At 44.4% G+C, this 70,678-nt stretch overlaps 2 protein-coding genes across 5 annotated transcripts; one reads left to right on the forward strand and one right to left on the reverse strand.

Moving 5' to 3' along the window:
- Window positions 1–2,080: 2,080 nt before the first annotated feature.
- LOC125328052 lies at window positions 2,081–4,105 on the reverse strand. Of its 2 annotated transcripts, XR_007204518.1 has the most exons (3): window positions 3,932–4,105; window positions 2,676–3,398; window positions 2,081–2,412 (listed from the first exon to the last, which is right to left on the reverse strand). XR_007204518.1 is itself a non-coding variant. In XM_048308238.1 (2 exons), the coding sequence occupies exons 1-2, from the start codon at window positions 3,063–3,065 to the stop codon at window positions 2,139–2,141; spliced, it is 657 nt and encodes a 218-aa protein (XP_048164195.1). In that variant the 5' UTR covers window positions 3,066–3,304; the 3' UTR covers window positions 2,081–2,138. The 2 variants fall into 2 exon arrangements, 1 of the variants encoding a protein (XP_048164195.1); XM_048308238.1 differs by lacking the exon at window positions 3,932–4,105 and having other exon boundaries at window positions 2,081–2,405; window positions 2,676–3,304.
- Window positions 3,343–38,283, forward strand: WT1 (WT1 transcription factor). 3 transcript variants are annotated; one of them, XM_048308235.1, is made up of 9 exons: window positions 3,343–3,418; window positions 9,256–9,378; window positions 9,580–9,682; window positions 15,762–15,839; window positions 24,710–24,812; window positions 26,175–26,325; window positions 32,594–32,683; window positions 33,482–33,574; window positions 36,920–38,283. In XM_048308235.1, exons 1-9 carry the CDS (start codon window positions 3,343–3,345, stop codon window positions 37,039–37,041), a joined length of 939 nt encoding a protein of 312 aa, XP_048164192.1. In that variant the 3' UTR covers window positions 37,042–38,283. The 3 variants fall into 3 exon arrangements, with proteins under 3 accessions (XP_048164192.1, XP_048164193.1, XP_048164194.1); XM_048308236.1 differs by lacking the exon at window positions 3,343–3,418 and adding an exon at window positions 4,358–4,992; XM_048308237.1 differs by lacking the exon at window positions 3,343–3,418 and adding an exon at window positions 4,358–4,992 and having other exon boundaries at window positions 33,482–33,565.
- Window positions 38,284–70,678: the final 32,395 nt, after the last annotated feature.

The following is a 70,678-nucleotide window of genomic DNA, read 5'->3' on the forward strand; positions in this document are numbered from 1 at the left end:
CGTCCCGGCGCGGCACTAATGCGGAACAAATTGAGACATATCCTCTCCGTAATTAGTTCCAGCGTTTCCAAGATTTACGGTACAATAATGGCCCGAGCCCCGCCGGCCGGCCCCGGCCCGCGGCCGCTGCACGGCGGTCGCGGCGCTGGGGAGGCTGCCCCGGGCCGCGCTGCCCCGGCGGAGCGGGGGAAGAGCCGGGGCGAAGGGAGATGTACAGGACCCCGCGGGGCTTGGGGCTCCCCGCCGCGCAGCCCCGGTGCGGCTGCTCGCCATCGATGGCTGCTCGCCATCCCCGCGGGGTCCCCGCCTCGGAGGGACCGCAGCGTCCGACCCAGCAGTGCCCCGCTCCCGTCAGCGGAGAGACAGGGAAAGGTCACGCACCTTTGCTTCTCTGTGCATCGAAAAACCCCTCTTTTACCCTCAAAGGATAAACAAAATAGCCTCTACGCAGCTCGAAAGCGTTCCAGTGCCCCCGTCAGCCCGGACAGGGAAGACTGGTCCCGCCTTGCCGGCGGCTCCCGGCTCCCATGGTGCCCGCAGCGCTCGGCAGCGAGAAATGCGGGATTGGGCCCTCCCGTGATGAGTTCCTGCCCCTCTGCTCTCCGCGCTCCTGGAGATGCTTCGCAGCTTTGTTTCTGCTGCTCTTGGCACTTAAATAATCAAACTCTGATCAGTTACCTGAGTGAAAGGAGACAGATCCCCCTGCGTGCTGTGAGCGGCGTGAGCAGGAGGGGAAGGGCTGGGGATTTATCGCTGTTTCTGTCTGTCTCGACCACCTCCGAACCGCGGGGGGATCATTTAGGGGTTTAGTAAGAATTACCGGTCCCTTAATTACTTAGCAAGGCAGAGGGGAGCGGAACGGGAAAACGTCGGCTGGGGAGGTGCCGCTGCGGTGCTCAGGTTGAGGTAGGTTCCCGAGCTCGTTTTTCTCGGGATCGAGTGTGACTCTCAGTAGAATCATCCTCCTCCAGTTATTGTTTAATCTTGTAGAGTATGCCTTTGAGCACAATCGAAGATTGAGCATTATCAGGAATTACCACAGCCATGTAACAGCGGACAATGAAGCCTCTCAGAGATTTGGATCGGGCCGTGTTTGGAGGGGACAGGGCAAAGTGTTCCGACCGCCTCGGTCTGGACACTGACAAAGGAGATGCTGTCCCTGAACCGCCATCTCCCTGCCCATTGCTTTCAACTGGGCACCCAAGCCCGGACGCAGGCGCCCGGTGTTCGAGACCTGGAGCGATTTACGCCGGAGTATGACTGGAATCGGGATCGGGATGCCTGGGGAAGAAGCAGGCAAATGCTTCCTGCACGGAGGGAGCAGCTCCTCTCGGCATGCCGGGCGCCCCCGAGGGGAGCTGCTGCCAGCGCTCCCGGCTTGTGCTAGAGGAGTGCAGCGGGGCGGGAGATTCTTCTCTCTCCCTGGCGCTGGCTAGACGGGAATGGCTGCAGAAATCGGCCCTGGCCGTTTCCCAAAAGTCCTCAGCCCATCCCGAGATAGAACGGTCCGGGCTTTCCTCCCCCTCCTCAGGCTCCACCGCTGAGGATTTCTCCCGGGACGCCCCCGGAGTGCGTTCGCGGCGGGCGCGCTCCGTGTTCCGCACGGCTGAGGTGGCCCGGGAGGGCGCAGGTGCCGGCGCTCCGCGCAGCGCAGGGCTGAGCTGAGCTGAGCTGGCAGCCCCGGAGTCCCCCACCAGCCTCGCCGGGGTTTCTGGCAGCCGCGGGGAGGAAGGATGCGCTAATGGCCAAGGGGTCGTCTTGTTTCACTGCTGGAAAGTGCGAGAGGCGAAGATTTGGAAGGACTTCGGCAGTTCTTCCTCCCAGGTGGAATAATGCAGAGCTAAGTGATCAAGAAAACATTTTTCCCTTTCAAGATGATTTATCAAACTAGGTTATTTCAAGAAAAGAGAAAACTCCCATGCTAGCTCAAAAAACAGCCCACTATGGGAAACGCATTTTCTGTTTGCTCCTAGAGAGCTCTAGTTTTCATGGGAAATTAAATACCCCGCCAAAGACTTCCATTCTTGTATGTACGGTGTCCATCGCAGAGCCGGAGATCATAGAATCAATCATAAAATCGTTTAGGTTGTGAAAGACCTTTAAGGTACCGAGTTCAACCAACCTCATGTGTCGGTCCATCACCGAAACGCGCAAAGCCAGCAGCAGCCGCTCTCCCGATCCCGCACCTCCCCGCAGCCCCGCGGGGCCCCTGTGGGTCCCGGGCAGGGGGACACCGCGGTGTGCGGGAGCCCCGGTGCGGCCACAGCGGGAGGCAGAGCGGGAGCAAGCGCCGGAGCCCGCGGTGTCAGCAAGGTCAGCGCGATCCCTCCGCACGGGCACGGGCTGCCTTCACAAGTGCCATCCGAGGGTGCGTTAGTTTGCCGTGGACTCTGAAGTGGCACATCCTGTAAACTTAGAGGATGTTTAATGTCGGCAAAGATAATAAACAAATCATTCGCACTTACATTAGACGTAGATTTTTTGCAATAAATAGATGTATGCATCAAAAGAGATATTTTAAAAGGGAATTATCTGAAAATAGTTTGTGAAAAATTAAGTAATTCCACTAATAACAAAATCCGACTGTTATGACTAATTAGTTTTAGGAGAAAATTAAATTCTACTTGGTTACACCAATAAGAGCATATTTTAATTTCTTTTGTTAGAGCATTTACCCTTTGAATCTTAAAACATCTCTTGGCGGCTGGCGATGCTTGCGGTAACCTTTGATGCCTCGGGGAAAAGGAAATCCCGAAGTGTGCATTGTCACCGGGAAGCCAAGGGGCTCGGCGTGTCCTGCGGCAGGTGAACCTTCGCGGCGCCTCTGTCACTGTTGTCGCTGCAGAGGGGGCGAGTATGCGGGCTGAGCGCCGCGGGGGTGTCGCCGGGTGGTGGCCCCGGCGGCGCTTGCGGTGCCACGGTTCCAACAGCGCCCGGCGACAACGCGCAAGGGACAGGGCGGCCGGGCCGGCGCGACCCCGCGCACTCCGCGAGTACCCTGAGCCGGCGGCTGCCCCACGCCTGCTCGTAGAAGCAACACCCCCCACCCCCGGGTGATTATTCATTAGTAGTTCTGCAGGAAGGCGGCAGGATCCCCCTCCTTGCCTTTGGTGAGAGCGTGTCCTGCCCGCCGCAGGTACCGCCACGTCTCGCGGGTCTCTGCCGCCCGCCCCGGCGCTTCCTGCCTGGACAGCCGGTCTAAGTGGGCTCCCACACTGCCAGAATCACGGCACCCCTCGCTGCCAGGGCCGACCCGAACCCTGCCGTGTCTCCTGGGAGGAAGGACCGCTCGGGGATAACGTGAAAAGTGCCCTCGGGGGCCCTCCGGCCGCCGTGCCCGGGATGGACGCTGAGGAACCGCTGTCCAGGGGGCTGGAAAGGAAAGAGAGACTCCGGGGCTTCCCGGGAGCAGTGCCAGGTGAATCTCTCAAAAGCAGGTTACTCACAGCGCTGCTATCCTCCCCCGCCCGCCCAGCCGCTTCCTTCCCCCTCACACACAGGCAGGACGGAGGGACAGGTCTAAGGCCGGGACACACCGGCCCCGGGCCCCTTGCAAAGGGCGCCCACCCCTCCCCTCGCCGGCGGAGCCCTCGGTACCCCGGCCCGGCCAGCCCTGAGGGACGTGCCCCGGCCCTGCGCCTCCAGGGACAGGGAGCGCCCGGGCTGCGGGGCGGGGCCCCGGGCAGGCAGCCCGCGCCCCGCGGGAGCTCATGGAGACGCAGGTTCCTCCCGTAGCGGGAGAGGCACCTGGAAAGATAGTTTCCCCTCTCAGGAACGGGGTCCGCCCGCCCCGGGTAGTGTCACTTCCCCTGATTCCTGCAAGGGCGGAGGTTTCTCCGCGCGGTCCCCAGGGCCTGCGACCCCGCCGCCCTCGGGAATCTCCACGGACATGCACGGAGCTGGCGGGGGAAGTCGGCCAGCGCGTACTTACTGGCCACCTGGATCCCTCTCACAGTCCTGCAAGTCTCTCCTAAAGCGGAGGAAAGTTAGGGTGAGATTTAGTGGCGCTTGCACCAGAAGAAGGGTGGGAGTGATGTGTAGGGGAGATATATTCTCCCACAGTCACCTCTCCCCCTCCATCCCCGGCTCTCCTGTCTCTCCCCTCCCCCCGCGCGTCTGGTCCGGCTGGGTTCAGCAGAGCGGGCGGGGGGCAGCCCCTCGGCGGAGGTTGTGTGAATGGAGGATCGGCGTGGCTGACTCCTCCTCCCCGGCAAGCGCCTCTATTTGAGCTTTGCAAAGTTGAGGGTGAGCAGGCATCCGAGGTGAGGCGTGCGCGGCGGCTGTGCCCCCCTAGCTCGGGCATTCGTACAGACAGACGTCTACACACGCCCCCCGCACCCTGCCCTGCGCTGTGAGCGGGTGCAAGCCCGGAGGCGATCCTGGAGAACAACCTTTCCCTGTCGCTGTTGCCTGCTCCCGCAGGGCTGGACCCGGGGAGCTGCGTCGCGGAGCAAACTTCCCCCAAAGGGCTGAGCTCGCCAGCCTGGTGCCTGCAGCCGGAGCCGGCCTCCGGCTTGGCGGGCAGGGGCCAGGTGTCTTGGAACAAGTGCGGCCCGGGGGGAGACTGGCTGCCCGGCGGCAGGCAGAAGGTCTGCGAGCAGATGGGCTCCGACGTCCGAGACCTCAACGCGCTGCTGCCCTCCGTGCCCTCCCTGCCGGGCAACAGCAACTGCACCATGCCGGTGAGCACCGCGGCGCAGTGGGCGCCCGTCCTGGACTTTCCCCCGGGGGCCTCCTACGGCTCGCTGGGGCCGCACTCCTTCATCAAGCAAGAGCCGAGCTGGAACGGATCGGACCCGCACGAGGAGCAATACCTGAGCGCCTTCACCGTCCACTTCTCCGGCCAGTTCACGGGCACGGCCGGGGCTTGCCGCTACGGGCCCTTCGGAGCCCCCCCGCCCAGCCAGCCGCCCTCGGGCCAGGCTCGGATGTTCCCCAACGGGCCCTACCTGCCCAACTGCTTGGAGAGCCAGCAAGCGATCCGCAACCAGGGTAAGGGCCGCGCTGCCGGGCGCCCCGGGCTCGGGGGGCGGCCCCCGGAGGCGCCCGCTCAGCCCGGCAGGGCCGCGCCTGATGTAAACACCAAAGCCCAGTCTCTCTCCGCGGCAGCCGAGCCGGGTTAGGCGAGCCAGTCCTCCCTTCCCTCCCTGTGCGGCAGCCACGTCGCTCCCGGGAGTTTTAGGAACCACGAGTTGCTCGCCCCCCACCCCTCCTGTGGGGCAGCGGATGCAGCGGGCGGCTCTGCCAGGCGGGCTGGAGCCCCCGGCCCCCTCCCCGGGTTGGAGCAGCCTCTCGCCTTCGCAAAGGTTCGTTCGGGCCGGAGACGGCACAAGTCCTGGAATGGAGGTGGGGCCCGTGGCCCGAGACAATTCCCTCTGCATAGCTCGGGGGTGATGGGGTGGTGGCGGGGGTGAACCTCCGAAGTTCCTCCTGAATCCGAAAATCGTTGTCCGCACATTAGTGTTTTCAAGCCCCTTGTCAAATTAACCCCGGGAGGGCTGAATACCCCCGCGCCGGAGTGCACAAACAGGGGCGCCTTGTCGTTTCTTGACCGCATCTCCGTGGCCAGGACCGGCTGCGCTGCAACTCCCTGCGGTCCCCGGTGTTCTCATGGCGCTGAGAAGTTCCCGAGGGTTGAACGGCCGGGCAATAGGTCATCCGCGTGTGGCACGGGGATCAGTATCTAACCCTTTTCCTCCCAGCGCCTGCAGTATAAACATTTGAGGGTGCAAACGCGGGGAAGAAGGGAAAAGGGGCCAGCGTGCGGAGAACTTGTATGAGACCTCTCGGTCTTGTTCCCCCTCCTTCAGCTGGCCCCGGAGGGGCGGTGTGTCGTGGTTTGCCCCGCACTGCTCGGCCCCGGGGGAGTTTGACCGAGGGGAGTCGGGCAGCCAAGACCCCGCGACTCGGGGGACGGGGGATCGGCAGAGGGTGCGTGGCCCGGCCGGAGCGGGTTGGGTGGCCGGGGTCTCTGCTTTCAGCATGGCTTTCCCCGCGCCCAGCCCGCGGCTCGGCATTGCTGTGCCCCGCGGGGGCAACCGCGTACCCACAGAGGGGCTGGGACCGACCGTCCCGGGAGGGCCCGGGCGATTCGGGCTGCCGGGCGAGGGGCAGAGCAGAGGCCGAGGCCGGCGGACGCGCTCGGTGCTGGCCGCCGAGGGGTGGCCCGAGGCCCGGGCGATGTTTGCAGCGAGGGGCAGGGGTCGTTCAGCAGCGCGGCCGCACACGGACCTCCCCCGGGCAGTACCGGGTCGCGGTCCCGCTGCCACCCGTCCGCTGCCTTCGGCCCCCGGCCCCTGCCCCCGAGCTCCGCCCGGCGCCGGTCTCCGACGTCTGAAACCGCAGAGCGGGGAGCCAGGGACCGGCTGCCGATTCCGGCTGGGAAAGTGGGCAGCATCCCTGGAGCTGGGGAGAGGCTCGGCCGCGCCGAAGCCCCGGAGCCGCTGCGTGCCCCGCAGGGCCCCAGCTCCAGCTGCGGGACGGGAGAGGCCCAGAGCCCGCGGGGACAGGGACTCTGACGGGGACCTTTGAAAGACATTTGAAAGGATTTTAGACATCTGAGGGGATTTATAATCGCTGAGCGGAAATAGCGACGAGAAAGTGGAGAGAAGGGTGAGGGAAATAAATTCTGCCCTGAGTTAGCGAGGGACAAAATAGCTGCGACCCCGCGCCATCCTGACGCCCCTGTTTAACCACTCCGAAGAGGAACGGAGCCTTTAACGCCCCAACACACGGAGCCCAGGCTGGGCTTTCCTCGGGCCCGGCGCCCCGCGGGCCGTGCTCGGCCTGCGGCACCCCCAGGGCAGCACACACCCGCACAAACCCGCACCTGTGCGGGCCCGAGAGCCGGGGCCAGCGCACTGACCCCTGCGCACATGCCCGAGGATGAGGCCCTGCAGGAGCCTGGGGACGGCGCCGTGGCGGGCAGCAGGGACCGTGTCCCGGCTCCCTCCCGTGCTCCGCCAGGCCGGGCTGCCTCGCCGCGGAGCGGGGGGGTCCCTTCGGCTCGGGGCTGCCTCCCAGCACGTGTAGGACTGGGGCTTAGCCACAGCTATTTTCGGTGACAGGCAGAGAGAGGACTCCTTCGCCAAGGAGGAATTCGGCAAAGGGTGTTTGCTGCTTTTTTTTTTTTTTTTTTTTTTTTTTTGTGTGTGTGTGTGTATGGATAAAATGTTCTTGATTTGGCTCTTTTCAAGGTTGAATTCTTTTTTTTTTTTTTTAGACGGTTCCTCCGACCGTGGGAAAGACGCTACCTTGGCTCTGCGATGACATTTCTGCCAAGTCTGGGATGGGGTGGGGGGTAGGAAACTAAGGCTTTGAAACCTCTGCCCAATTTTCCTCTTCTCGTCTGCCTGCCTCTTTCATCCAGCTGGGCTCCTCCAACAACTGGATGCCTCCAGCGGGCCCAGTTTTCCAGCAGATGTACAACTTTCAATTATTTTCAGCACATTTTAATCAGGCCTAGTTCTGATAACGCCCTAATTAAAGAGACCTCACTATCGGCAGCTCGGTTCAGAACTCAACTTTCTTATCACATTCCTGAAGCTTTGGGTCAGGCAACACCGGAAAATGCGGCCAAAACCTCGTCCTGCTCCGTGCTGAGTTTTGAAGGTCACCGAAACTCTGTGGCGGGCCAAAAGTAACGTAGAAAGTGTCAGTGTTTTCTGAAAGTTAAAAAAGAGACAGAGGGAAACGGGAAAAAGGGAGTTGTAGGTTGAGCCTCTACCCTGAGGGCTGAGGGAGGAGATAAGGAGCGAGAAACAGCTGTGGGATGGGAGCCCGTAAGGTACCGGCCTGTCAACGCTGCTCGCGTCGCCGCGAAAGGAGCTCTGCTCGTAGGGTCAGGGGGATGTGAGGGACACTTGGCCAGGAACAAGCCAGTCCCACTCCTATCCAAGCCCCTCATTCTCAGGGCCGACTTAAAACCACTGCGAAGGTGAAGGTTTTAAAGTCTTCTAGAATATTTTCACTCCTCCCGTCGCTCCCTCCGTTTCTCCCGCTCAGCCGCGCAGGTTAATGAAGTCCTGTCATGTCGCTGGACCCAGCCTGTCTGCAGAGAGAATAAAACGGAGAAGCAACATTCAAATCCCTTTGCTGCCTCTCCGTTTTATTCTCTCTGAAACCCGCTGTGATTACGGATCGTTGGTGAAGCAGAGACCTGCCCAGCGCCGAGCACCCGGCACCGAACGGGAACTGAGACAGGGGCCTGCAAACAGCCCCGAGTACTCCCTCTCGACTGACAAAATCACTCTCCAGCCACACGCCCCATCCAGACGGGTCTTTGAGGGATGCCCGTGCTGGAATAAGCGGGTTAAGGGAGAGGAGTGTGAGGGAGGAAGCGCTCGTAGGGCCTTTGGTTTCTCTCCCCAGCCCGCGTCGGACTTTTTGTTTTGTTTTGTTGGGTTTTTGTTTTGGTTGAGGTTTTTTGTTTTGTTTGGTTTTGGTTTTTTTTAAGAGTGACTCTCGGAGGAGCTTGGTTCTCGGGGTAAATGCTGATGAGCCGAGAAGCCTCTGAGATAATATTACTTTGTAATTACTTTTTTAGCTGAAGTTGTTTAGCCAGCTCCAAGTCATTAATGAAAGTTGGTGTCCAAGCACCTGATTTACGATTCCGTGCTGGCCCGGGGTCAGCAGAGGTGGTCTCTTTCCATCTGAATCTGCTCGGTGTAGGAAACAAAATAGGCTGTTTATTATTTTGGAGAGCAATTTTCGCTGAAAGGAGGAGTTTTATTTTTGCACGTAACATTCCGCCTCTTTATTGCAGACTCTTCAGAAAGCTGCTCCTAACAAAATAAAAAAGGCGCAAGATTAAAGGGTAACTTCTAAACTGGAAGCGCCAGATGAGTACACTGAGCAGATGGGAATCTTCCTCTTTTAATATGAGCAACAATTAATGAAAACATTCTTTTTATTACCGAAGCCGATCTGTTCTCTTTAAACACGAACAAGACTTCCGACTTTCCGCCCCTCGGCCCGGGCTGGGTTCGGCTCTCCCCGCAGAGCGCTGCGCCCGCAGCCTTGCGATGTGCGAGTGCCAAGGGGGGCGGTGGCAGAGGGGACGGAGGGGCTCAGGGCGTCTGGCCCGGTCCTTTTCCTCAGCGTGGGCAGCCGCCCCGCGGGGGATCAGCGAGGTGCGGCAAACGCGAAGCGTTTCGAGCCCTGGGCGGTGCGTGGCCGTGGGTCCCCCTCGCTCGCTGTCCGCTCTGAGGGGCTTGGAGGAGGCTCCTGCTAATCCCGCTGCGCTCTCTCCGGCAGGTTACAGCACCGTGGCCTTTGACGGGACCCCCAGCTACGGCCACACGCCGTCCCACCCCGCCGCTCAGTTCACCAACCACTCCTTCAAACACGAGGACCCCATCAGCCAGCAGCCCTCCCTAGGTAATTCCTGCCTCCGCGGGGCCTGCATCGAAGGGCTCTTTCGGGCGGCTGGCAATCCGCAGGGACCGGCCCCAAGCCCCAGCAGGCCTGGCACAGAGCTGGAGCTGCCCGGACGGGGCCCTGGAGCCCCCGTTCAGCTCAGGGCAAGTGGAGGGGCGGCCGCTCGCCCCACGGGTTAACTCTGTGCTGCTCTCTCCGCAGGGGACCAGCAGTACTCGGTGCCTCCCCCGGTGTACGGCTGTCACACCCCGACCGACAGCTGCACGGGCAGTCAGGCTCTGCTCCTCCGGACGCCCTACAACAGGTACCTCCGCCGGCAGGGAGCTTTGCCTGCCCTCCTTGTGCGCGGGTTGTTGCTGGGACGCGGTCTCTCCCCCGCATGCCGTTCAAACCTCTTCTCCTCTTTGCAAAGAAACAGATTTATTCTTTCCCTTCTCAAAAAAAAAAAAAAAAAAAAAAAAAAGATTCACAAGTAAAAACCAAACCAAAGCAAGGCGAAACCCCCAACTCTTCCCAAACAAACAAACAAAACCCCAACAAAAACGAAGAAACCAACCAAAAAAAAAAAAACAAAGCAACATCCCCAAACCCCACAAAACGAAAAAAAGACGCCGCGCCTTCCGTCGCGGGTTCCGCTGTGTCTCGGAGGTTTCCCGGGCCGGTTCGCCCTCCCGAGCCGGGGTTGGCGGTGGCGGCGGCGCCGCTCGGCTCTGGCAGAGCATCCCGGCGAGATCGGGCACGGCGCGGCCGGCTCGGGGGAGCCGCGCTCCAGCAGCAGGTGCCGGCCGCCTCTGGGAAAAGGGAGCCGGGCTGCCCGCTCTCCTTGGGCCTGTCCCGTAGCTCACCGGTGCGCCGAATTTGGGGTTTGCTCTTAACCGCAGCGGGAGGAAGTGCTTGGGGCAGCCCAGCTGAGCCCCAGGCTGCAGGGCCCCGCGCCTCCACTCCGGTCCCGGCTCTGAGAGTCCCCGCAGCCCCGGAGCTCTTCCCCGAGGCCGGGAAGGTGTGGGAGCTCTGGCTGGTGAGCAGCAGCGATGGGCAGAGCGCGGTACAGGCAATTAAAACTCAGCTCCGTCCAAGGGCTTCGTCTTGCAGGCCAGGAGCCGTTCCGATGACTCCCAGGAGTGATAGGAACTGGCCTGCAGGGAGGTTATTTATTGAAATCGGGGCAATAAACCTATCGGATTTCCTTGCTGGGAGAAAGGTGCGTCTGGAGCTTTGCTGCAAGCAACGAAATCCTTTTGCCAACAGACGGGCCCGTGGCAAGCGCAGCTTCGCGGTTTGTTTTTTTTCAGTCTGGCATGGGGGCTGGGCGTTGGAGTTTTACAATGTGTTTAGTGAGTAAAAAAAGTTCCCCAAAATTTATTCTTCAACTTTTTGTGAACTTGGAGCCAGTCCCGTATCTCGGAGTTGCTAAGTAACTCTCGCACACAAAACAATATGCCTCTGCGAAGGAAGCCGCGAGCGGCTCCTCTTGTAGGCCGGTTATATCATCTCAGATTAATCGACACTGGACGTGAGACAACAAAATTCTGTCACTTCCAGAAGCCACTTCGCTAATGAACGTGAGTTGACGTCAAGGGAAGGAGGGAATGAGGTAATGAAGGAAGGAAAGAAGCCTATCCAGAGAGATTAGCTTGCAGAATAATTGGCGGGGCGAACTCCTGCTCTGAAGTGACAGAGATTGCTCGCCGCGCAGGGAAATCTATAAATATGGTTTGGAGGAGGCTTGGGGAGGGCAGCTCCGAGCGGCCGCGGGCAGCCGCCTCCTTCTCCAGTCGCCCCGGGGCTCGTCCTCGCCCCGCTCCTGGAAGCGGCAGCACCTGGAGGTGTGATTCCGATAGGAGAATGCTGATAGTGTCGAGAGCTCTATCTTCCATGTGCCTCCACGAGGCAGCGTCGGGCAGGGGGTGAGCACAGAGGTCACCGCCCTAACGCGGCCACCTCCCGCCCAGCGCTTCGGGACCCGCGAGTGGGCAGCGCTGCGTGCGCGACGGGGACCGATTTCCTCCCGACCTTCCTCCCGATCCTGCCCTGCTCCCTGGGAGGTTTACGGCTTACTCCAGTAAGATAAGGATTTAAGCCTTTAAACCTCACAGGAGCCAATGCTGATGTGTGGGGGTGTAAGTGAGGCAGAGCTTGCTCCCCGCCGAGGGCAGCCCCAGCTGCACAAAGCCTGCTCCCGCATCGAGGCCCGCACAGGTGGCTGAGCTCGGCGCGGCCTCTCCTTGTATCCTACCGAACACGTTCAAAACCGCCTCGCAAGTGTGGTCAAAAAAGTGGGTGAGTCGTTGCAGTACAGAAACGGGCGGGACTCATTTGCCACATCGCCAACGCCCTGAAAACGACCTCACTGTCCTTATCCATATTTATCTTGATTTGGCAAAATCGTGATTTTTTTCCCCCCAAGACCGTCTTTATTCCGCTGCTTCTTCTCGAAGATTTCTTTTGGTTTTCGCAGTTCAGGCCAGGTTCGACAGCTCTGCTTTGTCAAGTGATTGCTCGGTCGCCGCACCCGAGTGCTGGGGCTGGCGACCCTGCCCAAGCCTGCTGCGCGCCTCCCTGCGCACATGGCGCCCGCTGCGCGGAGTGCGCAGCAAGCGCTCAGGAGATGGTGCTCAGCCCCGGAATGGGGGGTTTGCCGTTCTTCCCACTGGCCGGGGACAGCGGGCGCTCCCGTTCGCCTTTAGCAGTGGAGGGGGGGATGTGGTGGAAGAGACGAGTTCGGGAACGGGCGGTGTTGTCGCCTCTGTCCCCGGCTGGATGCGGTGGCCGGTGTTTCCCTGCACCGTCTTTTCTCTGCGTGTCCCGGGACGCCCGAGCAGCGCTGGTTTGTGGTCCCTCGCCCACTCACCCCCGCCGAGGCTCCACCTTGCAGCGCCTTACAGGGGCGGCCATCCCTCCGTCACCCCCGTCCCGGATCCGCCGCGTCCAACAGGACCCGAGGGGTGATGCTTCGGCGGGCGGAGGTGGAGCGAGAGAGCAGAGGGAAAGGATGCAGAGGGAGTCACCTCCACCTGATGCTCCCACTTCCCCCTCCATCTCTCCAGCTGGGTGCGAGGGACCCTCCCGGCTCCCCCTCTCTCCGCGGAGCGCGGCCCCAGCATGGCCCGCGGGGAGCCGGGCCGGGTCGCGAGTGAGCGTGGGCAGGAGGGTCCCTCCGCCAGGACAGCTCCTGGCCCGGCTGCTTCCAGCCCGTCTACAGTGCGGAGGCACTCAGGGCTCAAGAGGCTCGCCTTCTCTCCCGTACCGAGGCAAAGTCGGGAAGAAAGAAATGGTTGAAAGATCGTAATTCTTAGGCCGAAAGCAAAACTATCTCTGAAATCTCTCGCCTCGGCCGCTACTTGCTCTCTGTTTAGAGCGTGGCCCGCTGCGCTGCCAAGGAGCCCCGCGCCTGTGGCTGGTAGCTGGACACGGATGACAAACCCGCGCAGACCGTAAGCGTGCGGTTGTGGGTCCATTAAAATGGTGATGCGAACTTTTCTACCTCGCACTGTTTAACGTAGTAAACATGCTCGATGTTGAAAATTTACTGTGAGTCACACTTGCAAAGACTTTAAAAGTGGAGGAGTCTCGGTTCAGATTATAGCTCTTTCTGTGCAGAGGTCAAGAACTCGGTAATACTGCAGTGCAGGCCAAAACAAACTCTATATGATCTACTACTGGTTTCCTTTTAAGTTCCCTTTTTGCTCAGTGTTGACTTCCTTTTATTCCACTCCAACTTACATTAATCCCTGTTGTAGAAATGTTTCCCCCCCTTCCTCTCGTTTCTCTTAAAAAGCATCTTTGTAATGAAAATAAGTTATTTTTAGTGTCTTCTTTGTGGCCGCTCGAAGGGCCAAGGATTCAGATTGGAATCAGTGCAGGCATATCCCTGGAGACCTCGCTTTCCTCCTCCTCATTCAAACCCCATCCAAAGCCGAGATTTTGAGCGGAGTTGTTGATTCCATGAGATCATCTCACGGTACTGTCAATAATAAACCATGGCGAGGCGTCAATGGCGTTAGGGACGTCCTGTTCTCTGTCACGTCAGATGCAAGATGTTCAATCCGAGCCCGTGCCCGGTGGCCCCCGGGAAAGCGGCAGACGGCGAGGCGTTCTTATCTTCGGGCTTAAGGGGCGCGAAGCCCGGCGGTGCCCACCTGACTCCCGCCCAGGGCCGATTTACCCAAAGCTCCGGCAATCCCGGCTTTTTCGAGATGAAAACCTCGCAGCTCCGTGGCTCAGCACAGGAAAGAAATGTCTCCCCTTGGCCGCTGCCGGCCGCAGAGATCGCACACACCCCACCTACAGCCCGTGGGAGGGGGTGCGAGTGCCGCTCCGTGGACATCCCGGTGCCCGGGTATGGCCCACCCGGGGCGGGCCGAGAGTCTGAAACGCGGCCCCGCTCGGCTTTGGCGCCGGGGGGCGGCCCGGGCTGGTGCGGGGTCCGAGGCCGGGCTGGTGCGGGGTCCGAGGCCGCGCACCTGCTCCCCCCACAGTCATTCCCCGGCTCCAGCCCCCCGCAGCAGGAGGACAAGGGGGGGCGAGGGCTGAGGGTCTCTCCTGGGGGGCCGCGCTCAGGAGACACCAAACGGGGCAGAGCGGGGTTTAGCGCAAGCAGCGGAGCTCCGCTCCCAGCCCTCTCCCAGCGCTTTCCACGACGCCCAGCCTGCCCGAAAGCCGCTCGGGGCTCCCTTCGGAGGCTGAAGCCAGCTCGGGCTCCGGCGTCGAGCCGCTGCCGGCGCTGCAGAGCCCGGAGCGGGGCGCGGCCGGACCGCGGGGAGCGCAGCGGGAGCTGTGGCCGGGCGGGCACCGGGGAGCGGCGGCGGCGCCGGGGCGCGGGCACCGCGCTGCTCCCGGGGCGCCTCGTCTTGGACACTGTCACCCAAGGGCGGCAGGGAATACAGTGGCTGCGAGCTGTGACAAGATGAATAAGTGTATTGCTTTATGAAAAAGCAAAGGAGGGGAAAAAGTGGATATTGTGGGGGAGGCTCTTATAAATGAACTGTCAAGCGAAAGAAAGTTAAAGGGAAATCTCCTGCTGTAAATGCATCGGGCGGGCACTTCTAATAAAAATCAGGGTCCTGGAGGAATTAATTACAGCAGCATTACAGGAAGAATTCGTGGAATTGCAAAACGTAGTTGGCACAGACCAGCACGGACTGCTATTGCAAATGGGGAAACTGCAGGAGAGTTTAACAATTCCTGAGCTGATATGCAGGACATTGTAGTAGCATAATAGCACTTCAGACACACTAATGAATAATAGTGTCCAGTGATACTGACAAATGATATTACGCATACTTCGAGATTGAAGTCACTTAATTTGTTTTTATATGCAAAAGCTTCCCACTGGAATCTGGCTTTTTTAGGTCTCTTCTACCTGCCACGAAGTAAAAAAAAAAAAAAAAAAAAAAAAAAAAAAAAAAAAAAAAAAAAAGAGAAAAAAGAAGAAAAAAAATACGCTCTTCTAATAACAAAATGGTATAAATTTACCGCGTAAATCCAGCGAGTTTAGGTGTAATTAATCAGCGGGGAGATTTGCGTTTGTTGTGAGCGGCGGTTCCCCGGCATCAATCACAGCGCCCTGCTGAAGAGCCGGGGGCTCCCGCCTCGCCCCCCCTCCCGCGCTCTCCAGGGCGGCGGGAGCTGCGCTGCGGGGAGACCCCGGGCCGGGGGAGCCTCCTCGGCCCCGTGGGGACCTGCCCTGCCGGGAGAGCGCTCCCGGGGCTCCGTGGGGCTCCGTGCCCGCCTCCCGCCGCCCCTCACCGCGGCCGCGCTGCCCGGGTTTGGCGCTCCGAGCGGAGCCGGGGAAGCCGCGGCTGCAGCCGCCGCCGGGCTGCCTTCGGTGTGCACCGGCGGGGAAAGAGCCTGCTCCAGCGGTGAGCTTCCTTTATCGCCCAGCCACTCAATTTTTCTCCTGCTTGTCAAGCCCCTCTATGTAGCAACATCCATCACGAGTCACGATAGCTGTTTCACTCCATTACCCACGTGGTCTCTCACACTCCTGCTTAAAACAGTTAACAGATTTGACTTTTTAAAACAAGCAATCCTTTGCGTTACCCCGCCGGGCAGCTTATATTCGTTTCATTCATTTCAGTGTGTCAATATCGGATATTATTTTTCGGGAAGGAAAAAGTTTTATGTTTCCATTTCCAGCTCTTCACAAATCGTCAGGCTTGCAGATTCAAAGTGACTTTTCGATCCACAGATTTTCTTTTCTTTTATTTCCTTTTATTTTTAAAAATTCATAATGTGTCGTTAAAATGGATTATATAAAATACATTCACTTTCTACTGTTATATATATAAAACAAATGACAAAGAAATTGTTGATATTCTGATGTTTTGTTTTTTATATGATAGCTGTAATTTTAGTTCTAATTCTACATCTTTTCACAACAGTGACAATTTATACCAAATGACCTCACAGCTTGAATGCATGACATGGAACCAAATGAACTTGGGATCCACACTGAAAGGGTAAGGAGCTTTGTTCTCTTCTAAATTGTGGCCCTACTGTAGCTACATTACTGAGCTAACTTTATCTTGGATTTCATGACTAGAATGCGGTTACTTGCACAAAAAAATAATACTGTCCGGTCCCGAGAGTGCCTCATCACCTGGCTGTAGCTTGCCGTGTTTTTGACGATCTTTGCCCCGGCCTGGGCTGAGGGATGGGGTGCTGACTGGCCGTGCCCACGGAGCCCAGCGCTGGGTGTGTCAGGGGCTCCGGTGCACCGGGCAGGGCAGGGCAGGGCTGGCCTGTGCCCGGTCCCGGTGCCTGGGCCAGCTCCCGGTGCCTGGGCCTCTCCTGGAGGGGCAGCCGCGGCCCCTTCGTTCTCTCCCCTTTGAGCCGTCTCCCCTTCCTACCATCCCTCTTCCCTTTCCCTGCCTTCTCCAGGCCCTGCGTCCTGTGTCCCGGCCCGGCCGCCTCCCGGCTTCCTTCCTCCTGGCCATTGTCGCCCTCCCACCTGCCGGGAAGAGGCTCCGGCCCGCCTCCCCCGCGGGGCTTCCTGCGGCCGGGCGGGCAGGAAGGCTCCGAGGCGCCGCGGGGCCCCGCCGGGGTGGCGGCCGCTGCAGGGCGGGCAGCGCTCCCGTGCCGCTGCCTCCCTCTCCACACCCTCTGTGCCCCCATCGGTTCTGCCAGGGCTGGGGAGCCTCCAGTGCGCCCGGAGGCCGGAGGGGATGCAGCGCTACCGCATCCTCGCCTCGGTTCATCCACGGCCGCTGCCATGAGCGACAGAGCTACTTTTGATCTCAGCCAAGGGAAAGCCATAGATTGCCCGCTCTGCTCAGAGCAGATGATTCACTGCTCTGAGGAGATAATTGGCTCTGAAAACTCCCCCACCGAAGGCAGGTATTGCCAACTTTGAGATGTTCTCAGTGTCTAAGCGTGTGCAGTCTCAAGGGAACAGTAGGAGAGGCTGATAAAAGCCTGCACAGATCTGTGCTTTCATGTAGTTGTCCACAGATGCGAAAATCTTGTTGAAGGTGGACTTTTTGTACAGGGCTGTACTGCGATAAAGGAAAAAAATATTATGGGGTCTCTTTGTAGCTCATTCACAAATGGTGTTTGAAGGTTAGAGGGAGAAGATAGTAGCATAGTAAACTATTTGTAGTGAAGTGAATGAGAGAATTGAGCCTGAAGAAATCCGTCAAGGAGCTTTCTTCTGGGTAGAGAAGATCCCAAAATCCTACAGTTGTGTATAGTTCACTGTCTTTGCTCCCAATCCCCTCTTTTTAAAGGCTGTTTCCTACTTTTCTTTCATAAGTCTTTTTGATTTCCTCTTTAAACTGTACCCTTTAAAGATCAGTCATTGCAATATTAGACACTGTTTTGTCTCTTCTGAAGAAAATATCCTGCAAAATGGAGAAACACATCAACCTTGACCGAGGTCCAAGTTATTAAAGCAAGGAAGAGGTTATTCTTTGGGGAACTCAGTGAAAAAAAAAAAGTCACAATAGAAATATTAAAGGAGCACTGAACAAAATAAATGGTTTCTTACTTGTCCAGGAGTCAGACTGTTAGCAGTGTAAAGTATGTGACTTAGGATGCATGAAAAGAGGAAAAATCAAGACGAATGATCTATGGTAAAACAAAGCTGAAAGTTTTGGTATAGGCCAAGATTGTAGAATCTGTGGAAAATCAGTGCTAGACATAGCCTCATCACTAGTAATATGAGCCAAAATAGTTATCTGTCTTTTCTGGCTGAGAGTTACAATACACAGTACCTCCAATCTCAGTTGCCATGAACATAAGGTATTCTTCCCAAGATTTACATCTTTAAAATATATGAACTGTTCATAAGTGATTCCCAGGCATTTAGTGTTTCAGATGCTTTTCTCAATCTTGTAGCTGTAATTTAAGAATTTTGGAGTCCATCTCCCTGTTGAAATATGGAGCTTCTAGATTCTATCCAATGATGACTGTCCCTGTTTAGCTCCTTGCCTTCAGTTCTTCCCAGCACTTCTTCTTGGCTTCAGTGAGACTTTTGCACATTATAAGAAGGAAGAAAACGTTGCCAGTAAGTTCTGCAAATAGTTAGAGAACTCTACAGTTACATAAAACTTACAGGTCATACACTTTATACTTGACAGCAGACCAGGTCAGTAGCTTGCTTTTCTGGGTTCATGCTGAAACGAAGCTTTTGCAGTGCAATTTAGGTAGAGTTAGTTGGCAGTTTCTATGCTGAAGTTGTCTGGCAGTTTATCTGAGAGCATTCTGGTTCTAGCTCTTTACAGTCTTGCCAATATTTGAGTGATCAGCCCCAGAATCTCCTCAAACCAGATTAAAAGTTTGAAATTGGGCAAGGGATACTGTCAGGTAGCCAAAGCTGTGTCCTTTTCAGTCGTTGTGAAAATCATTCCCATTGAGTTGCAAGCTTATGAACAGCCCTCTTTGTGTGTCATCAGCAGCAAGAACCTGGCATCTAAACTCTTCAATGATTTTATCTGCTCAGAGCCTTCTTCAGCCCATGGCTTTAAGGCCATGGAAGACTGTTTTTCCTGAATGCTTTTTCCTTCATGGATATTTTAATGTTGGATATTGGAACTGGGGGCAAGAAGTTTCTACGTATCAGTGGAGTTTGGTCTCTGAGTGCTGTCAGTGGGCGTAAGCCTTAGGAATCTGTGGAAGGCATGGCCTGAGACACAGGCAGAGGTGGGCAGGCTGTAAAAGGTATGGAACAGAGATCCTGGCCAGCCATTGCTAAATGGTGAAGAGAGACATCTGAAGTGAACTGAAATGTTGTCTTCTGCCAGAGTACAGCACTGTGATGGACTGGTAGGGGAAGGGGAGAGAGGTGTTAACAGGGAAGCAGAGAGAAAAAGCTGCAGCCATGAGTTCTAGGTGTTTCTACTTGCTGGCAAACCAAAAGGATGTCTGATGGCCCAAGATGAGCTTCCCTCTGCCAAGAGTTGTCCCTGGAGAAGAAGACAGCCCATTACTGCTGCCATACAGTCCAAGTGCCTGAATTTGCGTTTTAGATTTTCACTTGGGTTCAATTCCAAATTGATTCAGCTCTGATTGAGCTCAAGTTGCTCTTGCAACCCACGTGAGGGAAGAGCAGTGCCTTGTGAGCTCGTGTATGTTAATTGTGTTGCTTGTTTGTCCAGGGCCCCCTCTCTGTCACCTTCTGAACTTCGGGTGGACCAGAGGGAGGGCTGGCTTGTCTACGAGCTGTCACACAAACTGGCAGCTTCTAGAATCTGAAAGGAAAGCTTCACTGTTAAGGCAGTGAACCTCACTATGGGACTGGATTTTATCTCCTCAGGCTGTTTGCTGATGATTTGTTCTTCATTTTGTGGTATTTTGTTTGGAGCTGCTGGGATCAGATTTATTCTGTTGCAGGAAACTCAGTGGGTCCCAGGCATCTCAAAATGCACGTTCCACATTAGTGGACACTTTTGCCATTGGTTTCTGTCCTTCATATTTTTGTGTTGCTTTTTCATTTGTCCAGTATGAAAAACACTGCCTCCTTCCACAGCAGTTCTAGAGGTAGCCCTCAGGACGATAAAACCCTCCTTTATATTTTGATGAATTAAGTGTAAAAGTGGCACAGAAATAACTGATACCAAGCAGGAAACTATACAGCATGGTAGACAAGAAGTGTGGCTACATTGCCCACAGCAAGACTCAATGTAATTGTCTCTTCAGCTGCTTGAGTAAAAAGCTTTGATCCATATTTCTGGCAGTCTTCTGAAATCCGGCATAGAACCAGACAGTATTTTGGTTTTCCTCTTTTGGTTTTGCTTGGATGTTAAACACTCAGCATGTTCCATGGAAATTGGTATTTATCGCTGTTTTCTCAGGCTCACTGTAAGGAATATTAGGTATGATCTCTGTAGAACACTATTAAAACATCTAAAACAAGGCAGTGAAAACCTTTCTTGTTTAGGAGCGGTTTGTAAAGGTTTTTCTGTTTAGCTTTTGTGGTTTTTAAATAAAATTTGGGGGTGCAAAACTTCCTACTTGGGTTCAGTTCTGCAATCAAGATGAGGTGGAAATTAGCAATAAGCTACTGTCTCTGATACGGAATTTATCCTTTCCCACCGATAACTGATGGTCTCGTTTTGAAGGGAAGGGTTTGGGGAAATCCTGATTCCACTCAGGTCAATGGTAAAAAACCCCAAACCAAAGATGGACTATTGAAGTCAGAAACACAGAGGTCCCCTGAAGATCTAGAGCCTTCCTCTCATCAACCAGCTGATTCTCTCACTGAGGATGGCAGAAGGACTCAAATCTGTGAAATCATACTTTTAAGTATTCCTTTGCCTTGGAAAGGACAGATAAAAATGCAGCTTCATACTCCACCCTCCATAATAGTATTAGACAAAAACCAGGCAGAAACAGGATCTTCTATATAACTAATCAGGATCTTTTTGCTGTCTCCATACATATTTTTCCCAGGGTGCTAGGATGGTAAATATTTTAGCAGAGGGAATTAACTCTACTTCTCTTCCTTTATGTTCTGTTATCAACAGGACTAGCCCACACCCTCACTTTGCCTCATTTTTGGCTCTGTTTCTAAACCCTAAAATTCCTGTTCCTGCGTTGAAACACAATTAAATTGAAGCTTAATGTGGTGCCTGTTTTATGTAATCTTGCTTTCTGGCTTTTTTTATTCTTCCAAGTCTGAATCTCATGAATCAATGTGTATTCACGTTTCATCTGAAATTTTCTAGCTCTCCTCAGTGTGCCCTAAAGCTTCCCTTTTTTGGTTTATGAAATAATAATAAAAAGCTTAACTCTTCAGATTAAGTTGTAACTGCTTTATACATTAGACAGGCAATTTCAGTTTTACAAAGTAAAAATGGTGTGAGAGAGAAATTGCAGCTTGATTATTTTTAAAAAATATTCAGATTAGAATGTCATCTTTTATGGGTTTTTTCTTTATAACCACTTAGATTGATACAACTCTCTAAAGCTGCTCTGTTTTTCATCACACATTCTCATCTGTAAACCCTTCATTTTTATTAATCTCTGTACAATCTGTACAACTCTGAGATTAATCATTTTAAAAGAGCTACTCTGCGAGTGTTAAGGATTTGCTGGGCTAATGGTAAACGCCAAGTGCTCCTAAATACTCTACAGCACAGAGCTCTTCCTTTGTAAGTATCAGCCTTTGTTTCCCAGTTATCTAGAATTACACTTTATGGCTGTGTTTCCAGGTCTGGCTGTCTAGATCCAGAGAACGAAATACACTGAGTCCTTTTTTCACCAGCTAACCCAAACTCTAAGTATTTGTAGTCCATTTCTGCCTTTGAGCAGTTCCGATTGAAGCTAAAGGGAGTTGTATATTTACAAATAAAAGCAGAGCTGGACTGTGAGGCCAAATCCTTCAGTCCTTGCTGAAACAAAAATTTGTGTCGGATCCTGGCAGGCCAGTTTGGCTGCATCTGGTCTCACTTAGTTTTGAGTTCTTTTAGGAGCTATGGAGGGATCAGTCTAGTGTCTCTCCTAAGTGTGACTCTGGGCCTCACTGGGGATTTTTCTGGATTTTTCTTCTTCTTTGGTTAATTCAGCTGTTTGCTCCCTGATTATCCCACTGGTTTTAGCTGGATTTCTGCTGGGACTGCTGAGCCCTCGGAGCCCAGCGTAGGAGCTGTGGATGGGCTTGCAGCCCACTCAGAGTGCACTTGCAACAGGGCAGTGAGTGGCTCCCTTGGCACTCCTCCAGGCTGCTGTGGTGTTGTCTGAGCAGCCCATCCTGCTGAGAGAGAACATGTGCTTTGGTGGAGGCCTAGGCTGTCATCTAGTCCTGAGAGTCTGTCGGGATAATTTTTCATTATTATATGTATAGATTTGGTGCCCTGAGCTTATAAAGCGTTATCTCTTTGCCTAGTTAAACACAAAGTGCCTGACTAGAAAAGATGAAAGTTAAGGACTGTCCTACCCTCTGGAGATTTCCATTTAGTTAATGTACTGCAGGTATAAATTCATCAGTTACTTGCATTCCTTGTGTATGTGGCCTTGCATCTGCTCATTATCTCTTGCAAGCAATAAAGCAGGTGTTTGAGTTTAATAATGGATTTAGATTTGTATCTGTTCTTCTACCCCTGCTTTTATTATAGTATATAAACTGCAGCCATATGAAACAAGCCAACTGTGCCAACTGTGATGTACACTTTGTGGCATAAATCATGGGTGCATGGAGCAAAGAGACTGGAAGAAAAAGATCTGGAAGGAATATCCACCTGTTAATTTCTATCTCCCCAAAGGTCAGATTATTCCACAGTGCTCCATAATGAATAAATAGTGTTTTAACCAAGAAATCTCTCATGATCCATTTTGCTGTCATCACCATATGGCCATGCTGAGTACCAGCCAACGCTGATGGAAATGTGCCCAGTGTAAAATGGGAAATAGGGCTCCTGATTATTAAAGCATCTCTCCTAGGGAGCTGGTTAAGGACTTAGTATATCATGGGTCAAGGGGCTCAGAAAACAGGTTTTAATCTTCATGGCTTTGCAGTTGTGTGTACAGTTTTAGCAAAATATAACTAGAAATAAGGGGAAGAAATATGAAAAGGCTGGATGTTGAGGAAGGCTTCCCAACAGTGCAATAAAAATTGAGATGAAGATCATCTGGAGGATACCTCTCATTCATAGAGCCATTCCTTAGGGCACAGACAGGGTTTTTGCTCTGCTTCTTACTCCTGGGAGGAATTATTTCAGAACTGACTGGTCTTTACAAAAAAGATTATCATGGAAAGATGAAAACCATGAGAATTTGGAGGGAAAGCGTGGCTGTGTTTTGTAGTATAAGATCTTACTACATATTCCAGCTTCTCCTTCTAAAGTTTCTGTCCTGGGAATTTTTATCTGCCTTTGTGTCTGTTGTTTATTGTAGTGTTTAAGGTTGTTAGGACAGGCGTGAAGGGGAGGTTACACTCAGGGTGACCAGTGCTGAAGTTCACATTTACCCTTGATTTACTGCTGTGCTACAGGTCAGCAACAGCTTCCACTGCAGAGCTTCCTCCTTATCAGCGGTCGTTCTTGTTCCATTTCTGTTTTAAAATGCACTGTGTAATTTGTGACCAACATGGGTATCACCATGGGTTGGGGGATTTCAGCTCTCCCCAGCTTTTTCTTTTGTTTTTTATTTTGGCATGTACAGACTTGCTGCCTTTAAACAGAGGAAAATTTGATGCTGGTGTGCTGATCAAATGGTGATAGTAAATGGTAATTTGTTACTTGGATTAGGCTGCAAAAGGCCACTTCTGGGCCCTGGGCAGAGAGGAGACCCTATTTATTTGGACATGGTAGATATCTACAGAATAGTTTAATCTATTTAAATCAGCTGATGGTATTTTCTTTATCTATTATTACAGAAATTACTACAGAACAGACATACTTATTTTCCACCCCTCCATAACTTATTTCAGTACTATCACCTTAAAATTGAATTAAAATTGAAATAAGCAGAGCATACCTTCTCAAAAGATGTAGCCTTTGATTTGAATAGTCAGGTGGAGCCAGGATTTGAAATTAGCACTGTAGAGCAGTGAAAGAACTGACCTCAGAGAGCACATCTGCCAGGCAGCAGCCTGCCAGCCGCTACGGGGGCGAATGGTGAGGAATGCAGCCCACCCTCTGCAGGGAGAGCTGCTCCCAGACACTGCTCCCCTCCTCTACAGCCAGGTTCACAAACCCTTTAGACATGTCCCGCATTCCAGTTCCACTGCCTGTTCTGCAAATCACTTAAGAGCTTTAAAACTTCCTTGTAATTCTACTCTGCACATGAACTTTGAGTGAAGAGAAAGGACCAGTGAAATGAGAGTCTGGACCTCAGGGACCTCTTCAAATTGCTATTGCAAGCATTTGGCAAAGACTGGGATAACATCCTACATATCCATCTTTGTCCCTAGCTGTGTGCCCTGGGGTTTTGTTCTGGTCTTTCTGATTTCTGGTGTTATGTAAAACATGCACACTTGCCATTGCCAATGTATACTTCTACAAGTGATAATGTAACATGCTCATTCAAAAATTAAACCTAAGATGTATCTACGTGATTTTGACATTAAAAAGGCTGCAAACAGGAGACACAGCAATGTTCCAACATTCAGGACATGAGAACACAGGATTTTGAAGAACATAATTAGACAAAACATATGGCTGTGGCAACCCCAAAACACACCAAAAGTTAAATATTCTTAAAATTAATGTGCTGCATGAGAAATCTTGGAAATTTATACCTAGTAGGGATGGGCTGGTTTTTTTTTTAAATTTTATTTTTATAAAGGATAAATTTGTAGCACATCCTGCAAGCTGATATGTGGGATAAATAGTTTAGACACTGATTTGTAATCTCTGTTTATGAGTACATGACTGCTATTCTTATAAATGTCATCACTTGCTTGGTAGTATCGGGTAATATCTGAGTCATGAGGTGTTGACAAAAATCCACTGCACTTAATGTGAAACTTGAGGCATTTTGCTCATTCCAGAAGATATTAGCAATAGCCAGCCCCACGTTTGACTGATAAATAACGTGAACATGTGCACATGACACCGTTGTGCTATGTGAATTTCTTCCTCTTACCTAAAATCTTTGTGGAAATACATCAGAGTTCAAATCATGACAATTTCTTTTCTTTTTTCTTTTCCCCTGGATGCCTTAATGGATACTAATAGATGTTTGTATGGAGTCAGTGCATTGTGCCAGCAGGAGCAGATCCATGTGAAGGCAGAGCAGGTTTCCATTGGTGAATTTTGCTTGAACTTGGATATCATGGCTGTAAAAGCAAACTCTGCATATGTTATCACTGACTTAAGAAAAGAAACCTCTCACATGGAGCTGAATACTGAAAAAGATTTAATTTTTTCATGATTCCCATCTTTACTTACAGACATACAGCGGGATATGAAAATGAGAACCACAGCGCTCCCATGTTATACAGCTGTGGGGCCCAGTACAGAATACACACCCATGGAGTCTTTAGAGGCATACAGGTAAGTGTTGTGGGGCATTCCTCTTGGGGAAGTAAAACTTCTGCCTGTTTACAGTGTTCATTCACTGCTTCACTGGTGTTTGTAAACCCATCCTTGATTTGCGGCTTCCCTGCGTTGTCAAGAAATGCTTTACGTAAGTGTCCTGGCTTCACTGCAGCCATTGAACTCTAACATAACATTGCTTTCTGACACAGTCACTTGAAATGGCTTATTTCTTCTTCTGAAATGTGTCTGCAAGGCAATATTCCTTACCAGCTTCTCAGGATCATCTAAAAGACGTGATCCAGTTTCCAAATTCTAGCTCCAATCACTCCGGCCGTGTGAAGCTTCTGTGGTTATGATGGACAATATCTAATAACTACATATATGAAAGTTTTAGATGACATTTTGTTTTTATGTGTTTCTGAAACTTTACTAATTCAAATGTATTTCCTTCAAACAAAATATGGGATCGTTTCCTCATAACTAAGTAATTAGTGAATATTTGGGAGGAGCTTACCATCCATGGGAGTTAATTTCCTCCCTTTCTGGGACAGTCATATCATTATTAAATACCCCTGTAAAAGATATACCATGTTAAAACTGATGGCAAAGTCATTACAGACTATCTGTCTTTTCTGTGTTTCTCTGTGTTGTCAACATACATCAGTGTTTTTAGATAGCATCTTTTCTCCTTTTCCTTTTGTGTGTAGTTTAGCAGGTCATTTTTCAGTGGCAAGCTCTCAGAAACAGGCTCCTGAGCCAGCTTTTGTTGAGTGAATAAAAGTAAGTGGTTGACATTGTTCAAGGAAGTTAATTATTCCAGAAGGAGGAGATCATCTTTGGTGGAACATTGTGACAGTGGCCAAAATGCATTAAGGCTGAACTATTCACCAGCTCCACCTAAACAGTTGTTTTTGTTTTTGTTGTTAATCAGTGTGTGTTAATCCAAGACATCCATTTCCTTGTCCTTTAACTTCATATGAGTACTTGAAATAAAAAGGACAATACTCCTCTGGCTCATGCTCTTACCTCTTACACTGGTATAAACTTAGAACTATTTTATGTGGCAATGAGAGTTCTGCCAGGATTGTGTGGTTATACATGAGGTCAGAGTGTGGGCCATTTAATCTCATATACAAACATCAGTGAGAGAATTCACTGAGCAGAGTTCACTGCGCTTCACCTTCGAATAATTTTAACACTCTGCGGAGAGCAGATTAAGACATACTAAGGTTGTTGATGTAGAATGACATAAAATTGCCTGTTTCCAGTGCGAGCTGCTTAAGTATCTCTTTGTCCTGGGGAAGTGTTGAGTGGCTGAATGTGTGAAGTCAAAGCTGAGAGCACACATGTGGCATTAGCAGGTGTCTGTCGTTGCAGGACGTCCGGCGTGTGCCCGGAGTGGCTCCGACCATTGTGCGGTCGGCGAGTGAGACGAACGAGAAGCGTCCCTTCATGTGTGCCTACCCTGGCTGCAACAAGAGATACTTCAAGCTGTCTCACTTGCAGATGCACAGCAGAAAGCACACTGGTGGGTATAAATCATGGCACAGCACAGTGGGCAGGGGGGGTTTAGGATAGCACAAGGGGCAAGAAGCGCTCTGCCAGGTCAGGGAGCGGGAGAATCCATCAGATGAGCGAGTGTGTGCTCTGTCAGCTGGCCAACCCCTCTTTTGGAGCAGAAGGCTCTCTGGATCTAGTGAAGAAAAACACACAGCAGCATTGACAGCAAGTAGATCACCTCCCTCTCTCTCTTACTATTGCAGGGCTGTGAGTTGTTCTCTCTTTTAATTTTTTTTCTGCTTTCCCCCCTCATTTGGGACCACTGAATCTCACTCCAAATCTCATCTAATGTTAATTATTAAGAAGTTTCCTCTGCAAGAGGAACCTAGACATTTAGCATCCTCTGGTTCTCCTGTGTAAGCCTTTTCTGGTTGGGGGTGGAGGCAGGGGTTGGTAAATATGTTCCCTGCTGTGGGATCTTTCCATGAAGGATTGAGCCTGAAGCCAGTCATTTGGAGGCTAATGTCTGGATTCTGCCTGAGTTCAGGAAATAAAATCTCAAAATGTGGAAATCAAATGCTCTGCTGCACCTTGTCAAAGAGTAAACAGAGTTGCTTCCTGTATTGGGAGATTTATGGTGTTGGATGTGTAAAATTATGATATATATTCAGATATGTTTCTTATGGGTTTTTAGGGTTTTTTGGGAGTTTTTTTGATTGCCAGTCATATTTTTATTTAGGCAGTTCTTTCTGTGCTTACCTAGAAGTCTGTGGATGAAATCTGTAGATATGGATATTCAGTTAACCACTGATAAGACAGAAGATCAAAGGGATGGAAGAGAACAGGAAGGCAGCCCAGGCTGGGTGACCTAGCAGATTGTCTAACATTCCATAACAGATAGGTGCAATCTTCTCCTTTTGGAGACCATTCAGTTAGTTAATTGTGTGAAATTGTGAGAAATGCACACAAAGCACTTTTATTTAATGAATGGGCAAGTCAGAAAATATTGAGCCAGCTATCTTCAGAGCTGCTGAAATTAAAAAGTTAAGATACTTTAGACTGTAAGTTCAAGTTCATCTTTAGAAAGGAAGGTCTACAGGAATGCTCTTCTATTTTCTGTAAATAAATTGGAAACAAGAAAATCTGGAAATCTTTTGAAGGCCATTAAATTCATTATTTTTCTCCATGATGCCTAAACAGATTAGATTTTTTTCTCATAATCACTATTTCCTTCATTCCTAAACTGATTTACTCTGTGTTTTAGCAGTCATTATTTGTTTGTTCTGGTCCTGTATTTTATTCCATTTCGTTGCTTGGCTTTCCCAGTGTTATTTCTGAATGAATCACAAGGACTTCAACTTACATATTTAATTTTTTTTCCTTAGCTGTAGAAGATTTTTAATATAATATATAATGTAGGTTTTTAGAGTCAGAAAACTTCCAAAAGAAGTAGGGGACAGACCTGTGTCTGTCTAACACCCCCAGAGAGGCTTCTCCCATTGTCTTTGAGGTCATACATGCCCCTCCTCTGGTTCATGCTGTAGTGGAACTGGGTAGAGGAAAAACTTTTTTTTCCCCTTAAACATCTTTTCTGTACAAGTGGGTGCAGATTTTTCTGCCCATACATTTTGATATGTTGACAGCAAAAATTATTTATCTCTCAAATCTTTCCAAGTTTCTTTCCATAAGAGGCCAGCTTGTTTCCCAAGCCAGCTTGTGTTTGCTGATACCAACATTGCCATGTAAGCTTTCAAGGATTCTTGCAGCCAAAGACAGAAAGCAAGGGATGATTCACTGCTGGAATGAAAATTGCTTGGGTAGCCTGCCTGGCTGATGCATTCAGCTTTAGGATCAGAAGGGAGCTTTCCCCTTTATCAGCTGACAGGCTTTTGTCCTCAGCCTCTTGAATGGGTACTAGACATTTCCTATTATTATCATCTGGGAATTCTACTTACCAAATTCCCAGCTGCTGTGGAGGCTTAGAATATGATGATCTTCATTTCCTCTCCTCCTGTGGTCTATCAGCCCTAGTTTTTGGGATTGCTTGGTGACCTGTGGGAGCATCTGGAGGGGATAACTTCCCAGTTATCATATTTTCTTGGCTGCTGGATGTGTGGACAGTCTGGACTTAGTGGCCATAAAGGTCTTCCACTACCATGTTCTTCAGGAGCCCGGGGCAGTCAAACCCACTGTTGTGATGCAGATCCATTTCCAGTCTCCTTTGCAACTTCATGTCTTTGTCTAACCCTGATTTGTTTCTCCTGCATGTCAAAAGCAAAATTTGGAAACCAGTTTTCTCCAAAAATAGTGTGGTTGTGTTTGGTACACCTCTTCTCATCAAACAAAACTTTTATTAGTCTTTATTAGTTCTGGACTCACTCATGGCTTGGAGCTCTTCCACCTTACACTATCTTAGTGTAGTGGTAGGTCAACTTTTTAAATGATGAACACATGATTTGAAAACAGGCTGTTACATATATCTGATATTAAACCACAAGATTGTGTCTTTGCAGAATATTGTTGCCTCTAGATTATGTATTTTCTTTCTATAATAGATACATACAAAGGACTGGCTCATCAGATCTTCCATTATTCTTCACCAGCTGCAGTACTGCGAAACCAAGCAAGGCCCTGAAACACAAAGTTGGATTCTGTAGTCAGTTTTTACCAATGTTTCAAATAGCCTTAGCTGAAAATATGTTAACACTTTGTACCCTCCGAGGCTGCTTATCTGTTCTTAACAATGCCTTTATTGAAACATGTACAGCCAAAAAAGCTTTTTTCTTATCTTGGTGTATTTTGCTGCAGCAGATAGGCCTCTGGAAGGAAATGCAGAAATATGTCTAACTGTTCAACAGTTTGTTCAAAGCAAATAATGTGAGTTGTCATTCTGTGGCAGATTTCAGGCACTTCCTTGCAGAAACAAATTGATGTCTAGACCTCCATAAATTTAACTTCTGGTGGAAGCACCAGCATTCTTGCCAGAGAACCTTTGGGTTCAGTGCCACTCATTGGGAAAACTGGATTTATCCTAACACGAAGCTGAACAGGTTTGCAGAGAGAATATCCTCTGCCTGTCTGCTAGGGAGAGTCTTTAGTCTAAATAGGCTCAGCTGCAGGTATGATCTGCAATGGAGGATGAGAATGTGTAGATCAGGAGGGTTGTCCTTTATGGTAGGGTAGCTGTATCTGTTCAGGCTGATATTTCTACAGCATAAAATAAAAATACTTATGAATCTAAAATACAAGATTAGTTTCAGAATAGTAATGACATGTCACAGCTGTCATGGTGTGAAGATGACAGAAGATGTTAACTATAAAGGCTCCCTACTAAATAAATAAACATGTTTTTGTATGAGTTTGCTAAAGCAAATTATATTGAATAAAAAATGCAATATTAGCAAGGCAAAGTTATGCCCATGGGACTCGTTTGATTAAGTGGGTACTTATTTAAGAAAAGGGGTTTAAATTGGTGAAGGGAATACAGATCAGCCTTCAGATTCCCATTCACACTTGCAGTCTCTGGTTTCAAGATGAGCCTCCTTTTCTCATCTGTTCTAGTTAGTGACTGGCTTTTACTCTTGCAGAACTCCTTAATTAAAAGCAGTGACTGTGAATATTTTGTGCAACTGCTACAGCAGTAGAATATTCTATTTTCCCATGCATCTGAGCAAATGAATTTGCTCCTGAGAAAATGTGCCCACTTCCCTTAGTTTAAGTTAGCTATTTTTTACAAAATAAGTTTATTTTATTAGAAGCATTTATTGCAATATGTGCAAAGGCAGATTCACGCTTGTCTTACAACTGTTGAGCTTTTTCTTAAAAATTATTTTCCTAAATATTAAAGATATGCCATTCCCTCTACCCTCTCTCATCTTCACTATTTCATAATGCACTAAGTTCAGCCTTTTTTTTGTGTGCTCTCTTTCAGTAGTGTAGGTAATCATGTCTCAGGTAGAAGGGCTGGTGAAGCTCCATCTGCATCTCCTGTTTTGTTTTGAGACTGTACGTGTTCACATAAGGAGGTGACAGCATTGCTGGATATTTTCATACATAGAGAGATTTTAGCCTTTTACTGGAGAGGCTTTGATAGGCCTGGGGAAATGAGACACTCTCACTGTGGGAATTTAATGGGGTACTAACAGACTTTTTCTAATCTGGGATGTTTCTGTTGTCCCGTTCTGATGAAATTTATGGGAGCTCACAGGCATGTGACAGTCAGCTTTGGCAGCTGACATGGAAGATGTAGAAGGAAAGTGAAATTAGGATTTCTGTCCAAATGCTGTGCCTCTTTTTGTTTATTTGCTTTTTGTTTTCTTCCCAGTGTCACCATATCCCTATGTAAGCATTTTAGATTGACTCCCTTAGTATATGCATGAGTTAAATGTGTCTTTAATTTAATCAACATTATTTTCCAAAGTATTTAAAAAAATACTTTCATGTGCATGCCATCAGACCCTCTATGCTGTTTTATTCCAATGCCTCCTTAACCATCTTCTAAGTTTATATTGCAATTAGCAGACAATCATCCTGTCACTGCATTCTGCTCTGCTGACATTCCCCCTCTTAAATCTGCCAAAGGGTTGAATTCCTTGGAAGTAAGTGGTTTCTGAAAAGCAGGCACCCCCCAGGGAGTCCTTGCGGTCAAAGTGTATGGAACTATTTCAAACACCTGTGGCAACTTTAATCTCTTATGCTAATAAATTAAGCACAGCAGACATAGAAATTGTCCACACCTAGGTTTGAGAATCAGTAAACTCCTTGGGGTGACTGTCACAGGAAGTTCGCTTATTCTTGCCAATTTAGTTGCTTCTGTAAAATTTTTATTTTAGCTACACCAGGATGAATTTGGAATGCTCTCCTTAATGTGCTGCTTATTCTCTGTCACCTGGATCAAAAGGCATCTGCTTTAAACTAAACTGGTTTGCTTTGGTGTCTCAGAATACCAGTGCAACCAGAATACATTTCCTCATCATAGCAGAATCAGAAATGCAGACACCTGCAATGAAGGTTTATCAAAGTGATATGTTTTTAAAATTAAACAGAGAGAAATCAAACCCACTGCCCCCTCCAGCTGATGTTTTCCCATAGGTCCTTCCCACAGGACCTTTGGTTTACATCTCAGCTTCCCACAGCAGACAGAGCAGGTCCCAGCTGCTCCTGTGTGTACGTCCCAGATAAAGCCCAGGATCCTCCCAGCTTTGCAGTGAGAAATGTTTCATTCCTGCTCGTGCTGAAGCCTCTGTGCTGTGGCACTGGAATCAGACTTTACGTGGGTATAAATGTCATTATATCTGAGGCTGCAGCAGGATTCCACTGTTGTGCAAAGGGACCTTAGTTTAGATTAAGTCAGATCTGGAAGATCATAGAGTTCCTCCTGTAACAGCATAAGCATTGAAATTCGGCTTGTCTTGGCCGAATTTCACCACTTCTGTGCTCTGCTACCCACTGGCAGTATTCCCCTTTTTCCTCAGACTCCTCAACTGCTGCATTTCTTTTTGCATGTTTATGTGGCTGGTGAAGACCTTTGCATTGAAACCTATGTTCTTTTGAGACCTTGCTTGTAGGGATTTCTCTTTCTAAAAACTTCAGAGTCTCACTTTTCGTCCCAGAGAAATCCCACCCTGAGGATCTCTGCTGAACTGCATGGGAGGAGGGGAAGAGTTTATATTTAGATGAGGCTTTGCAATAATTCATGGCCTTGCCAGTGGGAGCTGTGTAGCTATGTGAGAAGTTCTGTTTAATGGCTTAATTGTGGAAGAAACTTAATTTGTGTTTTGGGGAAGAATATGTCTTTTTCTGAGGTTGAATTTTGCTCAGTTTTTTCTAATTAATTTAATGTGGTTAAAATTGCCACCTATGTGGACGGAACTTATTTAGTTTTTGCATTAAATCCAATTTAGCTCAAACTGCAAGTTGTTCCTTTGTATGAATCATGTGTTACTGAAACAGGTGGAAAGGGTTTAATGGGGTTTTTAGAAAAATATGAACCAAGACATTCCTGTTTTTTTCCAGCAGAAAAAATAAAAATTCACTCAACCTGAATTATTTTGCAGCTTTAACCTAATAAACTATTTTCTTAGAATGAGCAGATTCAGTATCAGTGTCAATGCAGTAGAATTATGCCAGCCTTTCCAGCAGAGTTGTATGGCTTTATATCAAATCTGTCCTGGTGTGCCACTAGACTGCTTCAGACTGAGAGGAGTCTTTCAGACCAACATGTTTCCTCTTCTGATTCTAGTTGAAGTGTTCCCTCATTTAGGCACATCTTCTGATAAACTGTTTTTCCTCTCCAGGTGAAAAACCTTATCAGTGTGATTTTAAAGACTGTGAACGAAGATTTTCTCGTTCAGACCAACTCAAACGGCACCAAAGACGACACACAGGTTTGTGGACAAGACTTGCCTACTAATTAGAGTTCATCTTTATACATGAGTTGTGATGCCTGGAGTATACTCCTGAACTTCCATTTTTCTGATGTTGTCTGCTCATAACACTGAATTCTTGAAGTTAATTTTAGGAGGAGGCCGTGACTAGGTTTTTTAATTGGCCTACTGTGATTGTTTAGGTGACTTTTACATCCTGACACCACCATTTGAAACAACTCTCTTAATGAAACTGTTTCCTCTATACTGTATGCACAGTATTGGGAATATATTCTGTTTAAAACTAAACAGTTCCGCAAGAAAAGTTTGCCAATGTGTAAGATTTTCCCAAGAACTATGTGTCATGTTTAAAGTAGTAGTGTGAAGTAAGTTAAACCTATTGGGAGCACATGAAAATAGATTTCTGCACCTTGATTTTTCTTTTATCCTATTTGCTCCTTCACGATACTCACAGGGCCAAGCCACAGGATCAGGATTAACAATGTTTGCAGATCCTCCTTGGTGCAATGGTTTAAGTTGGAGTTTGTTTATGATGGGGCTGTTCAGAGGCTTCAGACCCAGACACTGGAAGAGGAGGTTACAAGGGGATGCTGGCCTCATTAATGACTAACTTTCTGTAATGTGTAGGCACAGAGCTGGGTGGAGCAGTTACAGTAACTAGAACAAAAAAAAATCCAGACTTTTGAAACTTCAGAAATATCTGATTTCATTTACCCTTCCAAAAAGTGTTGGGACATAAGAATAGATTTCTTTTTTTTTTTTTTTTTTTTTTTTTTTTTTTTTTTTTTTGCCTCTTAGGTGTGAAGCCCTTTCAGTGTAAAACCTGTCAGAGAAAGTTCTCCAGATCTGATCATCTGAAGACTCATACCAGGACTCATACAGGTAAAACAAGTGCGTAAACTTTTCTTCACATTTATATTTCTTTATTTTTAAATTTTAAATCAATGTTGTTGTAAATTACGTGATTAGAAAGTGTCTTAACCAGGAGTTAAATATTCAAAACAGCAGAAAGAATTTCAGAGTGTGCTGATTTTTCAGTGTGGCTGTATTCCCAAAGCATGATAGTCACTTTTCACAAAGGGATTTAGGTGATTTTAGAAACTATGCTTTCTTCTTTAATGTTTAAAGAAATTTCAGCTTGGCAAAATAAATTTTGTCAGCTATTATGAAACGAGACTCATGGTCTCAGCCCACAAATGTCAAGCTGATCTACTGCCTTTACTGAAAAAACCCTACGAGATAGAATATTTAATTCTAGCTTTAGCCAAAGGTCTGTAATCTAAAGTATTCATGCCTACTCATGCTTCTCCCAAGTGTCAGCTGAGCCTAATGCAGGATAGCACGGCAAAGCTCTTGCTGTTGCTGCTTGTACTGTAATCTCTCCAGAAGATAAAAGCAGTGCCTTTTGCAAACTCACACTGACAGACACTAAAGTAAAAGCTTACTCAAATATTCAAGGACCTTTTTTTTCTGTAGAAACCATAGTATTTCATGTAAATACAGCGGGGGAAAAAGGAGGCCATTTTAGTCTACTCTGCCCTCACATAAATGTAAACACCATTAAGGAGCAACTGCAGCAACCTCTGTATTTTAGGTTTAAGTTTTAGAATTATTCCTGTGTACTGACATTTGCTGTTCCTTCTGCTATGTATGCAGTGTTTTTACCAAGTAATTGTCTACCGAGCACTTTGGCATGTTGTTGGATGTCACGGTGTTTTCCATACTGGTGTTAACCTTTTAAATTCAGTCTCTGTACAGATGGACAAGGAGCCTGAAAATCTTTTTCTCCCTGCTAAGAACTCTTTTTTCTCTTCTGGACCATAAAAACACATATTTCAGACTTCCAAAAATAAAAGAGAAATTTTAATAAAGGAAATGATTCACCTGAGAACAATGGCATTTTCTGTGGCACTGGCCAAATAAATGCTTCACCCAAGGGCCATATCTACACTTGCAATCTGCAAATGGCAAAGGGCACGGCTGTGTTCCTGGGTTCTCCCCATGGTCCTGCTGAGCTGCAGGGCCTGGGTCTCTGTGCATTTGCATGAAGAAAGATGTTTTCTTAACCAGCAAGAGGTAATGTTCTGGGAGAGGCAAAATGGCAAGTGGTTGTAACACGCTGGCAAGCTGGGATAAACTGCATTCCCCATCACATTTCACTGCTAACTGATCTGCCAATTCAGAACTTGCATGACTTCAGTAATGTTTTTAGCCCAGATTAGCTACAGAGAAGAACTCGCTCTCTTTTTTGCTAGTGAAGCTCCTCTCCCTGTCCTAGTTCCCCGTGGCTCCCTGTGGTCTGAGCCCCTGAGCCCAGGCAGCCCAGCCTGGCAGCACAGACCTTCCTGTGGGTTTGCTGCCTGCCACTGGCACAGGACCTGGGCTGGTGTTACAGAGCTGCTCCTGACAGCACTTTTAGATGTGTTGGCTCCTGAGGGGAATAAGCACAACTGATGGGTGGGGATCTTTCATCTCCACCTTGCCCTGTAGCTTCATTCCTGTTTCTTTCTTGTAGCCCCTAAACTTTGTGACAAAACACCTAGATCAAGTTAACTTGCTCCATGTTAAATCTCGAGGAAGCAAAGCACAGGTGGCTTCCATGCAATTCCATCCTAATTTTAAGTCAACTGCCAAACTATTTGTTAAGATTCAGGGGTTTTATCTTCACAAAAATTTTCACTGTAACAGCAATCTTTGCTGTTGAAAGAAAAAAAAAATTAATCAAAGGAAGTTTTATCCATCCATAGATATGTTTAGCAATGGAAATGTGATTTCTGGTATCTGCACCACGAAGATGTGCAAAGTAATTTATGCTGAGCACAGAACCAATAGAGATTGCTTCCCTCTTGTTGTGAGAGGACAACCAGGACTGCTTGCGAAACAGTGAAACTCTGCTGCTGTTACTGTGGCAGATCTGTGAGGAGCTGGTCAGTCATAGATACCTCACTTCAGTTCACAGGATGGTTTTGCTAATGCTGATGAAAGAAGACCAGTTTATACAATCTGTGGGTTTTGACCAGATCAATTTTTTCCCACAGTGTTTTATGCCCTGTTGGGAGATAATTGATGCTTTTGACAGCATCTATGCTAAATGGATAAAGTAGATTTTAGGCAACCCTCTCCCACCCAAAATACCTCACATGGCAGTTTGCAAACAGAAATACACATTTATGCAAATCCCGTTTTGCCTGAATTTGCATTTGGTTTGCAAGATGCCCAAAGTGTGAGGTAAATAAGAGGAGAAGATTCCTTGGTGAGGTTCTACCACCCCGCTGTGTCTGGAGGGTGTTGGAGAGAATGAGATGTGTAGACAGCATTGAAGAGCCCAGCCCCAGAGCTGAACCTACTTTAAAATATTGCATTTATTTTGAGGGGGGAAAAAAAGAAAATGAAAAAAAGAAGCATGAGTCACTGCTCTGAGCTAATGAAAGCATTCCATCCACATTCCTGCGGAATCAGAAATACAGCCTGAAATTCCACTTAAACATTGTAGGAAATCAAGAGACCAGATTAAACAGTTAAAAAGTGGTGGCATTTCTTGTTAAATTTGAATGTGCTTTGCTTGGAGTTATTTGAATATTATGCTCATGAAAATATTAGAAAAATGCTATTTTGAGCATTTGACATCTCCCATAGATGCAAATCCACTTTATTTAGATGGTAGTGGAAAACTTTGAGTCTGGCTCAGCAGACTTCATGCTGAACTCTGTTGCTTCTACCATATTCACTTACACTCACCAGTTTCAAAGAACTTCAGCCAAAACTCGTTGAATTAGCTGGAAAAAACTCCCCTTGACTGGAGATTAAGCTCTAAATAGTCACTGACAGTTTCCACAGTGACTAACAGTATGTCTGCACCACCGCCCGAGGTGTGACTGAAGCTTGTGTGAATGCAAGAGTGACTTTGAAACTTGGTCATTTGAGAGCCAAGAGTAGCATAGTCATGGCAACACGGTGTTCAGCAAGGGCCCGTCCTCAGGAATGAACCACTGCAAAGTGTTCTACGTCATCTGAAAAGGCTGTTGTTAAACATCAGCTGAGGCAGATGTAGGAAAGCACTGAGCACTGATGTGAGCAGGAGTTGGGGGCACTCCCACGCCCTTTCAGGACAGCCCAGGGTTCCTTTCCTCCTGACAAGGGCTCTGCCAGCTCCTCACAACCCTGCAGAAAGAAAACAAACAGCAGTGTCTCAGATGAGCTGTATGCTCAGCTAATAACAGGGTGTTTTGTTAACAGGTGAAAAGCCTTTCAGCTGCCGGTGGCCCAGCTGTCAAAAAAAATTTGCCAGGTCTGATGAATTAGTTCGTCATCACAACATGCACCAGAGGAACATGACTAAACTGCAGTTGGCCCTTTAGACAGTTCAAACAAGTGAAAAAACCAGATGGGACATTATAAGCTACTGCAAACTTTCTCAGCCATCTTCGATCACCTCTGTCAGAGAGCTGCAGCTGTCTTCGCATCCTATTTGACACAAGTTAACTAAACCGTAGGATTCTGTTCAGCCTTGCCTTCCATTTGGAGCTACACAAGTTCCTATTCAATAAGTGCAAGAGATTTTTACTTGTGGTTTTGTACAAAAGCAAGCAAGATTGCCACAGTTTCGAGATTACTATAAACTGTGCTTAGCTTTCATGTCTGTCTCCGGCTTTTTTGTGTTATTTTCACTTGAGCTTTTCTAGGTACAGATTGCTGTACTTTTTTAATTCCTGCAGTGGGTAGGATGACTCCTCCCTGTTGAAGGTTAGCTCTATGCTTACATCATCCCTGCATATGCTGAGGTTCCTGAATGCTAGTGCAGCTTTCCTCACAAAAGGAAGGAACAGTCACCTGAGGTACTTCTGGTAAACTTTGTACTCCTACTGCCAGAGGGCAGGCTTTTAGAGTTGGAAGCTCTGCTTGTGAATTTCACAAATCAAACCTTTTTTTAAAGGTTGTCTTTCTAGAGCAGCTAAAACCAGATGAACCAGAGCCTCTCTGTGGAGAAAATAAGAATCTTACCATTAAGTTAACTTGGTTTTTAAATAATTGCATAATTGAACCCTCAAAACTGTTCTGTTTGTCAATTAGCTATCTCCTTTTCTCTCTCTCTTTTTAATGTATTGGTTTAAACTTATTCTATCATGAGATGCATAGATCTCCTTTACACAAAACTAATTCCAATCATTGTAGACATTTGGGATTTGTTTACAATGTAAAGCCACACTGGTTATGTGGCTAGCAAGCTGTATAAACTTAAAACTGAACTTTTAGTGGGGCTGGTCCAGGATCTCCATTAACAGATTACTCTTAAGATAAGTAACTTAAAAAAGACTCTTTGTCAAGTATATGTGGAAAAGACATTATTAGTGTAAGGAAATATATTATTTCAGTGTTTTGGGAGGAGGGGTTTATTATTTACTTTTAATTGCTTGAGATTGTGTGTATATATATATATCTGATAATGTATTGCTCTTAGACATCTCCAATTAGAAAATGTATAAAGATTAGAAGCATCACTGTTCTGATGTTGTTGCTGTTACAAACTATTGATAACACTAAGAATGTAACCTGCATTTTTCACTGAGCTTTCAATTAAAGCCCATTCAAAGAGAAACAAATGAGAGTCCAACAGATGTCTTGTTTCATGTCTGGTATTAAATTTCAAATGCCCTGTCCAATAGTATCCCTTTTTTTTTTGTATATAAAGGTACCACCAGCACTGATGACCACTAGTTAACCTGTCCAGGTCTTGACCACAATTTATCCATCTCACTTGGGAATCATACTGGCAGCAGAAAACAGTGTCAAGTTTCATATTGTGCTATAAAGCAGTTGCTTCAGTCGTTCGTCTTCTTACCCAACCATTCCTTCTCTTTCGACCCGTGAGATTTGTGTAAGAACTTTATAGAACAGTAAAATCCCGTTTATAAATAGCAGAACTGGCCTTCTGTAGAACTGGGCTGAAACCATAAACACAGATAACTTCTTAGATTAGGATGTCATAGACTGACTTTTAAGTAAAAGTTAATTTAGAGTTGGGGTGGCTTAAATCAGTGCAGCAGGTTGAAAAAGACAGTCTTTCGTAGATGATGAAGTGTGAAAACGAAGATAAAGAAATATTACTGTTTCTTTGTCATACTGCCTGCTTTTCTTTGGAAGTAAGTACAGCCTGCCTCAGAGCCCTTTGCCCTTGCAAAATATTTGTATCTCTTTAGCAAAAATCTTTAATGTATCTTGCCAAGCTTATTTCTCAAATGTACACAATGGAGTTCTATGATGGGTTGAGCTTTCTCTCTTAAAGTGCAGCTGCATCGTCAAGAAAACTCAACAGTTAATTCTTCAAGTCCTCTTTTTCGCCTGGGTATTGCATCACTGTTAATTACTGTTGGGGTACTGTGACTCATTTGTATCAGTCAACTTTATCTTTCGCTGCCAAAAGACAGCATCTCTCTGGAGAAACTCATAACAAGTGTGGCAAACATCAAATATTTGGAGCGAATGGTGTACATAAAACTGCACAGAATTAAAAAATAAAGCAACTCCTCCTGCTTTGTTGAAAGAAAAGTTCAGCTGCAATAACAATGTCCTCTGACTTACACAGCAGACTTCTGCAACTACAAAACAATCTGTTTTTCAGTCTGCACCCAAAATAGAGAGCTGCCACGAGTGTTTACACTGAAAGCCAAAAAAAGAAAAATCAGCCTCCCGTTTTGTCTGCATCAGTCAAACATAAATAAAACTATCTTTTATGAAATACAACCAAAACTCCACTGCAGCATAGGCCAGACTTCCAGTGACCTGTAAATAACTACAGCCATGGTTTGCTGCTTGGGGAATCACATGCCAAATAATAATGGTAGATGGCTACAAAAAATGAAGCGCGGGTTGATGAGTGACAGAGCATGTCCTTTTGCTTTTGCTGTCACCACTTTTTCAGTGAAAGACTTACTGCTACTCTGCTGTTTGATGATCATTACATCCCCCAACCTGCCAAGCACAGAGAGGACAATGGTAAATGTTTACAAGATTTTAAAAATTTTTATTCCCTGTTATTTTACAGTGTTTGTTATGAAAGGCATTTTATGTCTTTGCTTTTCATTTCCCTGTTTTTGAGACTCTATCAGCAAGGTAACCACCTTTATGGAAGTGCTTTACTGCATGAATTTTTCAGAAGCAGCACCCAGACTCTGGCTCTTGCAGCATGCAGTTCCTCATTTTGGGACATGCAGAGACTGATCAGCAGGCTGAGTTTCTGTGAGCTTGACCTCTGTATGAAAGATGAGGGGGCTGCACTCTATTATATCTTACAAGTATCCTCAGCTCTCTGGAAAATTTTCAATCCCACAATTAATTGAGCAAATCTTATATGCCTCTGCCCTCTATTCTTAAACTGAAAATGGTGACTGATGTGATTTTGGCTGATGGTTAATGTCTTAGTGAGGTTGGCACACAATTCCTGTCCTGTGGCTTCCATAGCCCCCCCGAATGGGCAATATTAATTTTAGAGATAACACTCCCCTTTTTTCTTGCCCCTTCACGAGGTACAATATGTTGAGTAGGAAAGGGAATGTGATTTCTTCCCTCTCTGATGGTGTCAGCTGGAATTCAGGAGTTGACTTGGACAAATATTTCTAAGGTAGGTGAATCCAGCAAAATGTCTGTCTGCTTTAGGAAAGCATGAGAGTTAACATGCCTGGGTTGTTGCCACATGATTGGCTTCTGGTGCAGGTCTTCATGGCTGTGGACTGTACTGACCAAACAGGAGGTTGCTTCAGCTAGGCAACCCACCTGAAGGCAGTCCATCCTTCAGACAGGTGATGGTTCCTGTAAGGGAAGTGGGGGGGTATGTAAGAAGTAGCTCTTTCCTTTTCTTTCCATGGTGGGTCAAGCAAATTTTTCATTTCAGAAGCCACTCCAACCAGGCCTATCTGTTTCAGGATGTCAGTAGGATTCATTTCACTGCTCCAACAATGAACCTTACAGCAGCTGGGAACAGTTCCTGAAGATGCAGGTGGGTGCCTTAAACCAGTGTTTCTTCCTTCTTTCCATTCCCCAGACAGGCTCTGAAAAACTCCTGTCACGGGCAGCCTGTTTTTGTCATCAATGGGACCTGACAGCAAATCCAGTATGGTAAGCAAGCTGCTCCCTGCACTTTGTCTAAAAGCCCAAGAAAAATCTCTGGAGCAGGTTGAGGGCCTCCAGGAAGGCCCTAGGTCCTCCTCCTAGCATGAGGTGGGCACACAAAGGCCACCAGCAGACACAGGTAGTTCCTGCTGCCAGAGGACATGAAAGAGTTCTACTGCTCAGCCCTGCTTGAGCCCTGTTTGTAACTTCCCCCTGGGACAAGTAGGGAAAGGAAGAACCACTGAGTTTTTCCTTGCTTGGGGAAGATCCTCATTCCGCTCCCTGCCCTCCAATTAACAAAAAAGTAATTAAAGGCAGTGCATGCAGTTCAGAATGGCACTAATGGACAAGAAAGTCCAGCTGCAATATTTGGGAAGATCTAATAAAAGATTCATTAGGATTCTCTGAGTTATTGGAAGTCCTGATGACACAAAGGAGCCTAATGAAACAGAAGACCTGGTCACAAGAGTGATGAGCTAAAAAAACCCCAACCTCACTGACACCATTCTAAAAATTAGACAATTAAGAGTAAAACCAGGAATGTAGCCAGAACTATTCCACCTCAAATAATAAACACAAGGATAAGTTGCCAAGCGAGGTCAAAGAAGCAAATGGTAAAGTGAGTTTAAGAGACAGCTAGACACTTTTATGGGGAGAGAGGGGATTGAAGGATACAGTGACAAAACTGGGGGTAAAGTTGAGATAAACCCAGAGGACAGTGGTGGGCCAATAGCCTCAGAGAGTGCTCAGAGCCCCAGTTGCTCAGCAGAGATGTAGAACAGCTCTTGGCATTCTAGGGAGACTTACCAGCACTCTGGCAGCGTCCTGTGAGAGCTGTTTGAGAGGAAGGTGAGCCTGGCAGACAGCAATGAGTGCGCTCTCAATAGGTGTGCTCTCAATGCACTGATCCTAAGGGCTGCCCTTGGTTTCACTAGTGAGATTCCCTGAAAAACTTGCTGAAAAGCAGATTTTTGAAGAAGTCCTACCCAAGCAGCTTGTTTTGTTGCAAGTTGCCAATGAAAAGCACAGAAAGAGATGCCAAAAAAAAAAAAAAAATCCCAGGAAGAAAACTCCCCTTTTTTTTTCTTTTTGTTTTTCATTAAAGCCTACTTATAACATAGGAAAGAAAAGAGTTGACTAGAATATGATTCAAATGAGGCAGAGACAAAATATACAGTGCTTATGTTCTCTGCTTGTACGAAGTTTTGCATACTTTCATGTTGTCAGCACAGCTTGGGTCAATTCCCATAAAAAAAGCTGGCAGAACTTCCGTGGCTTCACATAGCAGCATGACGAAGCCTGGCTTGAAGTGCTTGGCTTGGCCATCTCTGCACTGACAAGCATGTGTGGTTCCACCAGCACAGCAAGGTGGTTAAATAAGGGTGGAGGGAGAACCAAGACCAGCACAGCCAGTGGAAGTAAGCCAGAGCATCAAACAAACAAAAAGCAGTTTTCTGTATAGATTGCAATCCAAACACAAATGCCAGCTTCTGCTGCTAAAAAAAGTTAGCTCTGATCCCCCAAAGGGCTCTGAGTAGTGAGGATGGTCTGAAAGATGGTATTCTCCTAGAAGACACAAGTAACATGGACATAGCTTTGCTAGGTGCTGTAGGAATGGAGTAGCAGGAAGACTCTGTTTTAAAGAGGCTGCAAGCCACAGATAAGGCTTTAAAAGACAAATGTTTAAAGGCATGGGAAATCTTGAATGAGAAAATCTAGTTGCAGGAAGGACTTTCCTGTTCCTGATGACTAAATAACTATCCCATAGGTACAAATATAATTTAATTGCATCACTGTTTTTTTAAAGATAAATAGGCTTGTTATGTTCTGATGAACTCTGGCAGAATCAAGATCCTAATCTGCAAAAATAGGCTGAGCAGTAACAGAAAGACCTGGCTGACCATCCTGGCTTGAATGGCTAGATGAATCTAATATAAAACTATCTGTTCTTCCCCAGCATCAAAAAAGCCCTTTTAATGAAAAGGAGTTGTAAGAAAACACAGGGCACTGAGACACCTTAGTATGGAGGTGCAGGGGAGAAATACAACTATATCTGTTCTCAGGCTGTTTCTTTTTATGGCTCATTCTCATCTGAGTCACACCCCAGAACTCCCATTCATTTGAATGAAATGTTGAAAAACGTAACCACAAAAAAAAAATCCTGCTCCAGAATTTCTTCGGAAATGTCATGTCCTCATTCATGTGCTCTGTTTGTTCAATAATCACATCTCCCTAGTGTTTCCTCATAGGAAAGTCTCTGACATTTTTAACTCCATCACTGAGGTTTTGAGGTTAAGTTATGGTGTGGCTGCCCAGCAAAGGTGCATTGCAAAGGTGCATTGTAAAGGCAAGTAAAGGGGTTTTTATCAGCTGTATGGCCATCACCACAGCCCAGCAGAGCCCCGTTCAGAGCAGGAGGGTGGCTTTGCTCCCAGCCACAAGATGGCCCATCCCAGTTGGATTGCTCACTCTTGGGACAGCTGCCTTCCCAGGAAAGCAGGGCCGCCAAGCCCCCGCTGCCGCTGGAGGAGTTTCCAAACTTGCAACAGAAAGTTACAGCCCTCACTAGGCAGCAGTCAGAGCTAGAGACTCTCACGTGATGCAACTGCAAATGTAGTTCAGAGCCCACACGTGCAATTGTGCTGCTGTTACAGTCACAGGTTCTATCCCCGTGAATCTGGGTAGCTGTTGACAATTAGAGAATTTCAAAAATCTGATTGCCTGGGGTGTTCTTCAAAGGCCAAAGCCTCTGCTGTCCTTGAGGCTGCCTAGGGTGATGCTTCATGCTCTGAAGGGTGGTGCGCTCTAAACCACACACTGCTTGTCACCTCAGAGAGGTGGAGATAAGTGCTTCTGTTATTAGAAGGACAAATTATCGAGAATCAAAGAAAGGTCAGGTGGCATTGGTACTGTTGTGGAGAGGATGAAGCCCTGAGTGAGCTGCTCCCTCTCCAGCTCTGAGCTGCAGGACTTCAGCGTGCCTTGCTCCAGGCTCCCCTTCTGTGTAGCCGCTCTGGGAAGGGTGAGCTGCAGTTTGCAACTCTGAAGGTCATCGCATGGGACAAGCAACCTAACAACAGTCCAGTATTTCTGAGCTGTATAAATTCCTAGTGTCTGCCGCAGGCAGAATCCAAACACTTGTGTCGATTCTGTACCATGCCCCAGACTGCCAAAAAACATTAATATAAGCATATTTATCTGGGCTGCAGTGTGTTACAAGAATTCATTAGGACAATATGTGATATGGTGCTGAAACAGAAGGCTGGGTTTCTCTGGCCAGAGATGAGGAAGTCTAGTCCCTGCTGAACTTTTACTACTGATAAAGACAATGTCTGCTGGCAGCATTCATTTTTTACTGGGCCATCTGCATCTAGTCAGGGATAACTTGACTTTCTGAAAAAGCCATTCATCAGAATCAACCCCGTACAACTTTCTCTTGATGAGTAAAGCAACACAAAGAAAGACCAAGATGGTTAATAAACTTCTTTGGGAGCAAAAGGTCAATGCTGGTGTAAACAAAGCAGTGTCATAGTACTATACAGAAGCATTGAAGTTCCCTGTGTGTTTATATGGCTGATGCCCCATTTATTTTTTATCAGTGTTTGTTATCATTTATTTTGCTCTGCTTTAGTTGATCTATAAATCTTTATAACAGTGTTCTTTATTTTCTTAATTTTGTCATCTCTCTTATCGCCTTTTATCACCTGTTTGTGTCCAGTGTGTTTGCTACTCTCTGCTGCTTGATGGCTGTCTTTTAACCCTTTAGTTCTCATCTACCACACACAGGTAAAATACTCAAGACTTTCAGGACTTCCCTGTTTTTTTCTAAAGCTGAATCAAACACTGAAGAAATTTCCATTGTCTCCTTAACAAATCATTAACATTAAGGGCAAAAAATGAGTGAGTGCACTGATAGGGAAATACTCCTGCCCCAAGTGACAGAACCTTACTTTTAGCTATACAACACACAGAACAGGCAATAGCCAGGTAATTTTCTCTTCAGGCATTTGCCACCATACTTCAGATCCACGTTGGAGAGTCCTAGACTTGCACCCTGTGGGGAGGTAACAGATTGCCTTTCCTGCCCTCCCAGTCTTTGGATTTTGTGCTTCATGGCTGCACACATGGAGAATACAGTCACTAGAAGCTGAAACATAGTCCCGGGCTCCCTTCACAGCAACCACTGGTCCTCCAGCCAAATATTTTATCATCAACTTGGTCTAAATTAAAGGCAGTCAGCTAAAAGGAGAAGATTCCAGCTCCACAATGACAAACATGAAGCAGCTGATACTTGACAATGTTATTGAGATATTCAGTGATGATTGCTGTAGAACCATAACATTTAAAACCTCACAGATACACAGGTAAATTTTGCCTAGGAAACAAATATTTCCTTGTACATTTCAGAAAGAACTAAAACTCTTCGTGAAATAATCTCAAAGAAATAAAGGAAGTGCATTTTTCTTAGTGAAGAGCCTCTAGACTTCACCTTTCTTCCTTTGGCGTGCTATTTTGTTCTATCTAATGAGATTACAAAAAGTTTTGTATGGACTAGATATCCAAAATCATATAAATAAATTGTGTGACTGAAATAAATTTTTGAGGTATAGCCTCCGTAAACATATACTGCTCTTTTTAAGGGTTTACATCTTGAAACATTTTACTTAATAGACACTTGTACAATGTAATTACTAATAGCACTGGAGTACTTATTGAAACTGGGTCCTATAGGGAACAAAAACATGCTAAAGACCCTGAATTAACCATGAATTTTGAGACCATCCAGTTAAAACATTAATCTCCCTTGTTAATAAATGTAATATAATGTAATGCACTTCTAATAGTATGAGCCTCTGCTGAAATTGCAACCTCAGACTCCTACTTAGACGTGCTCCATGTTCATGAATTTATTTCACCCAAGGAAAAAAACTGGTGGGTTAGGTTTAAAACTCAGTGATCATTCCAAATTAGGTGTCCTAGTTACTCCACATGAGTAGACAGTTAGTGGATGTTCTGTCTCATGGGCAGCAAGACTATAGGAAGGTCTATGTACGGGAATTATATTCTGTGTTTTTTACAGTTCAGCTGCATTCCAGTACCTCTGGTATGTGTTTCTGCCTCTCACATGGTAAGATTTGTAAATGATATATAAGTAGAATAACATTTCAAGTGACAGAGAAAGCTACAGCAGGTTGGTTGTTGCTTTTGTTGTTGTTTTGTTATTTTTTTTAAACCTCCCCTCTCTGTCTGGAAGGAGTATTAAATTTTAGAAGATGGGGGTGAGCTAATCTTCAGACCCCTGCTGTCCCAAACCATGAAGTCACTTTAGAACCGATGTAGTGAATAATCATGAGAAATATTACATTGCTTTTAGTCAGAGGAAACTTTGTCAATTTGTACTGTTTAATTTGGCCATTTGCTGGAAATAGCTTAATGCATTCCTGGCTCTTTTTGTGGAGATCCATCTTTAGATGCAGGGTTGTTGTTTTAGATTTTAAATGTTTTTATTAAGACATATACAAAACTGAAAAAAACCCAAAAACTTAAGTAACCCAACTGTATTTTTCAACTGTACTTTTAAATCAAAGATTATTGTGATTGAATTTTTTAATCTCTTTTATATCAGTGCATTTAGAATTCTGCCCTTTTCTGAAAATGTTAATAACTGGTGAAATAAATTTTGCCTGCTATTGGAGACTCAGAATTTCTGTACACTGCACAGATTGCTTGAGGTGACTGGCACAAAATTTAATTTGCATTAATTAGCTACAGGCAAGGGCAAAATAAAATGACTGTGACCTATGAGTGTAGGATTTCAGAGTATTTACAAAATTCTCCTCCTGAGCAGCATGGAGAAGCAGTGGCTGGTATAGGGCATATTCTGCCTGATTCATGAAGTGAATCACCCTAATCCAACCTGGTTGTCAGAAGAATTTGGGCTGCGTTCCTTGAGCAAGGGCCCCTTCAGCTGTGATTTGACAAAAAACATCGGGTGTGATACTGGGGGAGCATTTGCCATGGTGGATACAGATTTAAACATTCCAGTCTGAGCAGGTGTAGGTGGCTCAGCCCCAAAGACCCCTGGGCAGCCACCAGAGCTGGTGCTGCACCAAGCAAAGCCCCACAAGGAGAGTCCCGAGGGACATGGCCACCTCTGCTGCCCAGGGCAGTTGTTACCTTTGCCCACACAGAGACTAAAACTCCCCACCTGGTGCTGCAGTTGAGTGGGAATTAAACTCTCCAGGGATTCTGCAAAAGCAAGTTTTGAAGTGGTAATTCTGGCTTTTGGAGGCCTCCTTGTGTGAGATGGGCTGCAGAAATGTTGTCTGTGAGATGGCTGGGACCCTTGAGTTAATTTAGACAAGAAGTTTTCCACCATATCCCACTGCTAAATCCACCTAATATTTACACTGCAGGTATAAGTACCTGCCTGACTAAGCTGTTCCTGAGAACTTTTGAACCATGCTTGGTTTCATTTCTACACCTTACTTAGGGTCTGCACCAGTCATAAGTAACAAGTGGTGGTTAAAGAGTGTTTTGAAGACACAGAATGTAACTGTGCACTGACAAAATCATGTGGTTTATGATTTAACCTTTATTTCCAGCTCTGTGAATGCTTCACATAGCTAAACATTATGGTGATTGGTTTTTGCATGTGATACTTCATTTGGTGCTGCTCAGTGTAAATGCAAGGAAAAATATCACCACTATGTTTCTATAAGGAGATACTAATTTCCTCTATAACATTAATTCCTCTCGGCTTCTGGTGTGGAATAAATGCATTGTTGTGGTATTGGTATGGCTATGAACTCTGAAACACTGCAGTATGAAGCACACTGCTAAGTTAATTAGGGGTATGAATTAATTTTTCAGATGGAAAGCAAATCCTTGGTATCCATCCCAAATTTCAAATTAATTGGGTCAAATTTACATTTAATGTTTTGGGAGCTTTTTTATTTTTTAGAAATAAAATGCTGAAAAACATTATGTCAAGTTGAACAAAATGTTTCTCTCAAACCCCAAAGTGAATGTTTTGTTTCAGTATCTCGAGAAAAAAGCAAAGGGATTGAAGGGTACAGATCTGCTTAACAAAGAAGTCTTGTGTTCAGAAATATGGAATGAGAGTATTTGGGCTGCAGAAAGTGCAAGCTCAATTTTCTCCTTTCTCTGGTGCAATTCCAGTGAGTCATTTTCATAACAAACAAGTACAGCATGGAGATTTCCACCAGGCAAGAAAATCACATTTTTATCTACAGATACAGGAATGCTGGGGTTTTTTCATTACACCAGATAAATCCGAAAAACTGATACTGCTGGTGCTGGAAGAGCTTGGTCAATGGCCACCTACTACAGACCTAGCAGGCACTGAATCTGTCAGGTAACAAGACTGCAGACACTCATGGTATCATTAGTGAATCATACCTCAAATCATTTACTTTTGATTTACTATTTGAGGTCTCAGTCAGCACAAAGATGAACGAAAACTGCTGCTCTTTGTAGTATGCCTGAAATGAGACTTTAAGTCTGTGCTCTGTTCTGCAAATTGAGTTCAGATTGACAACACAGTGAAAACTCCATAACTGAAATATAGAAGTCATCAGAATCTTAGTCTACAGATACCTGTAGCTAAGAAACTGCCTTGATGTTCAAAATTTAAGAGGTGCAAAATCTACAGCCATGGAACCGTCACGTTTCATGTTTCAGAGACCTACTATTTCCTACAATAAACTAACAAAATTAGATTCTGGTAAAACATGGCTACGTGATACAATGGGAGAAGTATCTACTAGAGAAAACTTTGGATAGGGGTCACTAACTTGAGGGAAGTGCTTATCTCCTTTATTTGCTTCCATTATGTAATGAGCAGTGCAAAATAGCACTCCTGTAACCCGTTGTGCCTCAATTCTTTTCCAAAATAAGGCTCAGAGATGTACATATACAACAGTTCTCTGCAGCAAGGAGAATTTTCTTATTTAGGAAATATATTGCTTAGTGTATATCAACATTTTAATAGAAACTAGGGAATGATTTGAAAGGCTACTTCCTTTTACAAGTTTTTTGAAAAAAAAGTCATGGAAGAAAACAATTTTTGTAAATGACATCTCTCATTGCACTCTTCTCTGGTAGTTTAAGGCTCACAGTCATCATTATTTCAAAAGATTAATTCTGTTTAAATAGTCAATTGAGCAGAAGAAGATGTTAGTGGGATAGTTAGCTGTGTGTCACAATATAGTAGACAAAGGATTATACCCCACTTAAGAATTAATAACATTTTAAACCTCTACATAAACTATTTTTTTTTATCAATAAACATGTCTCTGACAGAGGGCCAGATGCACTCACAGGTCTTAATTGTTCAGTCCAGGGACTAATCCCCACTTGATCAAGATTTTACTGACTTAGCAGCTGTCTGGAGAGTGACAAATTTATGATTCAATTGCAATTTCATCTTAAACTTGAAACTGCATGATCATTTGTGGGAATTAGCTACCTGATAAGATAACGAGGGTGGAAGAAGTGCACATAATTCTGTGCAGCAGAATCAGAGTGTTGCAGAACTCCTTAGGATGCACTGGAAAGACACAAATGGCCATTAAGGGATTAGCCCATCACTGATTGAATGGCTGCACAGAGTTGAGGTTTGCTAAATCACTGGAGTCCTAGGTCATTATCCTTGGATACAGGAGACAGTTGAATCTGTGTCCAAACACATGAGCAGTAAATTGGAGTGAATGGATTGTGCCAAAAATGAAAAACAAAAAACGCTGAACCCTTGTTCTTCAAGTGTTCAAATTTCCAGGTCATACCCCAAGTTTTTTCTTTCTTGGCATACAAAATATTTTTTCACTGCCTTTACTATCAGCATATTCTTGTCTGTGTAATCTCTTGAGTGTATTGCTTCCCCTCAATGCTATCAAATTTGTGCTTAGTTAACAAATGCTGAAACTTAGATAACATTTCAGAAACAGATTAGGAAAGCAATGTTAGGAGTTTCCCTCTCTGGTTTCGATGGCTTGTGCACAGTTACTACTAAATATGTAATTAAAATAAATGACTTTCCCTCATTTGGGTTTTGTAATGATAACATTTTGGTAAGCCCCTTCAATTGTTTTATGTGCCATTGACACGTGAATCAATAGAGCGCTGTAATAGCTCTGTTTGTTTTTAAGGCCTATGACAAAAGCAATCCTTTTGTTAAAAATAAATACAGATCCAATTGCTTTTTCTGAGGGAAGAAATAATAAAATGTTGCAGGAATAGCACAACATTGCTGCCTTCCTTGAACATGCGTCGATGCAGCTGATGAGTAAAATTAACCAATGAGCAATTCCACTTCAGGGCTCTGTAACAGTATGCCTAAAGACTATTTGGCAATTCAAATTAATAGCTTAAATATGACAAATTTTGGAATTTTTGCAGTGCTGGCTGTGGCCTTTGGCTAGCCTGAACAAGCCCAAGGTCCCTTGGGGCTATTTCTCTGTGAGTTGAACTTAGTGATCTCTATTCCCAAGGTATAGATGCATCTAGTGTTCAACTTATCTCAGTCTAGAGGGACACATAAGTTTAGAGGGGCTTGTTTCCTGAAGCATTTCACTAGAAATTTGTGAGCTGGTAGATGGGAAAACTCACCTTCACAGAAATATGCTTAATTTTTATCATGCAATGAGCAATTTTCACTTCTTAACATGACAATAAAATATGCAGTATGGAACAGAGATGGAGATGGAGGCCAAACTTAAATATTAACAGAGAAGGAAGGTGAACGTGTTCAGCAATAAAAGTCTTAGGCCAGGTGAGCTTACTTACCTGAGCCCAAAAATGTCCTTTTTGGCCAAAATATTCATCAGGTGGATAATGTTTTGTTATTTTCCAGTTCTTTTGCCCTCTACCAGCCCCAGTTTAAGTGTCAAAAAACTATCGAGGTGCCTGCGTCTTTGGGAACATGCTAATACCTTAAATATAAATTAGGAGAATTCAGTAAATTCTTTAGTGGGAACAGGAACTTTAGTGGGAACAGGAACAAGATAAAACAGGGGCTAACATAAGTTTGGGGGAAATAAATAAAAAGGAAAAATTAATATGTAAAAAGTGAATCACACAGGAAATTACTGTTTTGTAAATTTGGACATCAGTCTAATGGCAAGCCAGAAGGTTTAAACTACTGAAAAGCTTTATCCACATTTCAAGTCTTGAAATCCTTGGCCAGCTCTGCTTTCTAAGATTCAGCTGATGACCAGAAAATATGGATGGTTAGTAGGACTTGGAGAACAAGCTAAAAGAAAGGAAAGTGCAAGAAGAAAATCAATCTGCCAAATTAGACAGAGCAAAGGAACAGGAAGAAAAACAGGAAATAACCTAATAAAATATAGTGGAAAATAAATAACTTCCAGTGCCCCAACAATTTCCTCTTACAAAAAGTATTGGCAGTATAAAGCAAATTACAGGCACATTTCTGTCTGGCTATGGAAAGTCAGCTATTTAGGGACAACATATGGCATTTCCTCCCCATCCGCCACCAAATGCAGATAACAGCGTCAAGCCCGAATGTGAAAGTCCCACAGGTGAAGATCAGAGGAAAAGTATGACCCAAGCAAAACAAGTTGAAGAAAGAACCAGATGGTTAGTGAAGGTGAACTTCATGGGGTGCAGCCATGGAAATCTCTACCCATTTTGATTAGTCCTGTCTCAGGGGCTGGTGTCACAGAAAACGTAGGAAAACTGAAGGAATGAAGGCAACACCTCTATGCCACAGCATCCTAAGTTTCTCAAGATCTCCTGGGCAGCCAGACACAGTGGCTCTTTGGGAATAGAGCACAGAAGGGGACATATAAGGTGGGTTTATGACCTTACTAGGTGCTGATCTCCACTCTGTCAGGTAACAAAGGGGCCAAGGAAACTGTTACTCCCCCCCACCATGAGTGGGGTGTCTAAGGTAGCATTTGTTTAGGAACGATGCCACAGCACAGCTGCACAGTGCCACCAAGTTATTGAAGCAGTTTTCCCAGCAGTGATGTATAAAGATACCTGACTGAGAACAGCAGTTCTCCCCCAGCTGCAGGAAGCTTGGCAAATAAGTAATGAGTCTGTTTTCAAGAGGAATCCTCGCTCTGCTGTGTTTACAGTTTTTGCACTCTACAGAGTGTGATTTTAAAGAGGCTCAGCGCTTACTTCAAATTATTAAAGTAAACATTGTAGCATTAGTTTTTAGCCAAAACCAACAGAAGTGTAATTAACTTGAGTAACTCCGTGCTGAGCAACAACATACATCATTTACTTATTTCCCTGTGTTTTAACTGATCCTCCATGGAAGCAGAAAGCACATTGGAAGTGCAGCTCAGTCTCATGAAAGTTAAAGTGTGTACTTTAAATGAGCAGTAATTCCTATGAAGGATTCCACAGGTGAATGAAAACACAGTGTTAGTGGCATGATTTGTTTACATATGTTTCATCCTATGCATAGATTCTACGGGATATAGAAGAAAACAAATCAATCACAAGGTTAATACGGACTGTGGAATGTACTTTATAAAATCAGAATCCTTAAAAATACACATGCATTTTCTGCTTTGAGTTTATCATTAAGTGGAATAAAAATTACTGTCTTTCACAATACTAAAGAAAAAAAAAAGAGAGCTGCTTTTTTATTTACATCATTTCTAGCTTTAGAATGACAAAATGAACCAGGGCGTACCATGCTACGATTTCACCCGTCGACACAAAGGAAAAGGATAGAACAGACATAATACATCTGGTTTACGACTTTTAATTGCCTTTGTGACCCAGTTCATACCAAATCCTCTCAAGGCAAAGTCTCTTTCTTTGTAAGCATCATGGGGCTAAATCTCTATCTGAAATATGTTGCTTAAAAAAACATCGCCATGTAAAAAAGTAACAATATTTCTTGTTCACATAAATCTTTAGTACTTGCAGGTGACCTGAGAAAGTGAGAAGTGGAGAGTTCAGTTTTCTGGTGAACGAGTATGTTAAACTTTCCAAATAAAAGCTACTCCTAAAGCACCAGATTCTTTCAGCAATTAATCACTATACTGTTGTTTATTACGAAGACACGCCTGGAATTTTTTAGCAACTCAGGTAACCTTTCATGGTTTGATGGATACAAAAGATAATTGTGTCTGCAGTGATTTAATGAGGCTCTCTGATGTAGTATAGCAGTCTGTGACTACTGAGTTGGTATCTCTGTCCTGGAAATAGGGAAAGGATATTGGAGGAGGGTATGTGTACAGAAACACACCGTTATAAAAACAATCTATTGCTAATCAGTTACAAGAAATATTTTGTATGTCATGTAGCAGGCCAGAACACACTGCTGGGGTAACAGCACTGAACTTTACTAGCAGACTGGAAATCCTGTGGCAGTGTTGAGTAACTGCAACAAAGAGATTTGACTGAATCAAGAAATGAACAATGTGCTCAGTACAATATCCCCATGACACACAATACTTAGAATTCCCTGAACTCTGACTATTGGCAGTCTTTGAAGGGGTGGCAGCATGGATCCTCAAAAGCTTTGCTGCAATCAGGAGGTGAATCACTGCATATGCTGCAGAGTTGGCATCAGATGATGGTGATGATAATTATTTTTGTAAAAATATACAGGCTTCTGAAATGTAAACAATATCCTCCTCTCTCTGAGCCAAACACTAAATCTGTCCCTCACACACAGCAGAGATGCGATTTAACTCTGCCCTGTGTCCAGGGCCTAACAACAGTGTCTCTTGCTACTGCCACTCAGGCTATTAGAACATCAAATGTGATTTAACAGAACCTTACTGTCTCCTCGAAGCAGTCTCTTTAAAATTCCTTCTTAGCTCCCAGTTTTGTAAAGTCTGCATTCAGGTAACTATTGTTTTTTACTCAACTGTTCAAGTCCTGTCTGACTTTCAAAATGGTAATTGTTCAAGGAACCTGCTCCCTCAGTTGTATCTAGCAACTTTATTTCTAAACAATATATTTCCTTTGGCATTTTGGTTGTTTGCTTTGTGTGTGTGTGCTCTTCCTAGAACAGCTAACCCTGGGAAGACTGGATGTATTTCTTGTGCTGCATGGCAGTGACTATTTAGTAGCTTCCAGCTGTATGGTCTATTAGAAAACATTCCCATTCACAAAATTGCTGAATAAGTCTGTAGTCTACACACGGTTTAGAAATGATGGATTTGCTGAAGTGCATTCCTGAATTAGAACCAGAGAGGCTGAAATGAAGGTGGTGAGCTCTCACAAATATACCTGAACAATTACTGTCTGCAATAATGCTGAAAGCCTGAAAATTCTCTCCTTCAAACATGAAGATCCAAATGAACTTGGAAAGCTCGCAGTAGGGAAAGATTAGGTTCTTATTTCCAAACTGAGCACTTCTGGAAGTGGAATGAGAAGCAGTTAGCATAAGAATCCACAGTGGTTTTGGACATGCAGAACTTATTAATGGTAGCTAGAAACTTTGAATGCTTCCATTTTTAAGCAGCCAAGTAGAGACACACTAAAGATATATTGTTTTCTGAAAGAAAGTTATCTGAAACTACTCATCTGTCCCCTCAAAAATCCCAACCATTATTTCATGTTGTAGAACCAGAATCATGACCAGCATTAGGAACTTTGGTGACATCAGCATCAGGGAATAGAGTTCATACTGTTTACGTGTGCTCTGAACTGCCTTTAACAATGTTTTCACCAGCAGTTACTTCAGATAATTCAGTGTTTCCAAATACTTAGTGTGCATATTCAGAAGCAAAAACTGAAACAGCCTGCAAAATCCCAAAATTCACAGTGATTGTGATTCCAGGAAATGTGACACACATCAAAGCATTGATATTTTAGAGAAAGCAAGGAGCATTAAACCCATTTGGATTTAGGAATAGGAGTTCTGCAGATACCTCAGCTTCTCAGCCTTTGCAATACATCTGTCCCCACATGCAAAGGCACTATCTTCCAGTGCTTTCTCAACTTTGTCATTTTAGACCATTCCTAAGGCCAAAAATACTAGTTTCAGATCTCAGTAGGTTAAGAATGAGTCTAAATATTTTGTAGAGGATAAACATCTGAAAAAATAATTTGGTTTGAGAGAAAAATCAACAAAAACCATGTGTCCCAAAGAAAAAAACGCAACCAACCAAAAAACAAACAAACAAACAAACAAACAAAAATAAAAAAAGAAAAAAAAGAAACAGAATAAAATTTTGAATACAGTATAAAATGAAATACATCCAACTAAATTTATGTCAGAATGATAACTGCTGTCTGCTGTACTTTATGGGAAATATAGGAGAATTTGCAGCTAAATATTTGCAAAATTTGCAAGAGTTACTGGTATGATTTTATTCCTACTCTGACAGTTAATATAATTATATATTAAACAAATAATCCTTGCTATATTGCCTTTTTCTTGTCTCATTTAGATATTAGCTATAGATTTTCAATGCCCAACTAAGTTTTTTATTTTGATTTAAAACAAACATGGACTCATCCTGGAAGATGCTGGACACCATCCATTTCCATTCATCATTTCCCAAGTTTCGCTGCTTTCTTGTGGGAATAAAGACTTTGCAGGCAAGAAGGTGACCTTGGGATCTGTTAGTGTCTTTCATGTAGCAGCAATGCGTGCTGAAGGTGCAGAGTTATTTCCAAGAGATGCTTGTTACTTTGTAGTTACAACCTGTTCCAACTCTTCGCCCTATGCCAGGACTATTTCTGATGATATTAAGGGAGCATCCTGCATCCTGTGGATAAGGAAAATGACAGTCAGTCATCCCCACACTCCTGTAAGCTATGCATTGTGATTTCTGTTTTACACAGGGTAGTTAACTGAAGTCAACAGTCTGAGCAAATGAAACTTCTCTTTCCATGTGAACTGTGCAAGTGTTACAGTAGTTGGGATCTTGGCACCAGTGGATGAGCCATTTGTACACAGGTCACCTTCCATGTCTTCTCCAGCATGCTGTATGTGACAAAATGGTTTATATCTTAATGCAAGAAATTTATTTTTTACTGTAAAACAAACGATAATGAGTAGCTCTTTAAACTAATGTTTTATTTCCAGTGAGTCAAAGTTTTGGCATTAGTTTCATGGAAAAAGCATTAATCTTCACCACTGAAACAGAGAGCTGGTTGACTAAATATGACCTGACAAAATTAATTTTGAAAACCGTTAACAGATCTTTCTCATCAAATTTTAAGCAGTTCTCATTTGCTATTGGCTTTTAGGGACTAATAATAATTTTTTTCTATTCAGTTTCTGTTGCCATGCCATTTGAAGCATCGGCTTCCAGAACCAAGAAGAAAGACACATTAAAGTTTCTGCTGAGATGTTTGTATATGTATAAGGAACTGTCGGATGTAATAGGAACAAACATTTGTTACTTACATTTAACCTTTGGTTAACTAATAATGCTGTGAGTTGTAGTTCACAGGAGGAAGAAATGTTTGTTCCCAGCTGTGTAATACAGACAAGCCTTGAGGGCTGTTGTGAAGTTCTTTGAATTATTTTTTCTCCTCTGTCCTGCTGGGAAATGTACAGAAATTGATACAAGACCCTGCTATCATTCATGTGGCAGCAGACTAGGAATGACTGCTAGAATGTCTGGGACATGCTTTATGTTTAGTGCTGACAAAATAAGCAAGACAAATATGATTTATGGGACAATAGTTCAGATGGGGAATGAATGGAGATGTCTTAGTGAAAATATCAGCATAAGTAGGCTATGAGAAGGAAGTGGTTTTAAGGAAGGATCTAAAGGAGATTTGGCATGTGGCAGATGGGAAGTTATTCAAACTATAAGAGGCAACATGGAAAAAGAAGTGAAGCTGAGAGTGGGAGAAAAATATGAAAGGAACAGTAGGACAGAAGGGCACTGGAAAAGTCTGCTGATCCTTTCCACATATAACTAATCAAAATACATCTTCATGACCTGGAAAGGTGACTAATGAACTTCTGGTGAATTCTGGTGTATCCCCTTAGATAACAATAACATTTTCAAATATTATCATATCTTTCAAACCTGGATATTCCTCCTTAATTAACCAAGAATTTACTGAAATCTGAAAAATTTTCAGGAATCAGTATTTTTATTACTGTAGCACTTTTATGCAAGAGCCTGTTCTTGTTCAGAAGAGTTTATTGTTGGCTTGGACAAAGAGTGGACAAAGGGAAATATTACCAACAGATTTGTATTACAGAGAGAAAGAGACCTTCCAGAATCAGGTGATTTGTCCAAGGACATGAAGGAATCTGAAATGGTGGTGAAACTGAGACTCAGTGTGCAAACCTGCAATGCTTCTGTCAGGTTACAATTGCAGCACCAGCTTCCTAAGAGTTAAAAATCATTCATACCCATTCCTGGTTTGGTAACAGACTCCATATACTCACACTGTACACGTTAGTAGTGTCCTAGATCACTTAGGAAGTTTAAATGTATACTTGCATATAGGCCTACAGGAAAATTAATGGAATTTTACTAATTTTTTAGTAGACTTTTATTCTATTTCAACTTCAACTTTCTTTCCTTGGCTTAAAATCCATGTGCAGTTTTGCCTGTACCTTCCTAAGTCATTTTTCCCTGCCTTGTCTTGCAGGTGTCACAAGCCTTGGCAATCCATTTGTTTTCTGCTTCCCCAGTTAATTTTAATTTTGCAGGGCATGCCATGCTGATCAGACAGTGAGGAATCCTTTCCCTGAGCTGACTCCTGTTGTCCAGCACCTCTCCCTTCCCAAGCTCTCCTTCTCCAATGTATTAACTAATGATCATCATTAGGCCAAGATGTACTTACGTAGAAATTATGTATGTATAATAAAAAAAAGGAAAGAAAGTTAACAACATTCGCATGTAAGAATTTATAGAGTTCCCACCCTCTCAAGTGGTTATTGCCTCTTCTTGAGGGAGAGCTGAAACCAGAATGTCTGAGGTACAGAAAATAAAGGAATGAATAAATGTAATGTCCATGTATATAAAATCAGATGGACCTGTAACGAATATAAAAAATGAATTCTACCAGAGCTCCAGAATAAAAGCTGCCAGAATCCTCAGTAGTGTAAATGTGCCAGGACTTACATCCCAGAGAAGCACATGTTGTGTACAGTAAGCACTAGGGCTCAGTTTACCCTATTACTTAAATAACTCTGTAAGGAATCTTCTGGCTTGAGGATAATGTAGCCATAAAATCTTTCTCTGCATTTTCTGAGAATGAACTTTATTCCATATCTTATCTTCGGCTTGAAAATGAACATCCTTTCTATTCTTATCATGTTTCTGCTTTTTTTTGAATTGTTGAGTGTCAGCCATATTCCGCTTGGCAGTTATGTGAAGTTGTTCCTGTTCAGCTCTGTTGTGCTGAGTTACCTTTGAAATTCAGCCCTCTTTTTATGACTACACTCCAAAGGTCCTTTTAATAAGCTGGCCAGGGCTAATACTTCCATGAAAGTCAGTCTTGCTCTGATACACCCACCACTTTCTCATTAGATGGTACAAATTCTTCAGTATATACAGTAGAGTCCATAGAGAAGAAAACCCCAGGTAACTATGTACCACAGATCTGCTTCATGCTAAAACTGGTCTTGGATGAGGTGACAGTATGGTATTCACCTTCATACCATCTAATCTGGATAAAACAAGTGTCTTTTTCCTTCGTGGGCACATCAGGGATGTCAGCACAGTTGTGTGATCTGGATTCATTGAGTGGTCAAGTGTTGCACAGAGTATCACGGATGGTTTGGAACATACTCATTTTATTTCTCCGTCATATTGATAGTACAGGTATTTAGAAAAAATTATCCTTAAAATACTAGGGTGGTAATTCAGATTATAGCATTTTCCTGAGGTAAGGAGGTCAAATGCAAGGCCTGAAGAGACTGCCCCTTTCCTTAAAACACACACGCACAGGTCAAGACCTTTTCCCTACCCCCAACCATTTCTCAGCCCTCTCTGGCAGCAGGGCCTGCGCTCCCCCTCCCACCTCTGGCACCGGGCCCATACCCATGGGAGGTGATGGTATTTCTGAACAAAACCTTGGGTTTTCCTCACAAAAAATGCCATGAAACAAGCAGTGGGTAACACGAGGAGCACTGGCTGGCCTGGGCTGTATCCTGAGTGGGAGCATGGCTGCCAGGCCCCCTGCCCTGGCTGAGGCGTCACTGCCACCACAGCCCCCGGGTGCTCAGGGATCTCTCTGTCCTTGGGGAAAGGTGTGTGTTTGCCTTGGGCAGTGCACACACAGAATCCTTAGAAGAGAAAATGAATTCCAAGGGAAATGTCTTTTTTTCTCGGAAAAGAAAAAAAAAGCTGGATGGATTTCCTTGCTTACTGGTAGAAGCACAGTTCTTGGCAAGCTGGGCCCTGTCAAGGCTTTACTTGGAACTTCCAACAGATACTTTGGTTAAAAATCCTTAAATCTTGCCTTTGGTTAACAACTGCATGCAGTAAGTAAAAAACAAAAAGGAGAATGTGAATTTAAATAAATAAACTTTTCCTTCCAGATGAAAATCTTCACATAACCCACAGAAGTAAGAATAGAGCTTACATTCACTTTATTCTGAGGGAAGCCTGTAACTAATTGGCCTATCTGTAATGTTTCTGGAGTGATTCCACTATAAATACACTCTTTATAATTAAACTAACTGGCTGATTTATAAGACCTGCAGTTCAGATGCTGCTGCACTTAGGGGATTTTGTTGCATTTCTTTTAATAATGATCATGGTCTTTTCAGCTGGCAAAATTTAACTTCAGCAAATCTTTGAGATAAAAATTGCTTGCAGGTGTTGCAGAGTAATAGTTTTTAAGGTTTGGCTGGGATAATAATCCTGTCAATTTATGAAAAAGCTTATGTAAAACTGATTGTAAGAATTAAAAAGGCATGGCCTTTTAAAAAAAAATATTTAGCATATCTTACCTTTAGTATTTTAATGGCTTTCAAAATGCTAATGGACAGATTGTGGTCTGTGGTATAGTGAGCAGTGTGAAGTCAGTGAAGCTCTCATTGCTTCTGTAGAGGGAGTCACACTGGCTTCTGTGGAATTTGGGTGGGGTTTTGTGCTTTTGAATTTATTTTATAAAGTTATCTGAGAAGTGGAATAAGTACTTGTAGGAATAATCGCTGGGTGGAGGATTTTTCTGTCTGGTAATTTACAGTTTTCTTTCTCAGAGTTGTTATGGAGACTTAAATATTTTAATAGTATAAATAATTTATGAAATATATGTGTTACATAAAAAATAGTTATTGATTGAAGCTCTGGATTAGAAGTGAACTCTGCCTGCTTCACTGCTTATCTATTATTCTTATCTATTTGCTTGCTTGGTTTTTGCTCGGGCCCTCTTGTGTTTTTGAAACAGTCTTCTTTAGGCACTTCTAAAGACACTTCCTTAGGTGTAAAATGTTACTTCTTTTACAATGATAATTACATTTCAAGCTCTTTTTTTTTAAATAGTGTTTAGTTGTAGTGGCAAAGATTGCTAATCACAGACAGAAGGTGGATGTATTTAACTTTGTGTTTTGCAAATATGAAACAAAAAGTTTTCAGAGTCCTTAAAGAGGGAACAGTCCTGGGTATTAGAGAAGGTGGTTTCCAGGCAGCAAACACAGGAAGTGCTACAGCTGTGCTAGTCTGGAAGAACATCACAGCAAACTGTGGCAACGAACTGGAGTTGAGGATCTTCCAGATTTCTGCAGAAGGATCACTTTTGTCAGTAAAACAACTAAGTTCACAAGACTTATAAATTCCTCTCAGTCTATTTCAGTGTGCACTGCAACCTACTAGTTTCCTCAGAATGGAAGAAAATCTGTAAAAGAAAGCTGAGGATTAGTATTTTCTCACAGCATTTGAAATTAATCAAAATGCAGGAGCACGTAGAGACTTGTATGATACTCTCTTATATCTTGTAATTCACTTGATTTGCAGTGTTGCTGTATTACCAATAAATATAACTGTAAATAACTGTACAGAAGTTCTCTCATCCCCACAAATATTTGGACATTGCAATTGAGGGGAAAATAGCAATAAGACCGCAGCTGTCCCTACTCATTTTGCTTAGAGCGAAGAGCTGCTAACGTTGTGTCGGGCAGCTGGGTGAAATGGCCGGAGTTGTGCTGCAGGGGGTGAGCCTGGGGAGGGTGGCTTAGCTGAAGGGAGCTCTCATATTTTGGTAGGTGCTCGTTTGAGAGCATGTCGGGGGCTCTGGGAAGCAGCTGTCCCCGCAGCAGGCTGAGGCTCTCTCTTGAACCTTGGCGAGGAGGGTCACCAGCCTCGATAGCGTTACCCGACTGCTCCCTCTTGTGCTGGCTGCCACCGGCTCTGCTCGCACCGCCCCTCTCCGCCCACGGTCTGCGGGGGGCTGGTTTGTACCTGGTTTTGGACGTCTTAATAGTTGATTCATGCAATAGACATAGTTAGTTTATTTTCAACCTGGTTGCCATCAGTAATTTCACATGGAGGGGATCCTCAAGTAAATGCACCTCAGGTTCTCTGGAACAAAAGGTTGTTTCCTGCACTTAGGTTCTGTACACTTCAGCTGACATGATTTTCTGAGACATGAGACAGTTTGATATACGCATACATATGTACATACTAAAATGAAAAGGCTATTGAAAAAACCCGTATTTTTAAAAGCAGGGTAAAGTTCTCTGAAGGTGTGCATGCCTGCCGTAGTGGCCTGTTCCTCAGTTAAATGACCTCACGTATTCCCAGATACCAGGAAGAGTCTTGATGCACTTCCATATATTGAAAAGATGCTGAGATTATTCAGGTAAAAACTTCTAACAAGAAATTTCTCCTCATGTATAAGGGGTGTGTGCATGGGATAACTGACTGTTATAATACACTTATTCTACTATTTTAAGCATTAGATTAATCCTCTCTCTTTTTATGATATTTTATTGAAATATCTTTTAGGAGATTGGAAATATCTTAATACTGCATAAAACATTACCTTTTATTTTTCTTTTACAACAGGTTATTGAGGTATGCAAGATTTTTAGAGCATATTTTACATACTTGGTGTGAAGTTGATTTGAGCTTGGGCCCTCATATTTGAGCTGATAAACATTTGCTAGAATTATGATATATTTGTGATTATGATAGACTGTATCTGAAACTGTGTTGGTATTTTTAACTATTATTGGGTTTTATAATTTTTATATGGGAACAATTTCCTGGTTATTGTGTCACGTCTTTGCATTTTACTGTTGATAGGATACATGTGTATTATACTAAGACTCATGCACTCGGTCCCTAAGTAGTTTTATGAAAATTCATAGGTTTTTATTTAAAGCAGCAGCATTTTAATTTATGTAAGTAGCATTTAAATATCAATAGTTTTCAGTGGTGATTTCTGATTAAAATTCATAAAATGTATTGCTAGTTCCCATCTGCCCCTCGTCCCCAGATAATACCACTTATTTGGAGTGACCCTTATTCTTGAAATCAGGTGTGGTTGCAGTACCTTGGAGAAAATAGAGATGAGGAGAGATACAAGTGCAAAGGGACTAAAAAGCAGTGACAGTATCATAAAAAGGAACATGTTTTTGGAAGTGTAGGAAAAGTTTTAAAAGTTATACAGAATATCACACACTTCTCAATTTACAATTAAAATCAAGCCAAAATGAATTGATTTAATTAAGATTGTCTCAGTCTTTAGTTAAGACTATCACAATGTGTTCCTCTGGGTTGGAGGCAGGGCACTGCTGAATGTTTCATGACAGTAACACAAGTAGTTAAAACCTTTAAGGAGTAATGCTGGGCAGAAAGCAGTGCACACAGGTGCAGGGGATCCTTTGAACAGTACTTTTCCACCAACCAAGGCAGATACTCATTAATAGAGCATGTTCTGAAATCTGATGGTGTGTAGTTAACATTTTGATTCCTCACAGCTCAAGTAATTTGGCAAGTGACAAATAGAATTATTAAATCCTTTCAACAAATCCATGCAGTGGATTTCCTTTTTAAAAGGTAAAGGAGATACTGCATCCATTTGGTGTCTTTACTGCTGTAAAAATAATGATGAGCTGAAGTTTTTTTGTGTTACCTTGGTAAAAGATCCTCTGGAAGTCAAACACTATTAACTTTAACGAAGTAGCTTTGATGGCAGACAAAGAGACAGCTGATACTACACTTCCTTAACAATAAACCACAGTGACAGATAAAAACAAACATGTGCATGATAACATATAGCATTTCAGAGAACAGAGCCAGAAACTAATGTCGACTGAAGCGATCTTTGCTTTCTTTTAAAGCCTGTTACTGCTTTTGAAACGGTTCCTTCCGAAAAGAGTTAAAATTTCGTTCTGCTTCTGTGACAAATTTATATCATGTTATTGAAGTAAGCAAAAGCAAATAGATGTGCTTCATATTGTCTTGGGCTGCAATTTTTGAAATGGGTTTAATTTTGCTTAAAATTATACACTACAACTGACAATAGGAAGAAGCAGTCTGTTCTTTCATGCGTTTATTCTTTCCTCTCTATTTCCTGTCCTCTTTCCCTGAACTTGCTCACTTTTTGCACTCAACTCTGGACATAATAGAACTGCTGCTTGTCATTTTTACCTGAGCTGGAGAACCATTTCATTTTCCAGTTATGTTTTTATACTGAGGACAAACAGACGTAATAAACTTGCTGGTATAAACAATATGGAGGAGAAAATACTAGTTTTTGTTTCAGGTGATCAGAAGCTGTGTGTGTCCAGTGATGTGCTGCCCTAGGGGAGGTGACAGATTCCTTCACTGTGCTGCTGTCTGCAGCCCAGTGGTTAGGGCATTTTTATGGAAGGTGGAAGATATTTTTGAATTTTTTTTTCACTGAGGAGTTTTTACTTTTGGATTTCTTGTGTTTTGGATGCTCTGATTACTCATAGATAAAGTGTGTTGTTTCCACTGGGCTTACTTTCAAGGAAAAGCGAGCCACTCATCTATATCCAACAAGACAACTTAGGCATCTGAAACCTAGGATGGGGTTTTGGGATGTGAGGAAGAGTGTCACCTAGGAGGAAGGTGGAGTTTCAGACCTGTACCTGCAGCAAAGCATTTTGGTGCTGATCATTGCCATGTTAAAGTCCTGTTGTAAATTGAACCACACTCTCTGATGTCTCATTGACTATAACGTCACAACAGGAGTGTGTTTCCAGGCCATTTCCTGCTTTTTGAAATTTTAATAGCAAAAGTAAAGTATTTATTCAGGGAAAAACATTATGCTAAGATCAACAGCGTAAAAAAGGTTTTAAATCCTATGGCCAAAGGTGTTTTCAGATTGGTGATGTATCCTAGAAAGTACAGCATGTGTACTGAACCTATGCCCCAATCATGCCTGTATATTAGTCTTTTTTAGAGCAGATTTCTTCTGCGCAGTTGCTGTCAGCTCCTATTTTCATTTGCATGTTCCTTGTGAGCCGCTTTTCAGACTGCATCTTTCTCATCCAGACCGCACAGTAAATTTCCTTAGGCTTTACTTTCCCCATGAAGACAGGTGCTTTTAAACCAAGAAGACAAAGCAGTTCACTGCTTACATGAACTGTCAATAGGTGCAAAAAGCAGGAGTTCCTTGGATGTTTATATGTGGCATCTGGAGACGTGGTTTAGTAGTGGACTTGGCAGTGCTGGGTTGCAGTTGGACTCTATGTTCTTAGAGGTCTTTTTCAGCCTAAATGATTCTGTGATTTATTACTAACATTATCATGTGCTGTAAGAGCACCATTCTTCTTTGGGCAGGTGAATGGATGGGCTTGGCTCCTCTGAAGGCAGGAGGGATGAATGTAATACGGCAAAAGGTGCACTGGCAAACTTGGTAAAAGGGACCAGCCTTCCTGCTGGGAGTATCACTGCTCCTCTTTTAAGAACAGGGTGATGCACACAGGTGCTGCCACCATGCCACTGGGAGATTTGTCCATGGATGAATGGAAACTTCTGTGGCCTTATGTGCAGTGTGGTGCTTTTTCCTTAGTCCAGGCTCTTCACAGAGGGGTGAGGATATGGCCTAGAACCTGGTGGGTTTTACCTGTCCAATTCTGCACTGGGAGAAGATGTTTGTAGAAGGTGCTTGAGCTGGGATTGGAAGCTGCAGTAGCAGAATTAAGTCAGCTCTCAACAGCGTCTCTTATCAGCCCTGACTTTGTCTAGCTTCCTGGGGCTTGTACAGAGTTTTTGAATACATGTAATTCTTACCAGCCCTACAGAATTAATTTTTTTTCTCTTAAACTTAACAGAGGCTTGTTCTGTTATTGACTATCAGATGGTTTTTATAACTAAATTTTAAAGGTGCTTTGGATTATCTTAGAGCACAAATGCTCTATTTAAGTGGAACACCTGATTAACTATTGTAGAGTACAGAAACTAGTAAGTCTTCCAACCTCTGATTTTTTTTAATAATCACTGTGTCAAAAATAGACTGATAAGCTTGGTCTCAAGGGATTAGTGTAGGGAAGAATCCTATATTCTCATTTTGTTTCCCCACCCTTATCAGACTGATCCGTTTCCTGAGTCATTCTGTATTTCCTTTTCCAGGATGCTTTATATTCAGAATCTTCAGATGTTAGTTGAATCAGGGTCAGATTTCCTGAAATGGATACTTTAACTTGTGCATGCTACACATTGCTTTTGAGGTCCTGATTTACCTTTATCATATGGAAATCTTATGTTATTTCACTTACAGCATTTCAGTTTTCATATAGTACCTGAAATTATTTGTATGTCAGTCTTCCTGTCTTTGCCTTATTTTTGCATGTGATCTTTCCACAGGGGGCCACTTTGCATGTAGGAAGAACTGATTTTAACTTGGTATATACTGGATACAAACACAGCCTGAGATTGCACATGAGCTGTGCCCTCTTGTGTTCACTTGGAAAAGCAACCAAAGTATAAGAAAATAAAGCAAGCCTCCTAAAATTAGGTTGGTTGGAGTTGAAACATTGCACATCCTCTGCCTCAGATCCCTGCAAAAGTCTCAAACTGTGGAAACACTGCATTCAAGGATTCCAGAATTTGATGATTTCTCCTCTTCCCAGTGCTGGGCAGTACAAGTTAGATCACTTTCATTACATTTTAAATGATGAGAAGGCAAAGTGTAAGACCAGAAAAGACTAGACTGCAATTATAAATAAAAGAGAAAATGTCTTTAAATTCATATTTGGTCATTTTCCTGCCCCAAAAAAGTAACATGCATTAATAGAACTTTTGCAAACTAAACCTTCCTAATTGTATTCTGTCAGTCTCTCAGAAGGTGATTGGATATGCTTTGTGCTTGCCTAATGAAACTATTTGATGATGTGAAAGCATTCTGTTAATTAAACTCTGACAGTACTGTAGGCTAACAAATATGGACACAAAACCAAAATGCAGTGAACTGCGAGTTCAACTTGTTTTCAGTGGGACTGTAGGTGTTTCTAACTTGTCTCCATTAGGTTAAAATCTACAGTACAGTAGCTACAAATAGATTGTTTTCACATTTCTCAAAATTCTGCTTTAGTTCATTTGCAGTGAAATACATTTACATATGGATTTTCCAAAGCATATTTAAATATTAACATTATATTGATACGTCTGCTGTGACCCTTCTTCCATGGTTTTTAGGTTTATTTCCCAGAGAGAACTAAAATATATGTGAGCCATGTCTTACCTCGACCTCTTTCATGTGGAGAATATATTTTGGTTTGCAGGGATCATTTTGTCATTTGTGTTTCCATTCCATCCTTTGATGAATCATTTGTATCATCATTTTTGAAACACTATTGTTATGTTTAGTGAGCATGAAGTTTTAAGTTTTTAAACATAATTGAAAAATTATTAACATAATTTTTTTGAGAATTATGATTACAGCAGAGAGTTGTTTGTGGACATTGCTAATTACCTACATAAATGTATTTTTATATGTAACACCTCAGTAAGGACTTGTTATTTCAGGTCAGTTGTTGCCTCCTGGTTCATGGTACTGTGGCAGGGAATCAGTCTGGAACAGCAACAAGGGTTTGCTTCAACTGGAGTGGCTCAAACATGATTTTAGGTGTTGTTAAAAGTCAAAACCAGCCAATTTGGCTAAGTCTTTGTGAACCTTTTGCTGAGTCTAATCTGAGTTTCTTGTCACCCTGACTAATTTCAGTGGTTTTCTTTTGCAGGAAATTGCATTGTGTGCTCGCCTTGTAGGGACTTGGACTCAGATAGAGAACGTGCGTATGAAATGAGATCATTTGCTGGCTTGGAATGAATGTTGTTTCATAGCTTATGTTGATACTCTGGTAAAAACTGATACATAATTTGTATAAATTTTGAAGTCTGAGTGAATTGTCAAATACTACGGAAAATAAGATCTTAGTTTAAGGAAGAGTGAGACTTTTGAAGTAAATGACTAGAAATTTTGGATGTTTTTATAAAAAGTAAATATTTATATATACTTAAGAGGTTCAATATTCAGACTGAGATTGTGTATATGCGAGCAGTGTTTATAAAAACACTTCCCATTTGGAGAAAAACAGATGTATCAATGTGTAAAAATCCTTATGCAAGAATAAGAATAGAACCCAGAAGGCATCAAACTGATAATTCACTTTAGTAGCAATACCCAAGACAAGAGAAATAGCTGCAGCAAGAAGAGTTTTTAATGGGGTTATCCTTTTTCCCTCATCTTGGTGGGTGTAACTCACATAGTCAGGTCAAGTTTGCTTCACATTTATTTACTTTAATTGTGGGACAGTTTTGCTGTATCTGTGCAGATCAAATCCTTAAAGATGATACTTGTAGATCACACATGCTGTAACAAACTTGAGGTCATTGGTGAAAACATTCATTGTGATTTAATGCTAAGGACAGGCTGAGGATAAATAATTTAAGATATTTGCTGAAATTGAAAGAAAAAGCTAGTTTGAGATGTTTGTTCCCTACCAAAGCCTGGAAACATTAAGGTTTTGAAAACAAGGATTCCATGTAAGTTCTGTGTAAGCTTAACCTGGGTCAAGGTCTGTGCATAACCAATGGAGTGAAATTGAGCAATGTGCCAAGGACCAGTCTGGGCTGTCTGTTTATAGTACCAGTTTATATTAATGCTTTGTGGCATATTGCCTTGAAAATTGGGGTGATGATGGGCCTCAGGATAGAATTGCAATTATTTATGTGTGACCTGTCCATAAGCTGTGTCTCACCTGAGAGTTCAGAACACCCCATTAGCTCACAGTGTGGGAGGGCATGCTCCTTCTGCAATGTTCAGACAAGTTTTCAGGAGAGGAAGAGTGGTTCCCAAAGATGTGTTTATTTCCACTCTTTCCAAAGCTCAGTATTTTTTGTGGTGTAGTATACCAGTAACAAAAGTTTTTCCTTCAGGGAGATTGGTCTTTGGTTGTCTTACTGCCTGGATCCAGTGTGGCCATTTCCCAGGATAACAATGCCTGCCTGTCCTGCTCTCATATTCCTCACCTCGGTTGCTGTTTTGATTCTCTTGCTTGAGCTATTCAGGTCCTGCACCTGAAAAACAGACGTCTGTGGTACCTGCCAGAACGAATGGCGAGTTTGTCATTGCTATTACCAAGATGTTTCTGTCTGAGATTGTTAAAGTTTCTTTAAGTAAAGGTGGTGAATTGCTGTCAACAGGAATCCAGAGGAAGGTGGGAGAGGAGTACCACATGGCATCGGTGTGGAATTGGGGCATTTAGAAAGCAAACACAATTTCCTGTGGAATTGGGGCATTTAGAACGCAAACACAATTTCCTGTGTAAGTCTGCTTTTTGCCTCTTCAGCTGTTTCCAGGCAGGTTAGCTTTGGATAAACTTATTATTTTTCTTCAGGTATCCAACATTATCTTTTTAAGTTACCCACATACAGTTAAAAAGATCTTATAACCTTTTGCTGTGAACTTCCTGATCCTGTGAATTATAACACTTGGAATTGCTCTGTAGTTGGGTGAGTAGCTAACACTTCTGCTTTAAAAATTAGATGCTCAAAAGACAAAAATGTTGATTCTGAGAACCAGAATTCAGCTCCTGATGGAGGGCTGTTAGTCTGTAAAATGAAAATCACTGGCACTCTGGTCAGATAATAATGTCGAGGCCATACTCTGTGACTTGAAATGTAGCAATGTTGCGAGACCTTGAGAAAGGATACATTGGGAATGGGAGTTGAGGAATGTCGTAGTATAGCGCAGGTTTTCATGGGCAGAGGAGTTTTTGTCAAGTTTAGGGATTGAAATGAATACTTTGCTACCTGAAAAAGAATTTTGAAAAAGAGCTTTTGATTGCCTATGGGTTGTAGTTAGTCAGTTAGTTAGAGTAGAACTATTTCTAAAGCAGTGGGAAAGAAATATGGGCTTTCTTATGGAATATTACCAAAGACATGGGAAAGCACTTTGGTAGTTTGAGGCTGAACTTAGTGACCCTGGAGTCTATATATCCTTTAACAACGTGTATGCTTTGTGCATATAGATCATTGTAGAACTGATACTCAACATTGTTGTATGGTTTCAATAGAAGCCCCAAGGGTCCTTTTACTCTTTATGCTCTTGAGATAATTTTTTCACTGCTTTAGAGCTAAGGGTTGGTTTGTTTGCTTTATGTTTTGTAGGGAGAAAATCATATGCTACAACAGCTTTTCTTTTAATTTTGAAGTTTTCTTAGTATTGTGGCATATTCTCAATCTGTCCAGAGTTCTTGATCCATCTACACATGAACATAGAATGTAGAAGGAGCTGCTCTAGTGGCATGTTCTCCCTCTGTAGTTTCTAAGTCAGCATTAATTTGATTGCCTTTCTCTGTCAGTGACACAGATGTGATCCCTCAGAGTAAACAGAAAAAAGCACAAAAAGGAGATTAGATGGGCTCATTTACGTATCTTTGTTGCTCTCTGAAAAGGTGTAAATGCCTGTGGATTCTCAAGAACAAAATTGTAAATCCCAGCACATGTACTACTTTAGTCCAGTTATAGTCCAGACTGCATACACCTTTTGATGCCTTAAATTCTGCAGATGCTAGAATTTTGTATTTCTGTGTGCCACAAGCTGCCCTCTCTTTGCTAGTCTGGGGCATTTCAGAGTGACTGGATCCCAGGGGAGGATCTGACTGGTGTGCTCTGGGAGCTCCTGGTGAGTGGTTGGGTGGTCAGGCTCTCCAAAAAATACAGGGGTCAACACCACTGATTTTTGAAACATAAGTGAAGGACATGGCAAACAACTTCTTATAGCAAGCACAGTAGCTAGAGCCAGTGCCCTAAAAGTGGGACACGCCACTTCAGTTTCTTCTGTAGCTTGGCAGTAGTGTGAGGTTCTAGATCTGGCTGTTGAGTCCAAGTTTTTACAAGGTTAGTGCTTTAGTACCTCACTTTTAGACACATCTTTTATGGGATATAACTGTAATTCTGCTCCTAGTGTGCTACTGGTTTATCCTCTTTTCATATGTAGGTCTGTAAGAAATCAAAACATGTACATTGGTGTTAGCAGCAGCTTTCTTTTTGCCTGCATACCCAGATTTGATTTATCATCTTGATGTTGTCAGCATCTGACTCTAATTAACTGGATAAATGAAGCTGAGATCTTGACTGAATTAGCAGTTGAAGAATGCATCTTACCAGAAGCAGATGGAAAGAAAAAACAGTGTATTTAGTTTATGGTCATTCCCCTGGTTTATGGCCATTTCCTATTTTTAAGGGAAAAAGTTCTGCCAAATCAATTCTTGTCAAATGATAATTAAATTATAGTGATGATTAATCCTGATGTAAATACATTATTTCAGTGTTTAGGGGAGTTATAAATAGTTTAAAGACTTAAGAGACATTATGAATACATACTTAATCTGGAGTGCATTTGGGAGAGAGAAAATGCCAATTAGATAATTCAGTGACAGTTTATATAGTTTAATTTATCCTTTGTAAATAATGTTTGTTATTATTAGCCTCTGTTGTAGATAGAACTCAGCTAAATCTTTTTGTT

The sequence above is a fragment of the Corvus hawaiiensis genome, chromosome 6 (genome assembly GCF_020740725.1).
Source record: "Corvus hawaiiensis isolate bCorHaw1 chromosome 6, bCorHaw1.pri.cur, whole genome shotgun sequence".
Lineage (NCBI taxonomy): Eukaryota > Metazoa > Chordata > Aves > Passeriformes > Corvidae > Corvus > Corvus hawaiiensis.

Bases quoted from the DNA above. Each gene is read 5' to 3' on its own strand.
- LOC125328052 (XM_048308238.1), bottom strand. From the start codon at position 3,065: ATGAATAATCACCCGGGGGTGGGGGGTGTTGCTTCTACGAGCAGGCGT. The intron at 2,406-2,675 runs GTAAATGCTCTA...CTAAGTTTACAG, and splicing joins GATGTTTTAAGATTCAAAGG to GATGTGCCACTTCAGAGTCC.
- WT1 (XM_048308236.1), top strand. From the start codon at position 4,602: ATGGGCTCCGACGTCCGAGACCTCAACGCGCTGCTGCCCTCCGTGCCC. The intron at 9,683-15,761 runs GTACCTCCGCCG...TTTTCACAACAG, and splicing joins CTCCGGACGCCCTACAACAG to TGACAATTTATACCAAATGA. The intron at 32,684-33,481 runs GTTTGTGGACAA...TTTGCCTCTTAG, and splicing joins GCACCAAAGACGACACACAG to GTGTGAAGCCCTTTCAGTGT.